Here is a 63,837-nt window from a genome sequence, read left to right as displayed (position 1 = left end):
TATATTATACTAGTTATAATATTATATTAGTTATTGTATATTTTATAACTTTCAATAAAAATCACAGTTAAAAAAAAAAAGAGGGAACTAGAACTAGTAAGAAGGCTCTATACAGCGCTGCACCTCCCATGAGGCGACCTGAAGTGACCGCTTCAGGCGGCGCTATGAAGGGACCCCGGGGGAGGGCGGCATTTTTGCTGACCTAAGCCAGTCCAGGACAAGCTGTCCTGGACTGGCTTAGCGTTACCGTCTCGGCAGCCCAGCACGGGAAGTGAGCGGTGGATTGGGGCGGCCCTGTGGACGCAGCGCTGCTCCAGCGGCCGCCCCTCACGCTTAGCAGAGAGCAAGTCCTCTCCCTGCCTGCTCTCTGCCTGCTAACGACGCTCACTCCGCCCCCCTCCGCACGGCCCTGCCCCCTCCCCGGGGGGGGGGGGGGTGTTGGGCGGCTTTCTGACGTCCGCCTCAGGCGGCACAAACCCTAGGTTCACCCCTGGCTCTATAATAAGGGGAACCATAACTAATAAGGGGGAACAAGAAGTAATAAGGGGGCACTATGAGGAGGAATGAGAACTAGTAAAGGAGCGCTATAATACGGGGGAACTGGAATTAACAGGGAGGACTGTAGTAAGAGGTAACTCGAACTAATAAATTGGCACTATAACAAAAAGGTACTATAGATGATAAGGGGCACTTTCCGTTTAAACGGAAACCTGAAGTACGGAGTGCCGGGCGTAGATGTGAACGAGCCCTAAGTAATAGGAAATAGGGTAACAACAGCTTGAACCACTGCATAGGGGAAGGGGGTGACTTGATTCTGGGGAGCTCCACTGTTGTATTAGCGTGGTGTTCATGTTAGTATTGTTTAATCCTATGACAAAGCAGTCCCATAGCTCATTAAGTGTTGTGAACACAGAGATCAGGAGAGCAGGGACAGTAATACACCATCCCTGCCTTCTCTAGAGGAGGCCTGGCTGCAGTTACAGCCGACTCCTCAGTTCTGCAGTTGCATGACTTTGTGTAGCTGCTTAAGGGGGAGTTCACACGGTGTAACGTGCCGCGTGATGTGGCACGTGTACGCCGCGGGACCCTTTGCGTGCCGTACACGCTCCCATTGATTTCAATGGGAGCGGGGATCGTATGCGCCGCGCTAGTTTGCGGCCGTGAATAAATGCACGGCCGCAAACTAGCGCGGCGCATACCATCCCATTGAAATCAATGGGAGCGTGTACAGCACACAAAGGGTCCAGCGGCGTACACGTGCCACATCACGCGGCACGTTACACCGTGTGAACTCCCCCTTAGGGAGCCTGCACATGGAGTTTACGCTTGCTCATTCTGAACGTAAAATTCGTTCAGAGTGAGTGGCGTAAAAAAACAGATCCCATTTACTTCAAATGCCGGCATTTTTTACCTATTGCTTTCAATGTGATAAGCCTCCCATTGATTTCAATGGAGAGCGCGCATATGCCGGCACCCATTCAAGTCAATGGGATCTGTTTTTTACGCCGCTCACTCTGAACGAGTTTTATGTTCAGAATGAGCGAATGTAAACTCTGTGTGCAGGCTCCTGTCAGGATACGGAGTCGCCGCGGTCTCCTTGCTGCGCGGCGTCTCCCTGGGAGACGTGTTAGGAGTTCTATTGGGTGTGCTTAGGTCATTAAGGGTTAATCTTTTCCTTGCCTTCCCTGGTTCCATGCTGTTTAGTCTTTTGTTTTGCATTGCAGTTACACTGTGCTTTCTGTTTAGGTGTGACCCCCGTGACTCCAGTCCCTAGGACTTTCAGGGCCTCCTCTTCCCTTATCCTAGCCGCCGGGATAGAAGCGTAAGGAGTCGTGGTAGGCGCACTTCAATTAGGAAGTGCATTGGTCTGCCTCATCTCAGATACTACAGCATAGTCATAGCCGCAGGGCCTACGACCCCTTTTGTCATTAGTTGCACAGTGTTGCTTTCCCAGCTGTGTCACTTTGCACTGCCTGACCCTGACTCCAATCCTTACATAATGGCTGGCCCTTACCCTAGACAGGCCGCCCGGCGGTTTAGTATGGATGCCGAACTCTCTGTAACTGACCACCTGGACGAACTGTCAAGGCAGGTGCAGGGCATGGCTGGGTTAATTAACCAAGTCTCGCAGCGTCTGGATGCTTTGCCTGATCCAGCATCAGCCGCTGCAGGTGCTTCTATTCAAACGCCAGTTCTTCCTATATTGAATACCCGTCAGGATCCTAAAATGCTCTTGCCTGACCGTTTTGACGGTAAACCAGACAGATTCCGAACATTTCGGGAATCTTGCCATTTATTTTTTCGTTTTAATTTCCTTTCTTCTGAAGCAGAGCAGGTGGCGCTGGTGGTGTCCCTTCTACGAGGGTCACCACAAGACTGGGCCTTGGCTCTACGTGCTGGAGCTCCTGAATGGAATTCATTAAATAAGTTTTTTCAAACATTAGGTCAGATTTATGATGACCCTAATAGAGTTGCCTTGGCCGAGTCCCATCTGTTGTCTATTCAGCAGGGAGTTAGAACGGCCGAGGACTATTGTACCGAGTTTCGTCAGTGGAGCTCTCAGTCAGGGTGGACAGACAGACCTTTGTTAACCCTTTTTAGACAAGGCTTATCTGATTCTGTAAAAGATGCTCTAGTAAGTCATCCAGTCCCTGAAAATCTAGGAGACTTTATGTCCTTGGCTATTTCTATTGATAGGAGGCTTAGGGAAAGGCGTAGAGAGAAATTATCACTTCCTAGGTCCCTCCATATTCACCCAGTTTTTCATAAGTCCCTACTCAAAAAGTATGTTCCGGCAATGGTCACTCGTTCCCCACCCGAACCAGTGATCGTTCAGGGGGAACTAGAGTATGAGGTGGAACGGGTCATTGATTCACGCAGAGTGCGGAATTCCCTTCAGTTCCTCATACATTGGAAGGGGTATGGACCAGAGGAGTGTGTTTGGGTGGCAGCCAGAGACCTTCACGCTCCTAGATTGGTGGAGAAGTTTTACCGTTCTTACCCTACTAAGCCAGGGGGTCCTCTTGAGGGTCCGGAGGCCCCTCCTCAAAGGGGGGGTACTGTCAGGATACGGAGTCGCCGCGGTCTCCTTGCTGCGCGGCGTCTCCCTGGGAGACGTGTTAGGAGTTCTATTGGGTGTGCTTAGGTCATTAAGGGTTAATCTTTTCCTTGCCTTCAGTCTCCATGTCATTAGCCATCAGGTGTGTTCTCTGCTGCTATTTAAACCCCACCCAGGCATGGATCCTTGCCAGCCATTCACTTTGGGTTTCCTGGTCCCCCTGCTCAGTCTGTTTCCCTGTCTGTCTGTATTTGGTCTGTTCCTTGGTTATATACCCGGCTTGTATTTTTGGCTATTCCTTGTCTTTTGATTCGGTACCTTTATTATATCTCCTGGCTTGACCTCTTGCTCGTCTGACCTCGCCTTCTCTTCTGTGTCTTGCTGGGACTTGTGGTCCTCCCTGGTTCCATGCTGTTTAGTCTTTTGTTTTGCATTGCAGTTACACTGTGCTTTCTGTTCAGGTGTGACCCCGTGACTCCAGTCCCTAGGACTTTCAGGGCCTCCTCTTCCCTTATCCTAGCCGCCGGGATAGAAGCGTAAGGAGTCGTGGTAGGCGCACTTCAATTAGGAAGTGCATTGGTCTGCCTCATCTCAGATACTACAGCATAGTCATAGCCGCAGGGCCTACGACCCCTTTTGTCATTAGTTGCACAGTGTTGCTTTCCCAGCTGTGTCACTTTGCACTGCCTGACCCTGACTCCAATCCTTACAGCTCCCTATCACTGCAAGGAACAATATACAAGAACAGTCTGTGAATTAATTACTGTATATAGAGAGAGAGAATCCTCTACTAAATGCAAGTATAGTGCAGAAGAAGCCCCCTTCCCTCTCTGCTCTGTGTTTATGAAGAATCTGCATGGAATAGAACTATATAGCAGTCTCTGTGTAAGTCTCCTGCAGGATATCGAGTAGATTGCATCAGTGGGCTTCTCCTCTTCTGTGGGCACTAATGCCAGCCATGGTCAGACTCCTAATAATCTGATATTGATGACCTATGGATAGGTCATCAATATCTTAGGCTTGGAAAACCCCTTTAAGCATTATTCAAATAAAGCTAGAAAACATCTTTAAGAACTAGCCAACACCGATTGCAAACAGCCAATACCTTATCTCTGACTTTCTGCTTCTAGTGATTCCAACTGTAAATATTGATTCTTTTTTTTATTTTAATTAATAAATGAATGAACATTACAATTTGGAACTGTTACACATTGTATGTCCACTAGGTGGTGTCTTAATGCTTGCAATACACAATCCATTAAATTACTTTTAATGCACCTCTTTTTATGCTGAACTTAGGCTCTGTTTACATTACAGTCAGGACCATTTTAACACATTGATGAGTCCAGTGCAAAGGTTTTATAAAGTGGAATCCCTACTGTTTAGGAATACATCCCTACTTTAAGAAGTCACAAAGAGGGACATCTGGTGGCATTCTGTCACATTAAATTTTTTGTGTTAAAGGGGTTGTCCCATCTCAAAGATCCTATCTATACTGGTAGCTTATGTAAATTGAAAACTTTTCCTAAACATATTTCTTTAGAAATTCTGCTTTGTTTGCCTGTGAACTTATTTCTCCCATTGTTTACACAGCGTTACTATAACTATGGACCTATAGGACAAGTGATGTCACTTCGTGCTCTGTAGGCAGGACAATCCATTCAGCCAGTGGCGTAACTAGGAATGGCGGGGCTCCGTGGAGAACTTTTGACATCCCCCCCCCCCCCCTGACCGACCCTCCCCCACACACATTCCTGCTCTATTATTCCCCATAGTGGCCCCTGTACACACTATTATGGCCCACTGTGGATGACCATGAACTATTATTATACTCTGGGGTCTTTTGAGACCCCAGAGTATAATAATCGGAGACCAAGAGGGGATACCAACATAAAAAAACACTGTTTGGCTTTATATACCAAGAGAAAGCCGACAGTACGCTGAATTCAGCATACTGGCAGCTTTCTAGTGGTATATAAAACTACACATGCCCTGGTTCCCTGAACAACTCCTTTATTGAAATACCCCTTTAAGAATTGTAATAAATTTACTGCTTGGGGAAAAAGAGGACAAGTTCCATATTCAGTGTCAGTGAAGAGTGTTCTCACTTAAAACACTCTTCACAGGCACTGAATGTGGAACTTGTTCTCTTTTTTTCCCGAAGCAGTACACTTATTATAATTGTAATGAAGACAGGAGCAGGGCAGGGAGCTGCCAGCACAGCTGTACAACCTGTCCTGCATGCATGAATAGGTGACCGTGATCCACTTTCACCTCTCCATTCTGGACGCATGCTCTGTCTTCACAAGCCGGTCAGCGCTGCCTTCACAAGCGCTCAACGATGCTGCCAGCTTCTAAAAATGGACTCCCCTGGGCACTTCGTCTTCCTGCAAACCAAGTCTCCGCCCCCTAGCGTCAGGACGCACGCTGAGGGAGGAGACACTGTGGAAGGTCCTGCACAGTCTTCTTCCTACGCGGGGTACGAACACCCCGCAAAGGCTAAAAATAGGTCACCAGACCATCGGTCAGACTGTCCCCCCCCCCCTCCACCCACCGGAGAGGAGGTGGGCTAAGAAGTTGAAGAAGTAAAAAAAAATATTTTTTTTTGCACATTGACACGTCAGGGGGCCCGGGCTCCCGGATGTGTGGGGCCCTGTGGCAGCTGCCTCTGCGGTAGTTACACCACTGCGTTCAGATAATTGCAGTTTGCTGATAAAGTCGAGTCTGTTATTTCTCTATGGAAACACACAGATAACAGTGAGTCCTTCTCTACAAGCATGTACACATTATTAGAGATGAGTGAGTACTATTTGAAACGGCCGTTTCAAATAGCACGCACCCATAGGAATGAATGGAAGCGGCCGGCACGCAGACTTTGCCGGCCGCTGGCTGCTTAACCCCCTGCGTGCCGGTTACGTCCATTCATTCCTATGGGTGCGTGCTATTCGAAACTAGAGTTTCGAATACCACTCACTCATCTCTAGATATTATCTGATCTGCAGTATTGTGTGTCCAGTTCAGCAAGAGGGAGGAGAGAGGAGAGAAATACAGGAAGTGAGCAGAACAGACTGCGGGCGAAGCTGCTGAAATACTGAGATGGTAAAACCCCTTTAAGACAATGTTGCCTTTCAGGACAGGGATTCTTGGTTCAAATACAACCAAGAGCAACATGGAATTTGTATGTTCTGCCTGTGGGTTTCATCCAGAGTACTCTGGCTTTGTTTCAAATGCCAAAAGTATACTACTAGGTTAATTTACTTCCTGTAAAACAACTGACCCACAGTATAATGCCACTTCAGTGTCTCCCACACAGTATATTGTCCCCTCAGGGACCTTCACAAATTATTCTGCCCCACAGAGACCACAATATTGTATAATGCCTCCACAGTAGTCCCCAGGGTTGGACTGACCCAACGGGGAACCGGAGAATACCCTGGTGGGCCCCATACCTTTAGTGGGTCCTACCGAATCCCCACTGTTATTTTTAATAGGCAGTGGAGGTCTGGAAACAGGCGACATAACGATGTATGACTGATGTGATATGGGGCCTGCTGGAGATAGAAGGGGCCCTACAGTAGTGTGATAGCGATCGCGGAAAGTCTGGTTTCCCGAACCATATGTTGTTAATAAAAAAGGGGCCCAGCATTGTAATGTATATGCCAGGTCCCTTTCCAATAGTAGCCGGCCCAGTGGAGATGATTAAATATAACAAATACTTTTATTCACCTCTCCTGCAACTCAAAAGGTTCCTAGTAGCTTCGGGGCTCTTCCAGCCAATGACTGAGGTGACACATCCCAGACGTCACTGCTGGGGCCTGTGATTCGGACCAAGCAGTCACATGGGTCGTGCCGGTGTAAATACATCAGCGTGCCCCATGTTACCGCTGAGGCCCAATCACGGGCCCAAGCTGTGACGACTGGGGCACATGACCTCAGTCACTGGCTGGAAGAACGAAGAGGATACTAACAATAGCTGAATGGAGTGAGGATGCCCAAGGGAGGTGAGATAAGGTGAGTATAAGCATTTGTTATTTTCCATCACCTCCCCTGGGCCTCCAATTGTTATATTCTTGGGTCTGAGGAAACTCCAATTTATAATAAAAGCATTAAAATCGGAATGCCGAACCTCACAAATATTTGTTGAATTTTGTGGCGTATGCCTGAAGCAACTTAAGGCCATAGTGAGGAGCATATTATACTGTGTGGGTGCCACTGTGCAGCATATTATACTGTGTGGGGGGCACTGTGGAGCATATTAAAATGTGTGGGGGCCACTGTGGAGCATATCATACTGTGTGGTGCCATTGTGGAGCATATTTTAATATGTGGGGCCACTATAGAGCATATTATAATGTGTGTGGGGCACTGTGGAGCATATTATACTGTGTGTGGGCCATGGTGGAGCATATTCATTGTGTGGGGCCCCTTCATGATTTACCTTACAACCAATCTATTTTGTAGCAGCTGTGCACTATCATTACCAGCTGTAAAAACACTGCACAGTCACTATAAAACAGATCTTGCAATGTAAATAGCGAAGGGGTCAGGGCACTTGCAAAAGTACCACGGTTCCTTCAAACAGTTGATCAGCAACTGGGTATTAAACCCGAATGATCTCTTAGACTGTTAGGACCCCACAGATCAGATGTTTACCAGAACACACAGCTCTCAGTATTGTTTACATGTCATATGCTGCGCTTCTCCCTCACCATATTCTTGATAACTGTAGTTCTGGGTATTATAGTTTTATGAGATATGTTAATGTTAACAAATCCAGAAGCCACACTACTCACTTGCCGTACATAGTGTAGAGGTTGGTTTAGGTAGTGCAGTGAGCAGCATGGTATTGCTATTACCTGTATCACGCATGATGTTGGTACAGCTGATCTGCAGGGGTCCTGGCAGTGGGCCCTAGAAACAATTCCACTGGTGGGCCCCAGATATCGCAGTCCAACATTGATAGTCCCATACATTATAATGGCTCTTTAGTGGTCTCCACACAGCATGATGTCCACTTAGTAGCACCAACACACCATAATGCCCCTTAGTGATCACCACACAATTTAATGGCTACACTAAAGTCATGGCAGAAAAACAATACAAAAAACTCTCCCATTCCCATAGAGGTATCTCTCCTCTGCCTGTCGTCAGTTCAGAGCAGCAGATGTAATGACTTCATGGTATTTCACCTGCCAATGCAAAGCCACAGACAGGAGGGATAATGGCTTGTGACCAAATATCTGTTATGATAATGTCTCTGGACCAAATATCAGAAATTGTAGAAACTGACTGACAATAGAGTGCAGTGGAACAAGCTTTTTAAATCTCACACAGTGTTGAGAGATAGATCCCAAGAACCCAAATGCCCTCACCAGTGCCAGCCACAAATCTAGATGGACAAGTCATCACCACAGAGACTGGTATAAAAAATATATGCTTCACAATCTGAAGTCAAATCATAATGCACGTAAACTAGTTACAACATAATACAAGGCACCTGGATGAGCAGGAACAGGGTTTAAACATCCATCCTCAGCTGCTAATTTCATAAGCATAAGAGATTCCTGAAGACTGCAGAAGTTTTACAGGTTGGCACAGAAACCTTAAAGGGGCTCTATAACTGGGGAAAGTCATTTTTAACTAATCACAGCCTTACATAACCTTTAGAAAGGCTATTTCACACCTACCTTTAGTATGTAGATTGCCTCAGTGGTTTCTGAATAAGTCAGTTTTTATTCATATGCTAATTAGACTGGTGCACGATACATCGTGCACGCCTCTCCTGTTGTTTCCTATGATGATGATGATGACTCAGCTTCCTGCTTGCACACACACATAGGAGATAATAGCAGGGACGAGTGCTGCTGGGAACTTCCTGTGCTGGCTGGAAGCTCATTAGCATATGAATAAAAATGGATTTATTCAGAAACCACTGAGGCAATCTATATACTAAAGGTAGGTGTGGAATAGACTTTCTAAAGACTATGCAAGGATGTGATTAGTTAAAAATGACTTTTCCCAGTGATAGAGTCCCTTTAAAGCAAGATCAAGAAACTGAGATTCCTGACAATATCCTTCTTTATTTTGATATTATAAATAGTCGACGTTTTGAGCTGGTTAGTCATTTCCTATCACAGGTAAGGTGATTTTGCCCCCTGCTTATCAGTACCTGAACTGAAGTATTATTTAGGTAGCTCACACTGATTTGGCTAAATCCTATAATCCTTAAAGTGGTTTGCCCATGAATATGACCACACATAAATTTGATTGTTTTGCCAATGGATACAACCATGACTACAGGAACTTTCCACAGTGCGGCATTTTTCAGAAACCCAGATATGATATAATTGTGAACCAGCAGGCAGGGGTGGTATATGCATGAGATATAAGATAAGATAACTGGGCCACAATAAGGAAATCATTGCTGGGTTTTTGACAAGTGCCAGCCCAAAAGAGAGTTCTTGCAATCATGGTCATGGTCTATGAAGACAACAGAATGATATCACTAAGATGAAGATGGTTGATGAAAATCTTTAAAACTCTGAAAATTGTTTAGCTATATTTGCAAAACTGTTTATCTTTTGTCTACAAATTTAAATATAATTATTAGAGATGAGCGAGTAGTGAAATATTCGATATTTGTTTCGAGTAGATGCTCAATATTCGACTGAATATCAAATCCCATTATGGTCTATGGGGAAAAAATGCTCGTTTCAGGGGAAACCACAATTCGACTAAGGAAAGTCACCAAGTCCACAATGACACCCCAGGAAAGATGCCAACACCTCTGAATGCAACTGGGACAGCAGGGGAAGCATGTCTGGGTGCATCTAACACGCCCAAGTCCCAGTATTACCCCACTATCACAGCCTATCAACTATACACTTTCCACACTCAATAGAACCTCTATGAAAGTGGAAAAATACTTGGAAACCTTCTTTCCTTTACATTAGTATGGACAGAAACACAAATTTTAAGCTAAAGAAACATTAGCATACACCCCTTTAAATCACGTTGCCCATGACAACCACAGATGGCATAGGCAATAGGAAATCCAACAGCCCCCACCCTTAACTGTCATTGTTTATATGTGTGTGATGTGGTGAGACCTCCAAAAATTAGTTTTCTGGCCCTTCACGTGAGCCCTTCCAAATTAAGTTAGAGACCCTTCATCTGAGCTATACGTAAATTTACTTTTCAGGCCCTAGGGGTGAGCCCTCCCAAACTTAGCTTCAGGCCCTTGGGGTGAATTGAGCCTTTAACCAGCTGAGTATTAGGCCCTTGAAGTCAGTTGAGCCTTGTACCAGCAGAGTATTAGGCCCGTAAGGTGAGTTGAGCCTTGTACCAGCAGAGTATTAAGCCCTTGAAGTGAGTTGAGCCTTGTAGTAACAGAGTTTTAGGCCCTTGAGGTGAGTTGATCCTTGCACCAGCAGAATTTTAGGTCCTTGAAGTGAGTTGAGCCTTGTACTAGCAGAGTTTTAGGCCCTTTGGGTGAATTGAGCCTTAATCCAGCAGAGTTTTAGTTTTTGGCCCTTTGGGTGAGTTGAGCCTTTAACCAGCAGTGTTTTTGGGCCTTGGGGTGAGTTGAGCATTTAAAGGGATCCTATCACTCAGACATGATTTTTTTCTAAGTACCACGTCGGAATAGCCTTGTTTTGCCAATGGATACAACCATGACTACAGGAACTTTCCACAGTGCGGCATTTTTCAGAAACCCAGATATGATTTAATTGTGAACCAGCAGGCAGGGGTAGTATATGCATGAGATATAAGATAAGATAACTGGGCCACAATAAAGAAATCATTGCTGGGCCTTAAGAAAGGCTCTTCGTCTCCTACCTTTCGTCATCTTCTCCGCGCCACCGTTCGCCTACAATCCCGGTTCTTGATGGTATGCAAATTAGCTCTCTTGCAGCATTGGGAGCGGGCCCCAGCACTCAAACAGCACTGGGGGCGTCCCCAATGCTGCGAGAGAGCTCTCTCCAGCGCCTCCATCTTCGTCAGCAGCGTCATCTTCCGGCGGTGGCTTGTAACTTCTAGACCTCGGGCCTAGTGCTGCGAGAGAGCTAATTTGCATACCGACAAGAACCGGGATTGTAGGCGAATGGCGGCGCGAAGAAGACGAAAGGTAGGAGACGAATAGCCTTTCTTACGGCTATTCCGACGTGGTACTTAGAAAAAATCATGTCTGAGTGATAGGATCCCTTTAATCAGCAGTGTTTTTTTTTTTTATAAATTCTTTATTTATAAACACAAATACAATAGAAAACGAGCCAACTGCAAAAACAGACAAATGCTTGCCATAACAACAAAGGGCCCGTGGAAACCAGGGTCCAAGGAACCAAACAAGACAAGAAATGCGGAGGCGGAGCCCCGCAATAATCAAAGGGCGTACAAAAGAAACAAAGGGAGGGGGAGGGAGGAGCAAACAGGAGGAGAGGGGGGGCGTAAGGGAAAGGAGGGAAGGAGGGGGACGAAAGGAAGAGGAGGGGAGCAGAAGGAAGAGGGGGGGGTCCAAACCCAGAACCAGATCTCAAACCTGTCCCAATGTGTCCCTATACAGTTGGGATCCCTGGAATAAAATCCACGGGATCCAAGCCCTCAGGAAGGACTCATGTTTGTCTCGAAGAGACGCCGTAAGGTCCTCCATAGATTGAATGTCCTCCACCTTACGGACCCAGTGGCGCAGGGTCGGGGGGTTAGGAGACTTCCAGAGGGCCGGGATACAGGCTCTGGCCGCATTGATCAGGTGGCGAATCGCCGAACGGCGGTAGGCCCGCCGAGGAATATTGGAGAGATGTAGCAAAAAGCAAGCGGGGGTATTGGGAAGGGAAGACTGGAAGATTTGAGAAGTCAGGCGGTGGACACCGTCCCAAAAGCCCCTCAAAGCCGAACAACTCCAGAAGACATGAAGGAGAGTCCCCTCCTCCGAGCCACAGCGCCAACAAAGCGGAGAAGTGGTGGGAAAAAACTTGTGCAGCAAGGCCGGGACATGGTACCACCTGGTGAGGATTTTGTAGCCCGCCTCCTGGAACTTACACGCCACAGAGCTTTTGTGGGCGAGCTCCAAAATCCTGACACAGTCCGCATCCGAAAAGGAGAGACAGAGATCAGTTTCCCATTTGGCCAGGAAGGGGGGTCTATGGCCCGGAGGAGGGGAGACCAAGAGCGAGTAGAGCTCCGAAAGAGAATGGCGTAGGAGACCAGATCCAGAACAGGCCTTCTCAAAAACCGTGAGAGGTCTGTCAAAGGAGTCTGGATCTGACAGCGAGGAGAGGAAGTGGGAGAGCTGCAGCCCCCTCCAAGGACCCAGGGGTGGGAGGTCCCGGACAGCGTGAAGGCTCTCGAGAGGCTGCCAAGACCCCTCCGAACGAAAGTGGAAAACTCTCTGCAAGCCTGCGTCCATCCATGACCGAAACGGGCCCCGCGAGAGGCCAGCCGGGAAGGCAGGGTTGCCCAGAACAGGGAGGAGAGGGGACGGAGAGGGGGAGAGGCAGTCCTTCCGAAAAAGCAATCAGCAGTGTTTTAGGCCCTTTGGCTGAATCGAGCCTTTAACCAGCAGAGTTTTAGTTTTTGGCCCTTGGGGTGAGCCCTAAAAAATTATTTGTAAGACCCTTGGGGTGAGCCTTAATGGGAATATTTTAATTGTTTTTTAACGGTGATGGTGGTGGTGTTGGAGGAGGAGGAGAAGGATGAGGAACTTGTGAGCTGGCACAGAAACATGGAACTGTGTCTCATCATTAGCACTGAGGACAGGACATGCTGGTTACGGGTCCACAGCCACTAGATTGCCAGGAGAGGCAGACTATTGTGTTACTACACGCCTGGAGGTAGTGGCTGACTGGCTGGTGCAAATTCCGCTGGAAGCAATATCCGTTATCCACTGTTCCAGTTCCTGGTGCTCTGGCCTCATCAGCGGGGCACCCTGCACCGTGCTTAACGTTGTGGATGAGGGCACTGCTGGCTGCCCCTCTCCAGTAGCCATTGGATCCTCAGTACCTCGACTGCAGCTTGGTTCCCCAGCTGGATTTCCACATCCCCATACCTTTGTGCTACCCTGACGCGTTTTCAGATGTGTACAGGTGATGACAGTATACAGGTTTCTTCTCACCCCTATGGGACAGTTAGAATGTATGTCAGTGGTAGAGAATTTGAGCCCTAAAAAGGGCTTTTGTGAAATTTTGGCAGGTTGAGTCTATATACTGGAGGTGTATATATACTCTTCCTGCAGTGTAGCTCTGAAAATAGCTGTTGGTTTTCAGTTTTCCTGCCTAGCAGAAGCTAATCGCTATCTGACCCTCAGCACGATGTCTCTCCCTATCTCACCAAACCGCATCTGACACGAATATGGCTGACACTATTCTTATAAATCTGAGGTCACCTGATTTAGCCAGCCAATGACTTTTTGCTATTTTTTTTCGATGCCTACGTTTTCCTGCTTCCTGTCCCACCTTCTCTGCACAGTTATTGGTGCAAAAAAAGAGCCAGGGAAGGTAGGAGGGGATACAAAATTTTACTGCGTTTACCACGTGGTATTCGATCGCAATCAAATATGTCAAATACCTTAATATTCAATCGAATACAGTTAGGGCCAGAAATATTTGGACAGTGACACAATTTTTGCGAGTTGGGCTCTGCATGCCACCACATTGGTTTTGAAATGAAACCTCTACAACAGAATTCAAGTGCAGATTGTAATGTTTAATTTGAAGGATTGAACAAAAATATCTGATAGAAAATGTAGGAATTGTACACATTTCTTTACAAACACTCCACATTTTTGGAGCTCAAAAGTAATTGGACAAATAAACATAACCCAAACAAAATATTTTTATTTTCAATATTTTGTTGCGAATCCTTTGGAGGCAATCACTGCCTTAAGTCTGGAACCCATGGACATCACCAAACGCTGGGTTTCCTCCTTCTTAATACTTTGCCAGGCCTTTACAGCCGCAGCCTTCAGGTCTTGCTTGTTTGTGGGTCTTTCCGCCTTAAGTCTGGATTTGAGCAAGTGAAATGCATGCTCAATTGGGTTAAGATCTGGTGATTGACTTGGCCATTGCAGAATGTTCCACTTTTTTGCACTCATGAACTCCTGGGTAGCTTTGGCTGTATGCTTGGGGTCATTGTCCATCTGTACTATGAAGCGCCGTCCGATCAACTTGGCAGCATTTGGCTGAATCTGGGCTGAAAGTATATCCCGGTACACTTCAGAATTCATCCGGCTACTCTTGTCTGCTGTTATGGCATCAATAAACACAAGTGACCCAGTGCCATTGAAAGCCATACATGCCCATGCCATCACGTTGCCTCCATCATGTTTTACAGAGGATGTGGTGTGCCTTGGATCATGTGCCGTTCCCTTTCTTCTCCAAACTTTTTTCTTCCCATCATTCTGGTACAGGTTGATCTTTGTCTCATCTGTCCATAGAATACTTTTCCAGAACTGAGCTGGCTTCTTGAGGTGTTTTTCAGCAAATTTAACTCTGGCCTGTCTATTTTTGCAATTGATGAATGGTTTGCATCTAGATGTGAACCCTTTGTATTTACTTTCATGGAGTCTTTTCTTTACTGTTGACTTAGAGACAGATACACCTACTTCACTGAGAGTGTTCTGGACTTCAGTTGATGTTGTGAACGGGTTCTTCTTGACCAAAGAAAGTATGCGGCGATCATCCACCACTGTTGTCATCCGTGGACGCCCAGGCCTTTTTGAGTTCCCAAGCTCACCAGTCAATTCCTTTTTTCTTAGAATGTACCCAACTGTTGATTTTGCTACTCCAAGCATGTCTGCTATCTCTCTGATGGATTTTTTCTTTTTTTTCAGCCTCAGGATGTTCTGCTTCACCTCAATTGAGAGTTCCTTTGACCGCATGTTGTCTGGTCACAGCAACAGCTTCCAAATGCAAAACCACACACCTGGAATCAACCCCAGACCTTTTAACTACTTCATTGATTACAGGTTTACGAGGGAGACACCTTCAGAGTTAATTGCAGCCCTTAGAGTCCATTGTCCAATTACTTTTGGTCCCTTGAAAAAGAGGAGGCTATGCATTACAGAGCTATGATTCCTAAACCCTTTCTCCGATTTGGATGTGGAAACTCTCATATTGCAGCTGGGAGTGTGCACTTTCAGCCCATATTATATATATAATTGTATTTCTGAACATGTTTTAGTAAACAGCTAAAATAACAAAACTTGTGTCACTGTCCAAATATTTCTGGCCCTAACTGTACCTACTCGATCTAACGGTATTCGCTCATCTCTAATAATTATGTTTGTAGGAAAATTCCTTTAAAGACCTGGTCCCTACATGTGATGGGAAATAGCCAACACCAGAGAACACAGCTCCATTTTGTGTGTAGTAGCCATTTTGAGCTATTTAAGCTCTGCTCTTATTCTCTTGAAACCAGACACAGTCTTAACATAACAAGAAAAAAAACACTAAAAACTGGAAAATGCAGTGTATGTATATTTACACAGATTTATTGTTGGTAATATTGCAAATTCTTACAGATATAAAGCTTACTGTCATTGTACTCAAAGGAAAAGTAGAAGAAGCAGAACCTTTTGTTGATATGCCACATTGATTTCAATAAGCTTGTGTTCACTGTGATGTGTGTGTTTTTCTCCGTAGGAATGCTTTGTTGAATTCATGCGGTAGTATTATGCTTGTGAGAACGACTGAAGAACAGTAACAGACTAAATATACTGAACTCTTATCACAGATGTATATAGAAAGGAGTGGAGGGGAATAAATTACCAGGTTTTTTTTTTTTTTAATTCATTGAGATTGACAGGAAACCAGTGTTTATTTTGCTAGTTAAAATGAAGATTTTATCATTCATTCAAGTGCAGACAAAAATTATGTATATATACCCACAAATAGTTGTTATGCCATTCAAACTGGTACTGTTTGTGATTTAGGGTTGGGCTGTAATATTGGTTGGTATGCATTCAAAAAATGGTCATGTACTGCCAAAAATTGATAGAGCTGTAATGTAGGCCAGTGGCCAATACTTATGTCACACATAATCCCCAGGGAAACTGTAGAAGCAGGCAGTGTCAGATTGAAGTGCCTAGAAAAATTCAGTCTGGACCCAATATATAGCTACAAACACACATCATGGTCAAGTGTTATAAGAAAAGAAATGCAGTGAGTATGTTTTTTATTGGTCTCTTATCTTAGCTGTACTTTATTTTGTGACCTTTATGTTAACCTGTGCCTTCCTTTATTAGAGGTAGAGAGATGAGGACATGCTGTATGATGTAGAATAAATCGGGTATAAATTCAGGACTCCTATTATAAGCCACTCAGCAGAAGCGATGACATATATATTTCATACATCACTAGCGCAGGACCACTGATAGGGATGGCACAGGGGTATAAAACTTTCGACACCTTTGCCTAGGTCAGCACTTCAAACATATATATTCGGCACAGGCTCTCTCTAATATTTAAAACACTCCTGCTCCAGGTAATCCCTCTCTCGTGGACCATGTAAGCACAGTCAAAGGAGAGGAAGTACTAAGGGGTAAGGCATGAGGCATTGCGTCCTAGTGTCCTAACTGAGCTAACCTAGTCAGGGGCCAGCAATTGCCTGTGCAATTTGGTTTTGCACCAAGTGCAAAAGTAAATTATGATATTGCAGTTGAACACACTAAGGGTGCATTCACACTGAGTAAACGCTAGCTTATTCTGAACGTAAAACACGTTCAGAATAAGCGGCGTCTAAAGCAGCTCCATTCATCTCTATGGGAGCCGGCATACGAGCGCTCCTCATAGAAATGAATGGGCTGCTTCTTTCACTCCGAGCAGTCCCATTGAAGTGAATGGGAAGTGCCGGCGTGTACGGCAAGCTCTGCTCATGCCGGAGCGTACACGCCGGCACTTCCCATTCACTTCAATGGGACTGCTCGGAGTGAAAGAAGCAGCCCATTCATTTCTATGGGGAGCGCTCGTATGCCGGCTCCCATAGAGATGAATGGAGCTGCTTTAGACGCCGCTTATTCTGAACGTGTTTTACGTTCAGAATAAGCTAGCGTTTACTCAGTGTGAATGCACCCTAAAGTAGACATTTGTTGATTTCAACAAAGCTGGACAGATTTGGGTTTATGCAACAAAAAAGACCAAGCTATAAGAGGGGCATCCTCACAAAGCTGGACTACTGAGTTCAGCCAAATGTCACACCATCAGAGAAGAATCATTTTTGCCTTAAAAAATGTAATGGACAAGGATCACATTGAAATGGAAATGTTTGACATCTGCAGGCTTGATGTTTGACATTGTTCATAACTATGTAAGCCTAGATTCACATCTTCATTCGGGTTTCAGGGGTTAACTTGGGGACCCTCTGAATGGAAACTTAATCCGCATAAAAAAGCGGTAACCTTAGGAAACCCATGGATCCATAGACTATAATGGGGTCTGTGTGGTTTCCACACAAAAAATACAGAAAAAAAGTCCTGCTTGCCAGATACCCAGGGGGAAGGGTCTTGGAAGAGGAGCAGCAGACTGTAGAGGTACGGTCAAGACATAACAGCTTATGCGAATAGTTGTAATTGCATCATCACGTCTTGAAATTAAAACTGTCTTAAAGGCCAAAGAGGCAAAGTGTTTGTAACAGTAAGCACCAAGCAGACGCGTGGGCCCCCTCAGGAGCATGGGGTTCCAGCACTTACCTGGATATGCCGGGTGCTGATGTCAGCCCTGGTCAGTCAGGTGGTTTATGTGTGCAAGGTTAGACATTAAGGTGAATTGTCACAGGGCCTCCTAGCCATTGGCTAGTTCTTCCTGAGCTTCTCCATTGGCCTAGTGTTTCATTTGTTGGATATAGGTTTTGGCATGAAAAAAGCAAACTTTTTGAAGAACAGAAAAAGAACTAATATGACAAGGTACAGATCCTGCTGACCTTGAAGAGAAACATCTTTGACCTACTACTCCAGTCAAGATAGCTTTAAAAGAAAGTACCTCCATCAATGAATGCCTCCAGTAAAGAAAATGTTAGTTATTACAAGTTACTTCTGTCCTCTGACTACGTATTCCTGTCCTATAAAATCAAAGGCTCAGCCTTCATCGGCCAGGAGACAACACACCAGGTTGTGCCCTGGGGTAAACTATCACCACCATGAGCAGAGCAGTGCAGGCCCCCTTATTACTGCACAACATTGAGGAGTGTGGGAGATTTGGTAGCAATGACCACAGCCACTGTGGCCACTCCATGAGACAGGACCACTATTCCCATCCTCTCCTTACTCCCCACTGGATGACGACACATTGCAGCTCAGTCCAATGGTTGGGTAAATGGTTGTAAGTATAGCATTTCTGCAGCGAATTTAAAAAGAGACCGATGGGACCACAGTACAACAGCACTTAAAGGGATTCTACCATTAAACTACCTTTTTTTCTAATGAACACGTCGGAATAGCCTTAAGAAAGGCTATTCGTCTCCTACCTTTAGACGTGGACTCCGCCGCGCCGTTCCGTAGAAATACCGGTTTTAACCGGTATGCAAATGAGCTCTCCGCAGCAATGAGGGCGGGCCCCAGCGCTGAAACACCGATGAGCGCGTCCCCATTGCTGCCCAGAGCTCTTTCCTGCGCCGGCTCCTTGTTCCGCAGCAACTCCGCCTCTTCTGGCTTCTCTTGCTCTTGTAGTTCGATACAGGAGCATAGAGAGGCCACCCCAAAATGGCCGCTGGCCAGCTCCTGTATTAAACTGCAAGAGCGGCTACCCCAAAATGGCTGCCGGACGGCTCCTGTATTGAACTGCATGAGCAGCTTCCCAAAAATGGCCGGCGGCCATTTTTGGGTAGCTGCTCTTGCAGTTCAATACAGGAGCCGGCCGGCGGCCATTTTGGGGTGGCCTCTCTATGCTCTTGTATCAAACTACAAGAGCAAGAGAAGCCAGAAGAGGCAGAGTTGCTGCAGAAGAAGGAAGCGGCGCAGGAAAGAACTCTCAGGCAGCTTCTCTGCTGCGGAGAACTCATTTGCATACCGGTTAAAACCGGTATTTCTACGGAACGGCGCGGCGGAGACCACGTCTATAGGTAGGAGACGAATAGCCTTTCTTAAGGCTATTCCGACGTGGTAATTAGAAAAAAAAGTAATTTAATGGTAGAATCCCTTTAAGCAATGGGGATTTTCAAGGTTAGTATAAGATTATTTTTTTTTTATGAATTAAAAAAAATACAAAACAAACTGGACAATATTCTACGGTTGTTGTTTTGTTTTTCTTTTTTTCTACAGAGTCCTATAACTAAGTTTACTATAGTTACTTCCTATATAGCACCACAATAATGTTTTCTACATAACGAATCTATGTTCAATGTAATAGCAAGTTTCTAGAGTCAGGGACACACAGCATCAAATGTGCTTAATGGCACTGTTGGTAAATAAGGAGTTAATCTAATAAAAAGATGGCAGTGTCACCTCAGCCAAGAACTGAAAGGAGGAAAGAGTAGGGGAGAAAAGGCGGAAAGTCTGAATCTTGTGGCTTTCTTAATTTCCTGTTTAAACAAATGCACACTACAATGTGACAAGAGAGCGAGGTGAGAAATGTGTCTTTTATGAAGACATCCCTAGAAGCAGAGAGAGAAACGCATCTTTATTTGGAGGCTGGACATTCAATACATTACTTCACTGAGCTGTACAGGTAACAGCATCCATTAACAGTCATTTCTAGTGGGGTTTGTACAGTAGAACCGGCAAGGCATGCTGGCTGTCTATTTTCTTCAATGGGTTGGACTCTTCGTAGCTTTTCTACTTCTGTATTTTCATTTTCTATTATGACAGAAGGGCAGGCTGATGAATTAACCACGGCTGCAAGAAAAACATTAAGCTTAGAGAATATACAAGAATATATAATAACAGGATCATTTATGTCACACTCATTTTTGTTGCTATTTCGAGTAAAGTGTCATCTGAAACTTTCAAATGTTGCTCAACAGCATAAACCTGGCTTACAGCTTACAAGAGGTAATGCAACTGACCGGAACAGCCTGCTGTAAATGCACACCATCTTTCACCAGCACATAACAGATATGATTGAACTGAGAGTGAAAAGTTTCAGCCATCCACCCTCTTTCCTTCTAACATTCTGCACATCTTAGGGCATTATTTCGATGCCTCTTTATTTTATTTACAGATATAAAAACTGATATTGGCACAAAATGGTTAAATAAGAATTTATGCAATATTATTTACATAGAGGGGTATACATAGAGAGGAAATGCTCATGGGTAGTCCCCTCCTCATACAGACACCCATCTTTAGCAGAACTGACTCCTCATTTGACCACTAACCATGATGTCATTGTGGAAGGGGAGAATCGTGTCATGTTCACATAACCCATAGAAAGGGATGAGTGTAAGCAGTGCTGGTTTCAGTTTTATGTGGACCCTTGGACGAAAGAGCCTCATTGGGCCCCTTTTGGAGCAACTCATGTAAAGCAAAAAAACAAAAAAAAACAAAAAACAACCGAAATTAAACCTACTGGAGTGGACTGTAATACAGCTCAGTCTATATAGGCAGATAGAACCTATACAGATGTTGATAAGTAAAGATGAATTTGAGGCGGATATTTGCCTCTTTATTTTCTGCCCCCTGACTCACAATGCTAGAATGATATTACATAGCAGGCCCGGAATAGGCCTAATCTGTGGGGAGTCTCAAGGTGCGGCCTCTGTGGCTGAATAAGCTGCATAGTCTGCGGCAAGCAGAATGCTTATTTTCTCAGTGTCCTGCTCCAGCCTCTACCTACTATAATAAACAATGGGTTGCAGAATGAGGGAAGACTCTGTCGCTGGTTTGGAGGCAAAATACACAAGATTCCACTATATGAATGGAGCCTGAAAATGTTAACAGTGCAATGGATTTTACCTGTACTAATGGAAGTGCTCAATGCAGAATAATAATATGGTCTATAGACTAAATATATCAATTTGAGGTTCTTCATTACACAAATCTAATAATACAGTAGGAAGCCCATCTTCCCCGACAAAGCTACCTCATTCAGGTGGGACCCTACACTAAATAGACGTACCTCTCTTGGACCCATATATATCTACAAATGTGAACACACGTCAATAAACATACGTCTCATGGGCCCAGAACAGGTCAGTGTGAACACAGGGCAACTAGGATCCAGAGCCACACTGTACAGTACTTAAAATAGATTTGGGCAGATGGGGAACTGAAGGGCATCCTTTAATTCCTCTAAAAAAGAATGTGATCTACTTACCCATCGTGCACGGTGGGCGGGCATTCAGGGTCCGCCATCTTCTTCATCCACGCCTCCTTTTCCTGCAGTGTTCTCGGGTCCCGTCTTCCTCCGGCGCTTGCGAACTGACATTGCTAAAAAAAAAATGGCATGGGCGCATGCGCAGTAGTAGAAGCAGCATGCTACTGCGCATGTGCCCAGGCCATTTTTTTTTAGCAATGTCAGTTTGCGAGCGCCGGAGGAAGACGGGACCCGAGGACATCGCAGGAAGAAGAGGCGTGGATGAAGAAGACGGCGGACCCTGAATGCCCGCCCACCGTGCACGATGGGTAAGTAGATCACATTCTTTTTTAGGGCATTATTTTAAAATGGGGGGGGGGTAGTTTAATATAACTTTAGCGGTGCCTGAATAGCCTTTTTAAAGGCTATTCACGCATATGTGGGGCTCTATCAGCATGATTTTGCTGATAGAGCCCCTTTAAAGGGGTTGTTCCAGAATCACAACTTAGCACCTATGCACATATATCACTACTTATGGCATGTCCATAGTGTGCATTCGCCGTTGCTCTATTTAGTCTCCATAGGGCTGATGCTGTACTACACTGTCTATGTCAGTCACATAGGCTTTACATGGCAAAGCAGTGTACAGTTGTGACCATTGCTCCATTCAAACAGGGCATAAGACCCATTTAAGTCCACAGAGATGAGACTATCATTTAGCCAGTGGATAGGTTAGAAGTTGTGATTTTGGGACAACCACTGTAATGTCTGCATATCTTGGGGTCACAGGTTCAGTACACATGCCAGAACATTTCCTGGTGTATGTACCGAAAGTAGGAAATGCGAGGTGCCAAAAAAACTGTTCAGTATTGGTGTCATCCATAGTGCCTGAGAATTGTTATAGCCAGTCTCCCCATAACTTATATAACATTTGCAGTACAAGAAAGAAGCCTAGACATTCTCTATTAGCAGAGAGTGTCTCAGATTACCAAAGCACAGTGTACACAGAGGAGTCTGAGAATCTTGTACTCATTTAACAGAAACAAAGATGGGACTGGGAATAGAAAGAACTGCACCAGAAAGATCAAAAACCAGTGCACAGCGAGTATATTAACTATTAAGCCCCGTTCACATGGGGGGTGGAAGGGCGGATTTGGCACCGAAAGTGACGCGGGGAGCCGCGTCACTCTCAGGCCAAAATCCGCCTGCCACGACTGTCGCGGCTTCTGACAGTCGCAGCTTTTCCCTCCGGAGTAAGCTCAAATGAATGGGCTGACTCCGGAGGTTGCTGTCACAAGGCGGACGCTGCGGCTCAACGAGCCTCAGAATCCGCCTCAAGAAAGGACAGCTTGCTCCTTTTTTCGGTTAGCGGCAACATGCGCGCCATAATCCGCCCCCTCTGTACCCGTGTGAACGGGCCCATAGAGATCAGGAAATCAATTTGGCACCAATCAGGAATTTCTCAAACGTTTTAGATATTGGTAAATTTGAAGCTTTTGGGATTTTGTTCAAAATGGCGGTTGACATGTTACAGATCAGAAGACAGACAAGAAGGAACATATTAATTTGGCGAGTGGCCCAGTGGGTTACCGCATTATAATGTCACTGTCACTTTGGCAGCTAAAGAGATTGAAAGGCATTTGATACAGACTTAAGAGACCTCAGAGTATCAAACGTGACAGTTCATGGTAGTCAAAGCACTTTTGATTTGCACTGCATCAAATCGGATGACCAATTTGATAAAATCTGACCTGAAGCAAATTTCACTTATCTATCTCAACTAAGCATTATGCTTTATTGAGGGTTTTTTTTTTTAAATCCGATTTTATTGAACTTTTTCAGGTTATACAAAACAGAGATGAAACGCTAAAAACTCTTATAAATCACAATCAGGTACACACTTGAATAATACAGCCAGAGAGCACTGAGGCTTTTTTTTTGTCAACCAGAAGGTCACTTTAAGGTCTGGACAAGAGGCTAGGAAAAGTTTTCTGTATATTCCAAGTTGGGTATTGTCTTGCTGCTATGTTATTATGATGTGTGAGGTATCCTGTATGTAAGCAGCGATCTATACTTTATTATTGTGCTATGTACTGTGTTCTAGGCTAGTTGTTGTTATACTTAGAAAGCACACTGAGACATTGTCAGGTGGATGTATCATTCATTTTTGATCCCTTTGGCTGTTTTAATCCATATTTACATTTTCTTGGTAAAAAAAAAAAACACTAAAACTTCCCACAACTACTATACTAAAAATTATCAGCAATAGCAGTGTTAAGAAAGAACCAGATAATATTAGCTAAACACATTCCCATTGCTGTCTGTTGTGCAGAGATAACAGTCTCAAAGAAATTTGCTGGCTGTCACGCCGTCTCTCACAGGCTCTGCACAAGTCTCTCACCATTGGGTATGTATCTTTAAATTATATGTTTAATAGACTGTTGTTTTAGGTTTATTTTTCCTATACCTTTAAAGGCATATTCAGAATATGGGGTTTGCTTAACTTTGCCTTTATTTCTGTAATATTTATAGCAATAGTAATATGTGGAATGAACTTGTGCATCTGTAAAAATGAGGACAGGAAAGTGACTTAGGATGTGCAACATAAAATGGGTCACAATATTTTTTTTGTTTTCAGCTAAACCTACTATATTGTGAATGTTAAAACACAAACAGGAAGAGAAGGTGCGCAAATATATAAGGGCACATTATATAGCCAGTTCTTTACGTTGTGCAGCAAATTTATAAAATGATAACTATCTATCTGTAGTATATATAAACATGTTGCAAACAGTATTAATATAGAGTGCATCAGTCAAACTCGTTCCCTTAGAAGCACAAAGGTACAAAAACCATAAGGGCCCCTTCACACGGAGGATACCCTGGCTGATTTTGAACGTGTAAGGGCCTCTTCACACGACGTAAGCGCTCGGCTCATTCCGAGCCGTACACGCGAGCGCTTCTAAACACTTCCCATTCACTTCAATGGGCGTGCTCGTAAAGCCTGCACGATAATGTAATGGGGCTAGTGTAATAACATTTTTGTTGCTGACAGACTCCCTTTAACAAACTGTATGACAGTAATACACTGTAATTCTGACAATAAAATGGTTAATAATTGGAAAACTAAAGTCAATTGTTAATCTGAATATTACATGTAAACTCATTGACAAAAAAATAACGTGCCAGATGAAATGTTGGATTGCTGCTAAACTTGACATGCAGTTATGTATCAGGCAGATATGTAAATGATTACAGTTGTTGTCTCATTAGACACTTGCCACAAAAGGGTGCACAATTGCCTATAAAAAGGCTCAGAGGACTACTTTTGGGTAGTGTACCTCTTGGTTAGAAATTATTGATTGCCATACATACCTCTGTGACTCACTCAAGGACATTTTGCCCAGTTGACAGACCTTAAGAGGGAGTGCATAATTGGACTGAAGGAAACAAAATTGTCAAATTGCCCACCATTTATGCTGCTAGGAGTTGTTGGGAGCAGTGGTTACATGAGGGCACATACATGACAAATAGGCTCTGGATGGCACAGCCAAATCACAAATAGGGAGGATTGTTTCATCCGCAAACAAGCATGAATAGCTCCAACAGCTTCTTTTCCCACCATACAGACACTGGTGACAATTTCTTTATTTGTAGGGGTGTAGTGGAATTGTATGTGTCTTTAGTAACAAATCCATTTTCCGATTGGGATCCAACAATAGTTGAGTTTGAGCATGGAAGATTAAAGGTGTGTGCTTTTAGTCCTGCTGGTGTGATGATCTAGCAAACCACTGAATTCAACAGCTATTTACCCAAAGTAGCAATAATGGGGATACTAACAGCTCAGCGATATATGCAGTACATCCTGTGGATACATGTTGCCTCTTATGATAGGGCTTCTAACTGGAATTTTTAGAAGGATAATGCTCACCCACACAAAGCAAAGATTTCCCAGGAATGTCTCCACCAAATTGCAACGCATCTGTTTTTGCAGGCGGATTTTGAAGCAGATTCCGCGTCATAATCCGCCTACAAAAAACTCAGTGTGAACATACCCTAAGGCTCCTGGACCCTCTGCATCCCCTCAAGTTACGTCCCTGCTGGTACCCCTTCAGATCACTTTGAACTGGGGAGCTTTACACCCTAGTGTGAATGGAGAAGCACATCAGAAATGCCCCGTCTCTCGCTTAATTTCAGGGAGAACCTGAGCACTGTTTTTTGGCTATCTCTGGCGCTCTTACCGAAATGGATAGACCATTACATCTTCATCTCAACCACAGCATTCAGAAAAAGGGACAAAACTCATTTTCTCCGGATTGTTGAGGGTCTCAGTATTTAGACCCCCACTAATCTGCAAGTTATACCCTATCCTAAGGGGGAGGGATCAGTTCCTAAAATGCGAATACCCCATTAAGTCTGAGGTATTTTCATATCAGGTCTATTCTGGTTACATGGACAATGTTTTAGGTGTAATATATGGAAGTGAATGTAAGGACTTAGGGTTAATCGCTTGTACAATGGAGATTTGCCTTGTCAATGCTACACGTAAGTAATACAAGGAATCATTTTCTAGCTGCTTGTACAGATTTCTGGCTCACACTTGCTACACAGCACTTTCTGTTGACCAGACATGAATTTCATTTGTCCCTGAGGGATTATATGACAGAGCGCTGCTTAGTACACATGGGCACAAGCATGTAAGAAGACAGGCTCAGGCCCCTGAACCTATGACAAGAGGAGACATGTATCTGTTACACCTACATGGCAGCGCCCAATCACAGTCCACACACACGACACATGACCTGCCCCAAAACACTTTATGGTCTCAGGGATGCAGACACAACAATACAAAGTAGTGAAGCATTTCCCTGACAGAACCTCAGGTGACTTACTGCTTACATGGAAGCTCGGCCATGTCTTTATGTTTTCATTCAAAACTTCCTCAGAGTGACAGAAGGAATAAGGTAAGGACTGGTTTCTTACTGTTACTCCTCACGTACTGAGGGGCCGCACATATTACTGTCCTACAATTTGTTTCTAGGTTACCTCAAGGCAGTATTGAAGCAGGTGCTACAAGTCAGTGGATATAAGGCTAGGTGTATGGCTTACGTTCAACGTTATAAGTGGAAATATCTGCCATAGACTTTTCTTATTAGAATCTATGCTAAATGCATTATGTCCATTATGTCCCAAGGCTCCAACTTTTGGGAGACGGACCTGACTTCTCATAACCTTTACCTCTACTCTTTAAATGGGCTGTCCAGAAGAGAAACATGGACGTTTTCTTCCTAAAATAGTGCCACATCTGTCCTGTGGTTGTGTGTGGCATTGCAACCCATTTATTTCTGTGGAGCCAAGCTGCAATACCAGGCACAACCCATGAACACGAGCGGCTCTGTTTCTACAATGATAAGCCATGCCTTTCTCATATTAAGGCCAGTTTCAGATATTCAGGCATATTGAGTCCATGAAGTACAGACTGTGTCTGTTGTATTACCTGGACTAAACGCTGTCCAGGTATCTATTCATGTATGATGCCGTGAGTCACCTCCTCACTGCCCGACCACCATCTTGTACTGAAGCATCATACATGACTATGCTGTGAGTCTGGCGACTCTGGGACATACAGCAGAATGATTTAGAGAATGATGATGTCTGTCTGAAACTACGCATAGGCTCGGGCCCCACATAGCCAAAAGCAGCTAAAAAATGCTGTGGGGGAAAAATGTGTTTTTTTTCTGCAGCGTTTTACATTAATTGAGTTTTTCTTTGCATTTTTTGATTCTCCTATTAAATATATAGGGAAAATACTTGTGGTTTTATAAGCAAAAAGTTTCATGAAAAGTTGAGATATGTACAGGGTCTTGTTGGACAGTCTGTTCTGTACATGGAGGACATTTTCCTCTGGCAGTTTAAGTTATAAAACTCCAGACACCCAAAGGACCCCATTATAAACAATGGGGTCCGCAGAGCTTCATATGTAACCACCTTTTTAGCAGTCCATCTCTCCATTGTTCTTGTCCTCTGAGGTGTGAACCTAGCGTAAACATATATGTTATCTTACTGTATAGTAAAGCACAACTTCACCATTTATTGCAATTTGGGCCTAAAAACATAATATATAAACAATATAAACAAAATATATTCTGATTTTAATTTTATGCTTACATTTAAATAAATTTCAAACATAGAATTAAAAAAATTATATATATATATATATATATATATATATATATATATATATATATATATATATATATATAATCTTTTACACACTGAAGCATAAGTTCCTCTTTGTCTGTCCAAAAGATTGGGGGTCCTTTTGCAAATATGTGAGTGGCCTTTTCACATACTTTTGTGTGGTATCCCTTTACTTACCTACCCTTTTTAATATATATATTTTCTAAGTATTTTTTTTAATACTAGTCAGCAGCATTTATGTGCTACTACTTAGGGCTCGTTCACATCTGCGCCCAATCTCCGTTCATACAGGTTTCCGTTTCCTGCACAAAGCAGAGGCAGGAGATGGAAAGCTGCAGGAGTCTTTCAAACCCATTCATTTGAATGGGTTTGAAAGCTGTCCGGCCATGAGCGCCGGTGAGCGTTTTATGCTCTCCGCCGCAAAACCTTTTTTTTTTTTAAACCGGACACAGAGTCGGACATGCAGTACTCTGTGTCCGGTTTAAAAAAAAAAACGTTTTGCGGCGGAGAGCATAAAACGCTCACTGGCGCTCATGGCCGGACCCGATCTGACAGGTTTCCGTCTTCTGCTTGCAGAAGACGGAAATCTGAAAACAGAGTCCAGGCACTAGTGTGAACCGAGCGTTAGACATGAAATTTCATACAAATGTATCTGCCAAACATGGGTGTTATTTATCATTCGCTACCCTTAGACATTGTGATGAGACTCCTTTCCTTCTGACTCTGCATATCCAGAGGTATAATGGTATATGTGGGCTACATTAGTTGATGAACCATATCACTGGGAAATTGGTATCATCAAATAAAACAGATAAGCACAAGATAGACGAAAACGTTGCTGGAGTGCTTCTTTAGGTTAAGGCCACACATAGAAAAATGCAGGTAAAAAAGCTGCAGAAAGAAAAGGCAGTCTCAAGAACACTTACTTTTTTCACTGCTTTTCCAAGACATTTAGCATTTTTCACTCCCTCTATGAAGAAAAAAGATTTACATTGTGTGAAGCAAAATGCAAAACGCAGCGGAAGAAGTAAAAAAATGCATTGTGGCCTTAACCTCTCAGAGAGAATTTTGTTTTTGCTGGAGATATTTTTTTTGACTGGAAGTGCAGTACGGTCCAAACATCTAAATGCATTTCTGCACACACACAGGAACAAATCTGCTCCATGTGAATTCAACCTGAAGCTCTCTCCACATTTTTGTTAAGCAGTTTCGTGCTATATTTTTCAATGGTAAAAAAAAAAATGCAGTTTTCAGTACTGTTGTTATGTGACAGACACTATAATAGATTATTAGAATCCATTAGGATCATCGGAATCTGCTTAAAAACTTGATGCCTCATAGCTGTCATGGTTTCATTGTCCACATTGAAGCTTAGATTGTCTAACTATTGAAAGTTTCAGTTTATGTTGATCATTGTTATTTTCTTGTTGAAGGTTGAAGTCTTCACTGAATGAATGAAATAAAACTACACTGATGGTCAGCACCATAGATAACCATGGTTATTAAAAACGGAAAGTCCCCAGTTCGCCAAAATCTAAATACTGAAAACTTTGAAGAGAAGTATGACAGAAGACTTGAATTCCATGAAACCCTAAGGAGCCGCCACAATGCAACCTCTTGTCGCCAGGACAATCCCTGCTGGGGCAAAGAGCAAGAGAGACATTCCCCTAGAGAGCAGGAGTTTCTCAGGAGAAGACATCTCTGGACTGAGGAGACAGGAGATAAAGAAGTGAGATATCCCAAGTCAAGGAAATCTCTGACACACTCTTCTAGAAAACAGAATGTGAAAAGTCACGATGCAGAAGTCTCCACAAGTATTCAGGTAAGGTCATTGCCTGAGAGTGCAAATCATGTGGCAAAAACCATACATGGATAGGTACTGTCATAGGCCACTGGCACAATAGCAGTATTCTGGTCATTATTTGGCATCAGTAGTTGAAAGACAAAACCAGGAGGGAGTCCAAAAAACAGAAGAGATACAAATCTGTCCATGATAGTTTTTCTCTATTCCTGTTCCTCTACTGATTTTGGCTTCCAAATATTAAAGGGATATTCCCATCTCAGTAATTCCTTTCTGGACTGGCTTATATAGCTTATGTAAATTGAAGCCTTTTCCTCAATATATTGCTTTTGAAATGTTGCTTTGTTTTCCTGTTATGTGACCTTATTCCTCCTATTGTTTACACAGTGTTTCCATAACACCGTACCTGTGTGATAGGACAAGTGGCGTCACTCACTGCTCTCACTGTTATCTACAGCTCTGCAGGACAATCAGTTCAGCTAATTTCAGTTTGCAGATAAAGCTGAGTCTGTTATCTCTCTATGTAAACACACAGATAACACTGAGTCCATTCTGTACAAGCATGTGCATTTTATCTGATTTGCATAAGTATTGTGATACTTCATAGTGTCCCGTTCAGCAAGGTGGGAGGCAGAGGAGAAATACAGGAAGTGAGAAGAGACAGTAGGCAAAATTCTGAAACAGTGAGATTGGAAAACCCCTTTAATGCAAGTTACTGAGCACAACACTGTTGTGTGAAAAGGGGTTACATTTATGCAAATATATAGTATACTACAGTATAGTGTATACATTTTACATTTATTTTAACAGTTTTTTTCTGAGGGTACTGAAAATCCTAACGCATAAGCAAGTGCATAGTGTGAACATAGCCTTAGTATTTTTGGTGTGTTGTAGAATAAAAGCAGGCTTCTCCTCTTTTTCAGAAGGTATATTCAGCTGTTGCAGTACAGAACTACCTCACCACTTTATCTACTGCCAAACTGCATGTTAATATATGCGTTTTTGTACCATTTTGCTGCCACTGTTATGTTTTTAGAGAATTAGGTCTAAGAAATGTTCCCAAATATTCTACCGAAACTTAGTTTATAACTGAGTCATGATTCCAACTGTAAGTGAGAAAAAAAACACAACTTAACAACTAAAGCTTGACCTATAGAACATAGAACAATTATGAAAAATAGCAGGTTACCTAAAAGCGTGTCTTGAACTGTGGACAAAACTTATACATACATATTTTCAATGTCTTTTTGTTTGTTTGAAAACTATTTTTTTCAATGTCTTTTTGAACCTGTACAAAGAACTGTAAAAAAAACTTTGAACAAATAATCACCTGGTAAATTTCTGGTTATTATTTACGTAGCTATTAGAGGTGAGCGAACGCTCCCATAGAAATGAATGGACGTAGCCGGCACGCGGGGGGTTAAGCGGCCGGCTGCAGGCAAAGTCTGCCGCTTCCATTCATTTCTATGTGAGCGTGTTATTTGAAACGTCTGTTTCGAATAGTATTCGCTCATCTCTAGTAGCTATATATCTTTTAATCCATAATGGCTTTTTCAGTCATAAATGTTTAGCAACACCGGAAGAAGGCCAAAATATCTTTCTGGGAACTTACTGGCAACATTATTATAGGCTGGGGCCCCACGTGACGTCAACAGTCTCTGCAAAGTTGATAGGATTTTAGTGAATCCCATCCACACATTGCGAAAAAATACAGTCTGCTGCGATTTCCAAAAACGTTGCGGTCTTGGAAACTGAAGCACGTCAATTATACCTACAGAAAAGCCAGTGGTTTCCCTATAGGTTTCCCGCAGAAAGTACTGCAGGAAAAAAACGTGATGCGTTGCCACCACGAATCACGCTTCATGTTGTTTGCCTGAAGATCAACATCTCAAATTTGACATCTTTAGGTTAAGGCTCCATGTTGAGGAAAAAAAGTGTTTTTGGCTGCTGCTGAAACACAGCAGGAACAAATTTCCTGTTTTACATTACCTGCAAAGAGATTGAGATTTCATAAATCTCAACCATACACTGTGGAAAGAAAGAGTTGTAGAAAAGTGTTTCCCCTATATATTTAGTGGGGAGGAGAACGCAAAGAAAAATGCAGCAAAAACTCAATGAAAAACACTGCTGGAAAAATCGAGCTTTTTTTTTCTTTTTTCTTTTTTTTAGCAGCATTTTTAAGCTGTGTTTTGCTACGTAGGGACTTAGAGGAAAAACTGCTTTTTTTGTTGCATTTTTTGTTGAGCGAAAGCCAGAAGTGGATTTTGCAGAAGGGAAAAGTATATAGTTCTTCCTTTATTCTTGACTTTGGCTCAAAAAACCGCAGCAAAATAATTTTCTTATATGCAACAGTGATTTTTCTTTTCCTTTTGCATGAACGCAGATGTCCGTGCATCATATTCGCTCTAAGACGTATCCTTTTGACTGTAGAATTTCAGTATTAAAGCCCTGTTTGGAGCCTGAGCACAGGAACACCACAAAGAATGATGTAATTACGAGAGAAAGAGGTGAGTAAATATCCACTCTGCATTATACACATTTCAACAAAATTTTGGGAGCTTATAAAAAGTTTGTAGGGCAGAATGAAGAATTAGGCCAGATACCTTATAGCATCTATCTTCAGGGAACAAAGAATAACACATGTTTAAGGCAGCCTTGTGCTGCCCCCATACCTTGCACAAGTTAAAGTGTTATTCCCATCTCATACAGTGATGGCATTGTGAGATATTCCGTCACTTTATTAGAAAGCAGATGTATAGGAGAGAATCCTGTTCTACCATATAGTTAGACCCTACAGCTACAAATGCAGCAATATATACTACCAATATTCATCTGTTCCTTCACAGGAGTTCAAACAATCCAGGAAACACCAGCAATCTGCCTAAAGAAGGACTCCAGCCAGCAAACCGAGTAAGCAGGTTTACCATAGAAAATGATTAGGCATTGACAGCGTTTTGTGTTGTGTTCAAAGACATTACACATCTTAACAACATCCTGAGAATATGGAGACATCTTTCAGTTTAATTTTATAAAACTACTATAAGAACATGTAGCCTGCAACCTTTCTATTAGTTACTCAGATGCCATTTGCTCAGGATGTTCTGTCAGTAACAAAGTTACCATGAGTTGCTGACAATGGCAAAATCGAATCTTTTTGGGTTCTTAAAATAGCCAAAACAAAACAAATACAGTATACTTGCACTTTTGAAAAATGTCCAATCTATAGAAAATGATCAGATGAATAGAAAAATGTCAATGTCCTAACTGGGGGCTTCCATCTATTACATTTATATCACCCTAATATGGCTTACTGGAAGGGGTTTTGTCATGAGACCACACCTTTAATGAGGACCTTTCACCACCTCCACCTACTCCCATTCGTTGGTACCACTCTAACCGCCACCTTTCCTGAGCAATCTGTGCTGTTTTGGCACTTTCGGTGCCTGGTATGCTACTTAGGCTCGGTACTGACAGGTGAGCAATGTCAGACAGGAGCAGACAAGGGGGTGTGATTCAGAGCTCCAGTCAGAGATGGACCATATCATAGCTCAGAATTACACCCTTTGCCTGCTCCTGCCTCACTCCACCCACCTGACAATACAGAGCCTAAGTAGCACATCAGGCACCAAAACTAACTGCACCGGAAATGGCAGAGGGGGTGAATGGTTATCTTTAAACATGTTTCCTGGGCAAAATATATTGATAACCTATCCTTAGGATAAGTCATCAATATCAGACTGACACTGATCAGCTGTTCTTAAAAGCCGCTGTACTGAGAACAGATTTGGAGACAGATGGCTATGTTCTTTGTGTAGTTGCTGTGCTTGGCTCTGTTCACCATACAGCGGAGGATTAGAACAGCTGATTGGTGGGGCTCCCATGTGTTGGACTTCCAACGATCGGATGCTGATAACCTATCCTAAAGGTAGGTTATCAATATAATTTTTCTGGAAACCCCTTCAAGGTAATTGCTCGCATACTACCACTCTGTCTACAAGATGATAGGCAAGAGTGCAACCTAAAATTAGCCCATTGCAAGTGCCAGTAACGGATTCACTGTACTCAGGGAAAAACTGTACTTATACGATGATCCCTGATCTCATGCTGTTGTTCCTTTAATGTATACAAACCAGAAAATGGTATATATATAAAAAGCGAGAGAGAGAGAAGAACTTAGCCAGCAATGGTAAGATTAACTGGTACTTAAACTAGTAAAATGGATTTACTAAGGTCATGTAACATGCTCATTAACTCTTTCATGTTGTTACCTCACATGTAAGTTTCCAATGTGCTCTGTACAATGAAGACCCTTAAAGGTGTCCAATATTGCAAGACATTAAAGTAGCTGCATACAATGCTATAAAATAACAAAGATAACATTACTCCCTTATTAAATCCTCTGTTGCTCTTGCGCTGATGGACCAACAGAGGATTTAACAAGAGGGTCCCTTTGTTTACAGCATCAAATGTTGGAGTGTAGATTTAGTACCTTCTACTGTAGAATGCAGTAATATGCAGGCATTCATTTTCTGTGGTGCCAAAGACTTATAGAGACCTATATAGAGTACCTCCACAATTTGAGTAAACCAAGTGAAATAATGGCCCTGTTATAATAAATGACAGTAGCAGATACGTTTCACTGAAAACTGGCTTAGATTATATTATATTAGGGTCTTTTTGGCATAATGTGCATAAAGGTAGTTATGTATTTTTAATTCATGTTCGTTTATACATATTTATCTTGTGTTTCCCAATTTAGAAGGTGATTTAAGTTTTCTGTTCTCTATTTTTTACAGTTGTGCCATAGCTGTATTGAATGGGGTAAGGAGACCTACCTATGATTTTACTGGTGGCGTTATGTTTTTTTTTTTTTTTTTTAAAGGGCTCTATCATTAGGAAATGGTGTTTTTAGATAGTGATATGCTACTAGATTTTGAAAAGACTAGAGATGAGCGAGTAGTATTCGATCGAGTAGGTATTCGATCGAATACTACGGTATTCGAAATATTCGTACTCGATCGAATACTACTAGCTATTCGCAGTAAATATTTGATTCAGAGCTAGCGTTGATTGGCCGAATGCTATACAGTGTATAGCATTCAGCAAATCAATGCTGGTTCTGCAGCAGGCTCGTCCTTGCTAGTCAGGAGAGCTTGCTGTTACGAGGGAGCTTACTTTTTATCAGCGCAACTGCAAGCACTATGCAGTTAAAGCGCTATGCAGTTAAAGCGCATGGACCCCATAGACTATAATGGGGTCCATGCGCTTTAACTGCACAGCGCTCCTCCTAAACACACTCCTCCTGCTATTCGTGGATTTGGTGGACTTTAGTTGCGGAACTCCATTCCGGATTAGGCCCAAATGAATAGGTCTAGTCAGGAGGGAGGTGTCTTCAGGTGGATGCTGCGAGGCGAATCCACCTGAAAGAATGAGCATGTCGCTTCTTTTTTCTGGGAGCTGGAACAAACTGCTCCTGGAAAAAAGAACTGACCGGCTCCCATTTTTTTGGTCAGGATTTTGAGGTGGATTCCGCCTCAAAATCCTGACCAAAATACCCTGTCGGAACTCAACCTTAGATATTTGGAACAATCTTCCTGCTGAGTTCCTTTAAAAACTGTGAGCAAATGTTAATGCTGTTTTGAAGGCAAAGGTTGGTCATACCAATTATTGATTTGATTTGAGATTTCTCTTTTGTATTACCACAAGGTCACAACTTAATGGTTAAAATGTTAGGTTCTTTCCTGAAACTAGAAAAAATATTAGCAGTCATGAGCTGAAATCTTATGCATGGGGATGCTTGACTGTCCCCTGATTTTGTGGGAAATAAAGTCTGGAACTCAGGTATCTTAAGCTAGTTTCACACTACTGTTATGTTATGTAATGTTTCTTGCTATCATTAGTCATAGGATGACAGCAATGGACATTAAGTGACAGACACTGGTGAAGTCCCCTCTGCTGGGTGGCCATCTACATTCACACCAATGTAAAAAATCAAGATGGACGGAATGTAGGACTTTTTCTTCCATTACAAAAGTAAATGAACATAACTAAAGGTAGCGTCCCTCATGTTGTTTACATTAGAGAAGGGGTCTCAGTCTGTTTCTGTTACTATGCTACAGTTAATGTCCATTCCTGTCATCCTATGACATATGGCAGTAACAGACATTAATAACGGTACTGTGAATGTGGTCTCACAATGTCACACTCTTACATTTTGCTCCTTGGTACCTTGTGGATGTTGTGCGGTCTGTGGTCAATCTGTTTTTCACATCTGTAAAAAATTGATTAATTTTTTTAAAAAATATTTCACTGTACTATTCAATGTTTCTGGGTCTGTGAAAGATGGATGGCACAGAAAAAAAACACAAACCTGCTTCCTCTTTTCTTATGCAGACCTATGGTCCACTAAAAAAACCAAAAAAAAAAAACAGGTCCTATTGCTGTCCGGTTTTTTGTCTCCATTCCTTCAGTGACATCAGTGTGCTACCCGTGCACTGCTGGTCCGCACGGAGTCTAAGCATTATTACCCTGCCACTAAAATGTATTCTTGATGTTGGCAGATAATACTTTTTATAACACCACTGATAAGAGTGTTTTGAGTACAAAATGTGCTCCATTCCCCTTTAAGACAGTAATGAACTCTAATACAAGAAAAAGAACCATATAAATTCTATAACTTACAAAACTATTTATTTTTGTAGGAGTTACTTCAGCTTTCTGAATACTTGATGGTAAGTGAAGCTGATACCACATGAGCATGCATGAGATCTCTAAACTAATTTAATACTGCTTTAAGAACACTGCTTGAAAACTTGATGGTCATTTTTATTTAAGGGTGCATTCACACTGAGTAAACGCTAGCTTATTCTGAACGTAAAACACGTTCAGAATAAGCGGCGTCTAAAGCAGCTCCATTCATTTCTATGGGAGCCGGCATACGAGCGCTCCCCATAGAAATGAATGGGCTGCTTCTTTCACTCCGTGCAGTCCCATTGAAGTGAATGGGGAGTGCCGGCGTGTACGCTCCGGCATGAGCAGAGCTTGCCGTATACGCCGGCACTCCCCATTCACTTCAATGGGACTGCACGGAGTGAAAGAAGCAGCCCATTCATTTCTATGGGGAGCGCTCGTATCCCCGCTCCCATAGAAATGAATGGAGCTGCTTTAGACGCCGCTTATTCTGAACGTGTTTTACGTTCAGAATAAGCTAGCGTTTACTCAGTGTGAATGCACCCTAAGACATATTTTCAGGAAAGTTCACCAATAAAAGTGGAGGTTTGACACCGGAGACCAGTTTTGGACTGGGTTGCCCACCCAGTAAGGCCCACCAGTAAAATTAATTCTGGGGACCCCCTATACAGCTACATGCAAAGTCCTAAAGTGTCACCAACGTAGTTTACTTTTTACTAGTAGCTTGCAGTTTTGCCTCTTATTGTTTCTGTCTTGGAGTCCTGACAGTAGCCTGGTGCCTGGCTTCTGCCTTGAAATAAGGCACTTTTAGCTCTTTTGAGCAATTGATATGTACCCACACAGCAGCTGGCCTCAGGCACCAGAAAAACACTTTAAAGAGGACCTTTCATCACTTGGGGCACATGCGGTTTTATATACCACTAGAAAGCCGTCAGCGTGCTGAATTCAGAGCACTGTCGGCTTTCACGATCTGTGCCCTAGGTGAAGAACTATCGGTGCTGGTACCGTAGCTCTTCACTGTCAGAAGGGTGTTCCCGACAGTGATGCACGATTTTTGATAAATCCTCTCCATGAGTTGAATGTTAGGGTATAGTATTGTACCATGTTATGAAATGGTTTGGCTGAGCTCCATACAACAGCACTGTAACATTGCTACATGATCAGTGTACAAGTAGAGCGCCAGATCTGACTGTTCAGAGGAAGAGCTGCAGATTAATAAGGACTACATGTTCAATAACCATCAATTATGAAGTGGGCCCAGTAAGATGGTCACTTGTCAGTCTTCTGAGTATCAGTATTATTATTACGACTATTATTATTACTATTACTACGTTCTAGTTATAGTATGGCAGACTAGACCAATCCAACTAATTTAGAGTTAGTGGAGTTATTAGTGTGCCAAGGGGTTTTTGGTTCTCATATACGGCTTTGCACTAAGTTTATAGTTACTAGAGATGAGCGAACACTGTTCGGATCAGCCGATCCAAACAGCACGCTCCCATAGAAATGAATGGAAGCACCTGTGACGCTGACTTTGCCGGTGGCCGGCCGGGGTCACAGGTGCTTCCATTCATTTCTATGGGTGCATGCTCTTTGTTACCAGAAATGTGTACAATGAGTGATTTTTATTTAATGAGATGTGGTATCTATTTGCAGGAAGCGCTACATAGGGAGCGGAAACTGAAGAAAAAACTTTGTGCCTTACAGGAGCTTCTCAGTGTGCTTGTACAGACCTCAGAGAAGACATGGCTGGTAATTACTGACTGCTGCTCTAGTATGTAATAGTAACCCAACCATAACATGATACCATTAGTTTTTGGTCTTTAAGACGCACTTGACTACAGGACTCGCCAAGATTTTAGACAACAGACAATAGTAAAAATGTTTCAAGCTGTTTGTCGTGGATGGCATTTAACCACTGTAGGACAAGGCAATAAGACTTCATGGGATCACCATAGCAAGAACACTGTAGGTTTATTTTTGCTGACTTGTCATCAATAGCAGTGGGTTGCATGGAGTTGGACTCTTGGTTGTAGTCCCACTGTACTGGAACTAGCACAGCTACGTACACTGAGTAGTGGCTGGAAAGTTACTGCAAGCATAGTCCAATTGACATGAATGCTTGGCGGGGGTCTGACTTCTAAGCATAGCTCATCAGGAGTATTCCCTGCTTTTATTACCAAATCCCAGATTGCCACTTTAAGTGCTATCTACTCTGACATAGTGGAAGAGTCTTTCCAGTGCCCTGCACTCCCTCCTCTTTTTATGTTCTGTGTAGGTGAACACTCACTTACAGAGAAATGTCTGATATGTTACGTAGATTTTCTGGTACACTATTAAGTGAGGAATAAATAGTAATAAATGTTATTTATTTAGCGCCAACTTTTCCCGCAGCGCTGTACAATTTGTAGGGTTCAAGTACAGACAAAAGGATACATTACAAAGAAGTAGCCCTGTTCGAGGAAGAATAAATGTGTCTAGAATTAGTATGCGAATGTTTGCATTGTAATAACTAGAAGTAAAACAAGTAATCTGAAGATGGATCTATATGTTTGGGGTGAGGAGCAGTGGTGGTTCAGCATTTCCTTTGTGATAGGTTTTTAAGGTTCATGACAGGAAAAGGGTATAAAACTATTGACAGGATGTACAGCTGAGTAGATTTTAGATGAGCTGAAGCTAGGTAAGCAGTCTTCAAAGCAGATGGGTATTGCTTGAGTGTTTTTGTGTTCTTTTTTGGCACATCAGTGGCTAAACCATTGTCTCTGCCCATTTTGCTCATGTTTATTTGCTATGCATGGTTGTATTTCCTGACAATATTGCTCATGTTTGAGTCTTTTAATAACACCTGCATTAACAGTCCTGTCTCTGCATGCCTTATAGGCCCAGCTGAATGAAGACCGCTTAAAGTGCAAAGTGGCAAAGCTTGAAAACCAGCTCTTCTTTTACAATCAGGTACATTACATAGTTTTCTACTTTTTGCATGTTTGTAAATATTTTTTTTTTTTTGTTTTGTGGGATGTTAGGATCTAGAGTGTAGATAGATTAGTGACTGCATAATCATATGGTATATTTTGGTATGGTATCTATTTTACAATATAATGAGGTTAGCCGGTCTGTGTGTTCTGAGGATATCAAAGAAAAACATCAGATTGTATTTCCTAGTAAACACAGAAAACTGGGTGAATCAATGTGTGGTAGAGTTGCTGAGGATTTTACCTGCAGAATTATGCGTACTCCAAAAATATATATTGATGTGACTTTAAATAATTGATGACGTTTAACTAGTTATCAAGTAAAGATTGTCAGGGGTCCAATATTTGGGCCCCGGCCACTGAGCTGTTTGAAACGGCTGCAGTGTTTGTGTGTGTTCTGCAGCCTCTTCAGTACTTACTGTACCAAGCATATAGCCATACATTTGTATAGCAGCTGCGATTGGTATGACAGCTCAGCCCAGTCACTTGAATGCGACTGATGAACCAAATGTCACAGGTACATCCTTGCAGGATTAAGAGTGGGCCACTCGGACGTACAAAAGGTGGGCTAGAATCGATAAACCAAAATTTCATTCACTTTGCTGGAACTGTGAAAAGCATTTTTTTTCCACTTTTCCTGCGGGGTGTTGGTATTAGACTAAGGCCTCATGCACATGACCGTGTCTATTGGCAGTGTGCAAGCTGTGTTTCACAACTAGCACATTAGCTAATTCATTTCTATGACCCCATACACACAACCATGTATTTAAACCCTCCCATGTTTGGGGCTAAATTTAGGTCAGGTCTTATTCCTGCCCATTTTACTGCCTGGGCTCACGGATGGCACACTGATATCATCAATGTACCATTGGTGCTGTTCAACCACTGTGTGCATGAGGCCTTTGTGGGTATAAACAGTGAATGTACATTTTCAGCAAGAAAAGATTTTCTGGTTGGTGTTCATGAATTACCTTCTGAGGCCTTTTTCACATGGCTGTGTTCTGTCCATAGAGCACGGTCCATGTGTGGGCCGTATATCGTGGACTAACCATTGCCATGTAAATGAAACCCACTGCATCATGCTCAGCTTTATGTCAGTTCAGGACAGTCATAATCTGGCCATTCTGCAGCTCACTGCACCTGTGGCCAGTCTTAGAAAAACGGCTGGAGCATCAACCATGTTTGGATGGAACATGACCCTGTGAATAAGGCCTAAGCCATTTATTAGAAACTGAATTAAATAAAACGGAACATTGTTTCTGCCACTGCAAGGGGAAGCATATAGCATCGGGCTTACCATAAGCTATACACTTAAGATAACTGGCCTGACGTCCCGTACACATATATTTTTGGTTCAGATCACTTCTGTCAGAGGCTATAGTTATATAGATCAACAAATTGTGAACAGGTTTCTGGGGAGGTACAGGCATTTTGCAGGAAGTATGCAAACTCTAGGTCACTGCAAGGAGAGGCTGCTAATAATATCTACAGAAAGCTGTCTGGGGAGATTCAGTCATCTCAGCACAATACTCAGAATTCAGCCTGATTGACAATAATTGTATTTTATTGGAAATTATGACAAACTTGAAAATGTTGTAGTCATGCAAGGAAAATTGAAGTTTGCATGTAAACAAGAGTCTGTGAGTCATCACCACAGGAATGACAGACCTACGGTACTAATGGCAGTCAGTGTTGGGAAGAAATCTTAGTGAAAATCTCTGTATTTTAATGTTTACAGTGTCTTCATCTTCCCAGAATCTTACTTTATAAGCCCAGCTGTAGTTGCTACTTGATACAAAAGTAACTACAGTAAACTTTTGGACAACTTTTTGATTTTCTGGCAGTATTTGTAGAGGTTGAAAAACAGAGGGGCAGTGCTCGCTTGTTATAAAAAAAGTGGCAGTAATGGAGAGAGGATTAGTATAGCATTTGGTTGACAGCTGTTTCGCACTATCCGTATTTCCTCTAGCCCTCCTCGTGCTCTCATACAAGCTCCATCTCACCCCTCTTACATCCACCTGTACTTACCTAGGTCTAATAGGCGTCAGTTGCACGCCATATGCCGGAATGGTGCTGCATTCAGTGCTCCTTCTCCAGCGCCAATGCCCCCTACACAACTCATCTCCACGGTAGCACCCCCCAAAGGTGGCGAGAAGGCACTCTACATATCCATGGTTAGCGGCGTCCCATGAATTTGAGAATGCTTTGGCCCACCGCTTAAAGCAAGTCTATTATTGGAGATGTTGTTTAACTAAGCACACGTTGGAATAGCCTTTAGAAAAGCTATTCTAGTCCTACCTCTCTTTCCCTCCTCCTCGCAGCCATTTTCAAAATATATTGTTTTTGGCAAATATGTAAATGAAGCTTAGTTACACATATTTCTGGTGTATACTGAAGTGTATAGCTGATTTTTATGTGATTAAGGCTCATGGATACTGAAGTGCATGGAGTCTGTTTGGAAGAGCACAGAGCCATACAGCCTCTTTGCTTTGTCTTACTGGCACTGCCTATACAGATTGAACAGACAGAGAACTCCATTTGTCATGGTATGAAATAGAAGACATACAGGGGTAGAGTATAGTGCCCATTCACTAGGCCATGTGCTGGAGCATTTATATGTAGTTCTTTGTAATATAAAGATAAAAAATATCTCATTTATATTTCCTTTCATAGAATTTCCCAAAAACAAGTGTGAAAAAACTTCTCATGGAAATGGAAGACCACAACATGAAATATCAGGAGAAAGCCAAAGAATCACTTCAGAAGTTATCAGATGAGAAAATAGCCACAGAGAGACAACTCCAGAACGTGCAGGTCTGTAATGGAAAGAGTAGCTGCCCTAACTGTATACTAGCTGTGTATTTCTTGTCATGAAATCAGATCACGTCATGAGATCACGAATCATTCGTGCGGGCAGTGCGCAGCAAGCACACGGAGCCCATTATAGTCTATGGGGTCCGTGTGCTTTGACAGCACATCACTTGCAATTGCGATTGTATTCCATCCGGAGGGTGTCTATGCAGTCTCCTTCTGGACAGAATACAAACGCTAGTGTGAACTAACCCTAAGGGCTTTAAAGGGAACTTGTCACCATGAAACTGCAGTCTAATCTGCCAGCAGCATGTCATAGAGCAGACTGATAATGGCATTGTGGGAAAAGCCTCTGTATAACATGTCATTTATGAATATATTTCTCTGTTTTTCTCTATGCTTAGAGGGAGTAATTGAGTCTAGTGGGCTGTCCTAACAGTGACTGACAGCTATGTCTCTATACACATTGACAGAGGGGAGCCTGTCACTCACTTTTGGGACTGACCACTGAAGGCCTTCTAAGTATACAAAAAACAGACATAAATAAATAAATGACAAGTTTATACTGAATCTTTTCCCACAAAACTACATCAATCTGTTCTGCTCTCCCTGCTCTACTCAGCTGAATGCACCCCTGGTTTAGCTCAAAGAAAAAAAAAAAAAAAAAAACAACTTAGCAAAATCTGTAACAAACTAGCAACAAGAACTCCATGGGATTGATTTATCATGGCTTGTGCACCAGAAAACAGTCTACAAAATTCACAATGTCTGGCACAAGTCAGTATTTTTGTGCAAAATTGCAACTTTTTAAGTATTTCCTGCATGCATACTTTCCTTAAAGGGGGCTTGGTAGAAGTGTGGCCATCGGTGCAGATTTCTGTTTAGGCACACAGACCTCTGAGGATGCACCTACTTTATGACGACGTCCGTCCATTTGAATTCAGTTTGAGACTAAAAACGGACTGATGCACAAACTGATTGCATACTGACACCCTTTTTATGCTGATAGCAAATGCTGTCTCCCCTAGAGGACAGATAAGGGGATTAAAAGTAGCAATTGTAAACAGAGTAGAGATAAGGACATATAATAAATGTCCTTATCTCTACTCTGTTTACAATTTTCTACTTTTAATCCCCCTATCTGTCCTCTAGGATGCAATATTATATCCCATTAGAAATCAAAAGTTGGGGCAAAACGGTGGCTCAGTGGTTAGCACTGCAGCCTTGTAGTGCCGAAGTCCTGGGTTGGAATCCCACCAGGAACAACATCTGCAAGGATTTCCTCTCATTCTACAAAGACATATTGATAGAAAAAAAAGTATATTGTGATCTCTATATGGGGCTCACAATCTACATTAACATCATCTCTTATACGTTGGGGTCTTCAACTAGTATTTGTTACATATCCCAAATTGCAGATGTCATTATCAGTATCTTCAGATGAGTGTGAGTTATGGAAAGAGGAATATGAAAAACTGAAAGCAGACTGGATTGACATGAGCAACAAGCACTGTGAGCTAAAGAATGAGATGAATATTCTTCAGAGCAAACTCCAGGTATGTAGCTGGTTACCAAGAAGAAATCCTATAGCAGTATTATCATACTAATTCAATACAAACAAATACTTGAATGAAACAAATACTTAAATGAAATATGACTCTGTCATATCTGTCTTAAAGACTCCGTTGCAGATTCTCTAAAAAATAGTGCAGCTTGCGGCACTGTTTTCTGGCAAAATGCTTTACACTTTGCGGATCAACCCAGTGCAGTCTGTTATTGTCATTAGGATCATGGTGTCATGTAATGGATCTGGCACTACAATTAGTTTCATTCTTCTGCCCCTATGATCACACAAGATAGCAAATTTGACCAATGCAGACGAAAGGAGGCTTAGTTGTCTTTCTACATACATTTGTCTAACAGGTACTGTACATACAATAGTGAAATTGCAGTTTTTTACTGTCAACCCCACCACTACTACTAAAAAAAAAAAAAAGTCATAAAAGTAAAGCCAACTTGAATATATATTTCCATGCGTGCAATAAACTAAGTATATTGGTCCCCATACCACCCAGAGTAATAAAAGTATATTCTTCATTTTTGAACCTGCACTTGGAAAGTGAAGTTTGGACTTTTCACACAGTTTATACACAGTATATGTACAGATTTTAATTGTATGTCGTTTTGTCCACGGTTTTTCATTTTTCCTTTGCTTTTAGTGGGTGAGATCTCAAGAGTCACAATGTCAACAGCTGCACAATCGGATTCAAGAGCTAGAAAGAGAGCAGATGGAGCTGCAAGCCTTAAATGAGCATCTTGAGGAAGATAAGGAACTTCAGAAGGAGCATCTGAGCTCTTTGCAAGGTTTATTTAATTTACCATTTATGTGTCCTTTCTAGAATTCAGTGTGCAAGAAGAACCAAAGTGAAGCAGAGTCCTCAAAATTTGGGTTCTCATGACTTGTTGACAAGGTGCTATTGCTTAATTCTTCCTGCCCTTCAATCAAAAATGGTGCAAAGGTGACCATGCACTTTAGAAGTATGTTGGCCAAACCTGCCTATTTCAGCAGGACTTGCAACCTTATAATGTATATGGGGAACGTCAAAGGGTGCGTTCACACGATGTAAAATGGAGCGCAAGCTGGCACGTATACGCGTGTCAGCATTTTGTGCGCTCAAAAAGATCCCATTGATTTCAATGGGAGTTATGAGCAAAATTACGGGCGCAAAATAACGCGGCGTATACGCTGAAATCAATGGGATCTTTTTGAGCGCGCAAAATGCTGACACGCGTATACGTGCCACCTTGCGCTCCATTTTACATCGTGTGAACGCACCCTAACACTCCGTGTTGGAGGGAAGAAGCATCAGGAAATTCAATTTCAACATAAGAGATTCTTTTGTTCTCGGGGTGACATGCTGCAGCTAGAGGTGTCTGGCAACAGCCAAGTCAAGGATATAAATGTATTGAGGAGCAGGAGAGACAGCTGTCACCTAAACCCTCATGTGTATGAGCAGCCTAAGTATTAACCCTTTTCTTGCCAAGCCCGTAATTATACATGCTCCCAAGGTGGCAATTCAGTAGCCGAGGACGTAGCTACTACGTCCTTGCTACTGACGCCCATAACTCTGTCAAAAAATTGGGTTATCTCGATAGTTTTGGTGTCATTTTAAAGCCAAGGATCTTGACTTTAAAATGGCAAAGCGATCTGATGACCTAGAGGTCACTGATCGCTCCCAAAACTGTTAATACATGCAGATTCTGTTCCCTGTTTTTTCTATAGAAATGTAGGGGAAGGCGCTATAAAAAGTAGTATAGTGAGCTTAAAATGGCAGCGAGCACTGCCATTTTCAACTTATATGAAAGCCAAGAGTCTGCCCTTTAAAATAAGCTAGCGATCAGCTGACCAGGGGGTCGCTGATCGCAGCTGTCAACTAAAAAATTTGGCAGTACCGCTCCGCGACAGTAGAAGGGGAGGGGGGAGCACTCACATAAAGCTTTACAGTGAGATGAAAATTGCAAGCAGCAATGCAATTTTCATCTCATTGGAAAGCTAGGAACATGGGCTATAAAATAAGCCAGCGATCAGCTGTCCACAAGGTCGCTGATCGCAGCTATCACATAAAAAAAGACCGCGGTACTGCTTCCTCTCTTATCTGTGGTGCTGAAGAACGGGCAGCGATCGTATAAAGTGCTACTGTGAGATGAAAATTGTGACACTCACAATTTTCATCTCATTTGGAAGCTAAACATCTGAGCTTCAGTGTAAGGTAATACCTGGTGACTAATAGGTCACCAGATCGTTCCTATCTGCATAGAAACTGTCCTTACCGGTCTAAAGTGAGGTGCCCAGGAAGTAGTGTCACTAAGCACTTCCACCACATTCACTTACACTAACAGAATAACATTTATACACGTACATACCCCTTTTTAAAATTCTTAGCACCTTACTCCTGTCCCTGATCTACCGACCCCACTCCCCTTCTATTATCCAAACCCCCTATTTCCTATAACTTCTTTAAGTTAAGGGATTCTTTAAATTTAAGCAATTATATACTGTTAAAAGTTAGTATTGCTTAGTGCACAAAGAACTCAGTTTTGACAGTTTTCTGTATATATAGTTCAAACTGTCTCAGAGAGTTAGTCTCAAAGCTGAACTTTTGTGTAATTTTTGCAAAAAATCAATGTTTGATAAAAAGTTGCATGAAGGTGGCTGTGAGTATAATAAGCTAGATGGTATTTCTATGATCGTCAGGGTGTCTGCTGTTTGGAAATATATAGGTTTATGGGGTTTAGTCATTGATTCTAATGTCTATGGCATGTTTTATTCATGCTACTATTTTTTCACATTTAAGGCCAAAATCAAGATTTTGAGGTGCACTTTTTTAAGGTCTAAAAGGGAATTTAGTCACATATATGTAGTATTGATGAATTAAAAGGCACCGTAGACTTTAGTATACTAAAGAAATTATGTCAGTATATCCCTGCATGTGGTAGAGTTTAGGTCAGAAATTTGGAATTTTGGATTTAAAAAAAAAAAAAAAAAAAAACTAACTCAAATGTATACAAGTATAATGTAGCATTCCAATATAGAACTGTTCAAGCTATATTCCCCTGGCTCCCTGCTTTCAGAAAATATATTGGTATGAGGGTCTTAGACAACCATTTAATTTAGAAATAGGCGTTTTATTCAGAGATGTCAAAACTGTGATAATTGCTCTGGCTACTGGAGGTGCAAAATTTCCAGAGACCCTTGGCAGTGAAAGGGTTAATGACCCCAGATTGTGCAATTGCCCTCTAGTACATCCTAACTGTGTTTTGGGGTGAATTTCTAAATGTAGAGACTATATCTAATAGATTAACCTGTGTCTTATTCTTCACTGTTCATAATAACAGAAATTGGAATATGTACTACTAAACATTGTCCATACAATATGTACAGCGATAATGTGTATTGAAATTCTGTTTATGATCTTATGCATATGAGGACGCTTAATATGCCTTAAAGAGAATCTTTCATCACCTTAACCCATTCATAATCTTCACATTTGTTAATAGGCGCTGCTCCACTGATTCCAGCACAGTTGGAATTTTTTCTGCAGTTAGTTTTGGTGCGTGATGTGCTATTTAAGCTCTGTAATGTCAGAAGGGCAGTGTCAGGCAGAGGGGCGTGATTCAGAGCTCCAATCAGAGGCAGCCAGTGTCAGAGCTCAGAATCACATCCATCCCTTGCCTTCTCCTGTCTGACACCTCCTGACAGTACAGAGACTAAATAGTATATCAAGCAACAAAACTAACAGCATTGATTGCTTGGGAACAGTGAGGGCTAGAGAAAATGTTGCAGAATCAGTGGAGCAACAGCTATTAAATACCTTGACTTTTTGGTAGTAGTGAAAGGTCCTCTGTAAGCTTTGTTTCCTTGGGAGATAAACCCCGGCCAGAAAAGCTCATGTTCATGGCGGGGTCAGCTATTGATTTTCATGGTTGGCTTTATACTGTAACTCTAGTAGTTGGCATAGAAAAAAAACTATACCTTATGACCACTACACCCCTGCAGCTGTAGTATTTTTATAAACCTCTTGTGTGGATCATTATAGGGCCAATTGGTTGTTATGACCAGCAAGGAATTCAACTACTATTCAATACTATGCCAATCTGATTTACTGTAATTACGGTATTTGCAGATGACTGACCATAGTTTTTGTTTTTTTGTTTTTTTTTTACTTCTCTTTAGTTAGACTGAGGAATTCAGAGGAGCAGAAACTTGAAATGCGGAAACAAATTGAGACTTTACAAGGTAATTTGCCCAAAATATCTGCTAAAGTAGAAAACAACACTGTTCTTTCCTTACTGGTTCTCATGTAGACTTTACCTGAAACTGCAGAAAGTTTCTTCTTTATCACAATGGTTTAACGTGTATTTACTGTGAGAATATCTCTCTATGTGAAATATATACACATCTGTCAAGGATTGCATACTGCTAGTATAAGTGCTATTTTTTGCAGTCTGAACCTCCTCTGTTCTTTTTACAAACTTTTTCATATGATGTGCAAAGGTTTTTTTTTTTTACTCTCAGATGTACATTGCACACTCATTGAAAATGAAAAAAATTATGTGAATGTAAAAAAAAAATGTGTGAATGTAGTGATTTATGCAAATCTATTCTCCAGGATATAATTAGGAGAACAGTGCACTCTGTACGCCGCCCTCTAGAAGGCAGCATCCTTAACATCATGCATGACTCAGTTAAAAAGTCTAATATGATGATGCGGATTTAATTGCCAAATTAGTATTTCTATTCCAAAAGGAACAGATTCCCAGCTATGGACAGCGCTGTTTCGGCCTATTGGGCCTCCTCAGCATAGCGCAGGGATACTGATTTGGCAGAGTGAGAGACTATAGACCAGGTACAGGGGATAATCGTACACATCAGGGAGAGAGGGTGCCTACATAGGCAGTACGGAGACTTACAAGTCATTCCTGCTCCGCTAGGGATTCTGGGTAAAGAAAATATGCAAATCTATTCTTCAGGATGTAATTAGGAGAACAGTGCACTCTGTACACTGCCCTCTAGAGGACAGCATCCTTAACATCATGTGTGGGTTAAAGCCGTTGCGGCTTTGCAAATCGTAGCATGTCAATTATATCTATGGAAACGCCGGCAGCTTTCCTGTAGATATAATGTTAAGAGAAAGTCCGCAGAGGAAAACTTTGTGAACTTTCTCTTAAAAGCACTGTGGAAAGAACCGCAATGCGATCACACAGCGGTTCACACGGGCGATTACGGCCCGTGGGGCCTTAGCCTTAGAGAGGTTTTTCAGAGACACACAATAACTTTTTTTTTTTTTTTTTTTAATAAAGTACATTAAATTTAGTTGTATTAAATGAGACTAAGTTGTCTGAAAAGTTAGTGACCATCTAAAAGCAGCATTACATTTCCGACTGGTGACACAATATATATAAACTGTAGAGAAAAGTGTTTTCTATACAATATCCTATGATGGTATTTTGCCACGGAAGTAGTGTGGGTCATGTATAGACTAGCAGAACAATATTATGTGTATGTTCTACAGATGGTCTTGTAGGTTTTATCTTAAAGGTTTTTTATGAATATTGATCTTAGTCTGTATTGCTTAGAGTTTTTTTTCATGCAACTGAAGATTTCTCAGCATTTTGTAATGGTTATCTTTACTAGATTATGTAAAGACATCTTGCAAGGCAGAGAAATGCTGATAAGTCAGCAGGTCTTACATTGTGTTTTTACCTGCAGAACATTCAGGGCTCCTTGCCAAAGTGTAGATGACAAAAATTCATGACCTCAGCCGTGGTATTATGCCTATTAGCTTCCTGCATACTTCTAGAGGGTGAGGCACAGTCTATTTACTATAGCAGAGATTAGAATGTTGTATAACATCTCGCTTTGGACGCTATAGAAGAAACCAAAGCCTGGATGTCCACCATATAGATGTTTCCATTCCGTGTCTGAGCACAGAAAGTTATACAAGGATTGGCAGACCACTTTAGATTGCCCACTATATGTATAGGTTCTAGCAGCATTTTGAGAATAATGAAATGGTTGTCAAAAGGGAATACTTTATACCACATACTGTATGTGTGGTGGTCATCTTTCCATGTATGGAGGGTTAAATATAGCACTTGACTTCGTAAGATGTCTCCATATTGAGTTCAGTTAATCAAGTGAAAAATCAAGAAAAGACAATACCATTTACTAGGATGATGTTCTGGTCAACTTTAGATGGTTGATCATTTAGTTACCATATTATGGGGTGGGGAAAATACAGTTTTCATGCTTTTGGAAAGAAAAGCACAGGCAAGTTGACAGGGGGTGGACTATCATCTAGAATCGTCCAGTATGTGGTTATCTTGAGCTAAAACAGACTGTAGTGGAAACTTGAGGGATCTGGCTGAAGAATAACTGTCAAATATTTTTAATGGTCAGTTAAAGGATTAATCCCTTCTTGAGTACAGGGGTCGCCCAACCACAATGAGTGGAATGGTGGCCATACATGCCAGCTCTCTCTATTCCAAGTTCCAATTTCCTGCCTGCTTGGCTGTTCTTGAAACTTCCATAGAAGAGAGAGGCGAAAAGCATAAGCAGCTTTTTTTCATTTACAGCAAGATATGTTTGGGTCTCATACATGGTATTTGCATTTATTGAACATTTATGGCAAATCCATAAATGTCCAAGATGGGAATACTTCATTAACGCTCTGATTTATTTTAACCATTTCTGTACTGGGCCAATTTGAAGTTCAGGACCAGACACATTTTGGGGTTTTTTTGTGCGTGCGGTTTTGAGGGCTGTAACATTTTTATCATTTGGATTATTCATCTAATTTCTGCATTTTTTTCTGGTTACACATAGGGCTTTATTTTTATGTTGTTTTTATTTTTGCATGGATTTTAATTTCTTTTATATTCAGGAAAATATGAAAAAAAGAAGATAGAAATCGTGTCTTGTTTCACTTTTAATTTTTTTTTATTAAATAACAGTGCGATTTAAAAAATTTTTAAATACTTTTTACTCTCTTTTACGGTAATTTTTATTTTGTATGGTGTTGTCAAGGTTGGGCTTTACTAAGGGCATTTTAGTAATATATGATTTATTTTTTTCACAATTTTATTAAACTTTTTTTTTTTTTACTTTTCTATTAATTTCTTTTTATTCTTTTTTTTTTACATTGTGTCCCCATAAGGTCATAATAGACCTTTGGGGTCATCTGATCACTATTTTTGTGATGGGGGGGGGAGGCTGATTTCCCCTGTAACTGGGGGTGGTACATTTAGCCCGAGTTGCGGGAGGAATACAGCCTCCTGCACGTTCTAGAGCTGAACTGGATCCTGTAGGATCTAGCACAGGGGTAGGGAACGTACGGCTCTCCAGCTGTTGCAAAACTACAACTCCCAGCATGCATACTTGCTCTGCTGTTCTTGGAACTCCCATGGAAGAGAATGGAGCATGATGGGAGTTGTAGTTTCACAGCAGCTGGAGAGCCGAAGGTTCCCTACCCCTGATCTAGCAGCTCCAGCATTTGCTGATCCTGGTGGATCACGTGACCGCCAGGTCAGAGGGCAGCTGCATCATGGCCGCACCCATAGCGGTGTATTCAGCGCTCATTGCTGCATGATCTCGTGCAGATGCTGAAATCTGCTTGGATGTACAGGTACGTCCTTCCAGATCTAGACAGCTAACTTCGGGACGTAAAACACACAAGGGGTGGTCCAGAAGTGGTTAAACTTTTTGAATTTTGTTTTTTCACTTTTTCCATGTCCCACAAGGCGACTTGAATCTGGGTTCTCTATGTGTAATGTGTAAAAGCAGTCAGGAGGCAATTGCTCAGCGTCTTGGCTGCCATGCCAAACATTGAGTGCAGGAAGTAATGTCACAGGCAGATCTCCTGTGTCTGCGGCATTACAGTCCTGTACTATTAGTGCGAAGTAAGAGTTCGCCGCAGAATGGGAAGGGGTTAAGTTTGATTCTTCAATAATGCAATATAATACACTTATGAGTCAAAGTTGGGAACTTCCGTCTAAAAAAGTGACACTTGGGATACGTGACTTATAAATTTTGTGGCATATCATTTGTGAATTGGCTAGGGTGTATATTCTTCTACTCAGTGGAATATTACATTGACCCATACCTCCCAACCGTCCCGATTTCCGCGGGACAGTCACGATTTGGGTGACATGTCCCGCGGTCCCGGTTGGAGGGAGGTATGTCCCGATTTCAACTCAGATCTGCATCCAGAGGACACAGATCTGAGTTGAACACACATGCGGCTGAAGGAAGGAGCTGACACAGGTCAGCTCCTCGCTTCGCCGCTGCCCGCCTCTCTCCCTGACACATGCGGCTGAAGCTGCTCGCTTGCTCGCTTCGCCGCTGCGTCTCTCTCTCGCTGACACATGCGGCTGAAGCGAGGAGCTGACCTGTGTCAGCTCCTCGCTTCACTGCTGCCGCCGGCTCCTGGCTTGTAGACGCGATGTACAAGCCAGGAGCCGGCGGCAGCAGCGAAGCGAGGAGCTGACACAGGTCAGCTCCTCGCTTCAGCCGCATGTGTCAGCGAGAGAGAGACGCAGCGGCGAAGCGAGCACGCGAGCAGCTTCAGCCGCATGTGTCAGGGAGAGAGGCGGGCAGCGGCGAAGTGAGGAGCTGACCTGTGTCAGCTCCTTCCTTCAGCCGCATGTGTCGGCGGGCAGAGAGCGGCGAGGGAGCGGAGGAGAAGGTAAGTTTAATGTGGAGGTGGAACGTGAATCTGGGGGCAGATGAAGGAGAGGACAGCATGACATTGGGGCAGAGATGGGGGACATGAATCTGGGGGCAGAGATGGAGAGGACATGAATCTGAGGGCAGAGATGGGGGACATGAATCTGGGGGCAGAGATGGGGGACATGAATCTGGGGGCAGAGATGGAGAGGACATGAATCTGGGGGCAGAGATGGAGGGACATGAATCTGGGGGCAGAGATGGAGGGACAGGAATCTGGGGGCAGAGATGTGGGACATGAATCTGGGGGCAGAGATGGAGAGGACATGAATCTGGGGGCAGAGATGGAGGGACATGAATCTGGGGGCAGAGATGTGGGGACATGAATCTGGAAGCAGAGATGGAGAGGACATGAATCTGAGGGCAGAGATGGGGGACATGAATCTGGGGGCAGAGATGGGGACATGAATCTGGGGGCAGAGATGGAGAGGACATGAATCTGGGGGCAGAGATGGAGGGACATGAATCTGGGGGCAGAGATGGAGAGGACATGAATCTGAGGGCAGAGATGGGGGACATGAATCTGGGGGCAGAGATGGGGGACATGAATCTGGGGGCAGAGATGGAGAGGACATGAATCTGGGGGCAGAGATGGAGGGACATGAATCTGGGGGCAGAGATGGAGGGACAGGAATCTGGGGGCAGAGATGTGGGACATGAATCTGGGGGCAGAGATGGAGAGGACATGAATCTGGGGGCAGAGATGGAGGGACATGAATCTGGGGGCAGAGATGTGGGGACATGAATCTGGAAGCAGAGATGGAGAGGACATGAATCTGGGGGCAGAGATGGAGGGACATGAATCTGGGGGCAGAGATGTGGGGACATGAATCTGGAAGCAGAGATGGAGAGGACATGAATCTGGGGGCAGAGATGGAGGGACATGAATCTGGGGGCAGAGATGGAAGAGGGACATGAAACTGGGGGCAGATGAAGGGTGTATATGAAACTGGGGGAGAGATAGAGGGGGGACATATAATTTACGGGTGACTGTAGGAGGATTATACTGTGTGCGGGCACATGAAAAATTAACGAGTGGGCGGAGTCAACACAAAAGTGGGTGGGGCTAAATTTGCCGCACATTTTGTCCCTCTTTCGGTTCTTCAAAAGTTGGGAGGTATGTTGACCTTTCATATAAATGTGCGTAATAGTTGTATTCCTTGAGCTTCTGTCTCTTATAGAAATACTTGCACAATGTTCATACCTTATTTCAGTTTGTTGAGAGAAATTAATATTGCACAAAACCTTATGGGTTCTCAGATACAGGCCCATTCCTTATTTCATAATAGGTGTATATCCCCCTCTAGTGGTTATTGAGCAATGTTACTCTTGGCATGGCGGTATGTAAATGGCTGTCTGCTGTTTGCTTCTGTGATAATGGACATTTCTATTACTGTTAATAATTGAAAGTAACAAGTATGTTATTCTTTATAATAACTTAGCTGCTGTAAGAACCACTTAAGAAGAGGAACTTGTGTCTATAGACAATTTGGGTCTGAGCCCTACTGTACTTGCAGACTGATTGGAATATGTATAAAATGATTATCTCTGCAATACAATATCAGCTTGTTACCATAAAGGTATACTTATATTCCTATTAAAGGCCCCACACAGCACTATTATTAGAAGCATTTTAGACCTGATAGACTCCCGTTCACTGTTAGTAAATGTATGAAAGATGGGAAGCTGCTTTCTTTTCCAGTCTGGAGACTTTGTTTCAGTCAGCCGAAAATCGATGGAGGAAAACGTCCTGCACAGAGGACTTATCATAAGCTGCCACCGCTGGGCTTCATGTGTAGCCGCTATTTTTGCAGTCCACCTCTCTGTTGTTTGGGTCCCTCAAAGGTCCCAAACAACTTAGAGCCAATGCTAGTCTGAAGCTTAACCCATAAATACACCCCCCTCCCCTTCCGTTTTGAAAACAAAAAAAATCTAAATTTCAAGTTATTGGCTATTGCTGCTCAGCTTCTGGTCAAGTTAATGGGACCTGAGAAATAGCATTGTACGATCACTACCCTGTATGGAATGGTCTGCTTCTGGCTCAGTACTTTGTGCTCAGCTGATCGATGAATGTCTGGGGTTGGATTGGGTTGATGACCTATCCAAAATACAGGCAATCTATATCCAGTCCTGGAGAATCCCTTTAAGGGTAATGTGTGACTCTGGAATGTTTCATATTATTTTTCTGTCCAACTTGAGAAAAACAGCACAAAACTTGACAGTGACTTTGCTATATACACTTTCTTGAGTGCCACTTGTACTGTACTGTAGATGCTGATTTTTTGGTTCTGTCGCCCCTGGTTTGGCCAGCTTACTGGCACTTATATGATGCCTCAGAACAATGCATAACCACTGCTGCCAAGCTACAATCTTCCAAATACAACAGATGTTGGAGCTCTTTCCTTCTCCCAAGTGACCCGTTTGAGGCTTTCTAGTTTCAGGGTCTGATTCGGTCTGTCATCACACAATGGTGTCACAAGCTCTACACCTCTTCAAGCTTTTAGTCACTCTATTGACTTCACTGGGCTGCCTGGGCCGGGACCTCTACCCAATCTCATATGTTCTTACTGTGCATACACTCACCAGGGGGGGCCAAACACACAGTTATATGGAGGCACTTCATCCTGGAACAACGCTCCTATCACAGCAACATCCATGGCACCAAATAATTGTTTCTTCTGATTGACAGCTTTTCCTAATATGGCATATGGTCAGGGGTTAATGTCATGAAATAACCCCTTTAAATAACTTCTTCGCTAAGTGACTTGTGAGGTGTTTGCAGATATCAGTGTTAGTCCTTCCCTATTCTTTAGAAACCTGTACTCAAGCTCAGAAGTATTCATATGAAAAATTCTGAATGTTTCTGGTGTCTATTGTAAGACATAGCTTTAGGTTTATAACCAGATATAATATTATGTTGCTTCTGTACTTTACCAGATGACCTTGTAATACTGGAGCAGAGAAACCTATCAGACATTACAAGAGACACAACAACATTACAACTCAGTGAGTCACCAGAGGAGGAAGTGCAAATTGACCAACTCCAGGCTGCGAAGGAAAAATTACTGTCACTGGAGACAGAGGTAAGATGGTTACAAGACGCCATTTACATATAGACAAAACCCCACACTCCAGTACACAGTGACTGGCACAATTGTCTATGCTAAAATACCAAATGGAAAGTCTTGGATCACAAGGTGAATCCCCTACTGCTTCCCCAGACCCAACCCTGGGCTCCCAACCCACCCTCATTATACAGTCTTTGTATCAGTATAATATACTGGGTAGATTATTTTTTATATACTGTAGACATTCTAGGTGTTGGCAATGACATCTAGGTACCTAGGCCTTCCTCTCTGAGCCCCATTTTCTCAATCACAGGGGCCCAAATCATATTGCAGTATCTGGCTATTGCCTGAGGCCAGCTGCTATGTGGACACATATGCCTGGCTCCCAAAATGAACGGTGGGCACTCTAGGTCAACACTGGGTACCACTCATATTGGGCTCTGTTCATTCAAGGATCATGCCTTCAAGATTTACAGGATTTAGGACAGATACTATAAATCTTTAGGATCTTTTTTTTTTCTATTGCCCATCATTGATTGTAAAGTATTCAAGCTATGCTATCCTGACTGCTAAAAACTGCTGGAAACCTGATGGAAAACAGATAATGCAAGTGGGAACAGAGGCTTAATGAAGAATAATTTATAAAATTGGTGCTATATAGAAGATAGACATGGATGATACAATGGCAAATAGTCATAACAAAAAAATTAAATGACTGTTTTACTCAGTGGTGTGTGCACATACTTATATATAGGTCCTCAGATAGCACTAAAGATTTACAATATAATCTGTATACATTCCATATACTGCCATGTGGTATATCTGTAAGTTGGCATAGGCAATTTTTTTTTTATTTCTAGGCACACATTTGGGAATTGTAACACATTAGGCCATGTGTATGGGGCCCAAAGGACAGAGAAAGGCTCTTCCTAAACTCTAAATAGTGGAGAATTATATGAAATTATAATCCAGAAAGCATATAATACGGCATGTCATTATTTATATGGATTAATGCTACCACTCACTGCCTTGATATGCCATATACTGTGTGTAAATATATAATTTATATTATTAATGCAGAAATGCCACAACTCCTTGTGTACTGGAAGGCTTTTTTTTTTAATAGCGGTGGTCTTGTGTTTCCAGTGTACAGGTCTAAAGGCTGAACTTGAACTGATCACTGATGAATACCAGTCTTGTCAGAGAAAACTGAAACAGTGTCGAGAAGAGCTGAAGGGAATGTCCAGACAAAAACCAAAGGTAAAATTTTCACATATGAGTAAACCGAATCCCCTGTAATAGTTTTAGCTTCCATCTTGTTAGGTCAGGAAAGCCTTGTCAAGGAATCAGAGCCAGTCAATAGATCTTAAACAGAGTCTTAGGTAGACCATACACATTAGATGACCATCTAGTGTATATGGGTCTCCTGGTAGAACAATACAGTATATGGTCATAAAAACCAGTTTAATGATAGTAACCCCCATGCAATTTAACCTTTTAGGAGTCACAATTTTTCTGCCATTAGAAAAGTAAACAAACATGATGGATTACATTACAGTTAATACAGAGGGTGCTCCATCTGTATCAGTTATTCAATCGCTGTCTGTGTAATGACGGCCATGTGAACTATGCACAGCTCCTGAACCCGCTACCAATTGCCCCAGTACACATCTATTATACATGTACAGTAAATGTCACCTGCAGGATAATTCCTAAATTCATATTTAAGTGAATGGGAGAATTAGCAATCACCAGGCACAAGCACTACACAGTGTAAGGTCTTGTGATCAGTACACTGTGTAGCTGATTCTGGGGTATCATCGCTACTCCTGAATCTGTGCCCATTCAGCAGTTATTGACAACCTGTGGCCCTGCATTTTCCACATATCTGAGTGAAAATCTTGCATGTACCAAACTGCCTGTGGTCTTGGCCGCATCAGCAATGAACTGCTGTGCGTGCCCCAGCCGTGGCATAATAGAGTTAAAAGTGAAATTTCCATGAGGAGAGTCATAAGGATTGCTGGTGTACATTCTTAGCCTGCGATATTAAAGACCTTTCCATAGCCTTGTGAGTGGTTTGGAAGCTGATGGACTCCCCCTAAAAGGCCAATTTTGCATGGTTCTACCCCCCCCTTCTATACCTAGAATCCACACAGTTCTACGGATAGTAAGGACCAGAAATAGGAAGGATGGGAGGGGGTTGTGTAATGCAGCCTTATTATGTGGGTTTTTGTAACCAAAGATTTTATATAGTTGCTAGATAACATGTAAAAGAGTTAAATTTTATGACCAAATTCTTATCTTCCGACAGAGACGCTGCTTCTCCTGGATGCCAGCATTCATGGTGATATTGGCTGTAGCGATGGCATTCATTTTCTCCGATCACATAGAGCATTATATACAAGAAAATATTCTCCTACCTCAGGTTTAAGTAACTGTATTAGTTGATTAATGTTCACAAACAGTTTTTTGGTTTTGTTACTATTTTTTAAAAATTATATGTAAACTTAAAAGCATATAAATATTTTTTTGAAAGAAAGGTTTGGTGTTGCAGTATTTACATGTGCCTTTGTAATGTGAACAGAGGGTTAGTTGCAACTTACGTAATAAAGTGCCTAATGGAAGACAATGATCTTGACAGTCTTATTGCTGAAGTAAGCTCTTTCATAAAAAGGAGATCTGCCAAATACAGTTATAAAAGGTCCTTTATTGTACATAAAAAACGTAAACCTAGTTTTTTATATTTTCTATACTGAAAAATTATCTTTGCTGTCAGCAAGTAGAATCAATCTATCAATCTAGGTAGTTATTTGTAAGATGAGGATTTGGTGCCTTTTTTGGACAGTTGACGGATATACAGGTATTCCCACCTTTCACATTTATGATATACTAGCTGGTACCCGCGACTTCGTCTGCGGTGATTGTAGAAGTGGGTATATACAGGTGTGGGTAAGGTTTTCGTACTGTGTATAAGGTATGGGATATGAAATGTAACTTTGTATCTTGTTTTTGCTGTAATTCAGAGAATACGTGAGACTTTTGTGTTGAAGTTACTTTGTATTTGAGCTACTATACGGTGTTGTGAGAAACTTTACATAGTGACTTTGGGACAGAGGTATTTGAAGTTAACCCCTTCCCGTCGATGGCTTTTTTTGATTTTGGTTTTTCATTTTTGACTCCCCTCCTTCTAAGCCCCATAACTTTTTTATTTCTCCGCTCCCAGAGTCATATGAGGTCTTAATTTTTCTTGGGACAAATTTTTCTTCATGATGCCACCATTAATTATTCTATATAATGTACTGGGAAGCAGGGAAAAAATTCAGAATGGGGTGGATTTCACCAAAAAATGCATTTCTGCGACTTTCTTAGGGGCTTTGGTTTTACGGCGTTCACTGTGTAACCAAAATGACATGTCCCCTGTATTCTGTGTTTCGTTACGATTCCGGGGATACCAAATTTATATGGTTTTATTTACATTTTGACCCCTTAAAAAAATCCAAAACTGTTAAAACATTTTTTTTTTTTGAAAAGTCGTCATATTCTGACAGCCGTAACTTTTTTTATACGTGCGTGTACAGGGATGTATAGGGCGTCTTTTTTTGCGGGGTCGGGTGTACTTTTTAATTCTAACATTTTCGGGAAATGTTATTGCTTTGATCACTTTTTATTCAAATTTTTATCAGAATCAAAAGAGTGAAAAAACGGCGGTTTGGCACTTTTGACCATTTTTCCCGCTATGGCGTTTACCGAACAGGAAAAATATTTGTATAGATTTGTAGAGCGGGTGATTTCGGACGCGGGGATACCTAACATGTATGTGTTTCACAGTTTTTAACTACTTTTATATGTGTTCTAGGGAAAGGGGGGTGATTTGAATTTTTAATCCTTTTTATTTGTTTTTATATTTTTTTTACTTTTTTTTTGCATTTATGAGACTTCCTAGGGGTATTGACATGGGTGGGCGGTGTCGCGGATTGTCAGAGCGGTGGGGGTCGGCAAACATGGCTGCTCCGGAGCGTTAAAGAGAACCTCCTGGAGTATCGTTAAGGGGAGGGGCAAAGTGGTAAAGTATATGTATATGAGATTGTGTGGGGTTAGGGGCTAGGCTCCAGAGGGCAATATGAATTTTGTGGCTTGCTATGGTCCAAAGTGTGTGAGATTGCAGAGATGGTGGTGTGAGTTTGGATTTTGTGGGGGTCCTGGCACAAACGTATGTGCGCTGTTGTGACGAAAAGTAGCCTATTGCGCAATCGAGTGTATTAACTATGTTTGTGGAAACTTTCAGCCAAATTGGTCGAGCGGGTTTTGCGTGATTGAGGAACAAACATCCAAACACACAAACCCACAAACATCCAAACTCACAAACTTTCACATTTATAATATTAATAGGATCTACAGGATATGCCATATATGTTGGCTATATGTGGGTCCTTCTTATTGTACTGGAAGAAGACCGATGGATAGGAAGAACACTGCGCTACTCCACGGAAGTTAGCATCACACGCACTTTATTTTGTTTCCTTAAAACACAGGAAACGAAATAAAGTGCGTGTGATGCTAACTTCAGTTGAGTAGCGCAGTGTTCTTCCTATCCATCGGTCTTCTTCCAATACTATTGTTCCCCAAGGGGTTCGGATACAATCGCTGCTGCTGTGAATCTCCTATATTTCTCTGATCGCTTTTAAATGAAGCAATTTCACATTTAGATTGCTCGGTATATTATGGTTTTATTGTGATCTTCTTATTGTACTTTCACCCATCTAAAGACTACATGGGTATTACTCTAGCATGTCTCCACCTTGATAAAAATGTATCCACGTTAATGTATCAATAAAGTTCGGCCATTTATGATGTACAATATTGTTTTTGTGGCTTATACAGATTTGTGAATCAGCCGAAATGCGTTGCAAGATCTTATGTTCGAGCTTTGTGCTCTAATATCCACTGAGGAACTAGCTTCTGAGTACGCGCGTCAAAATGGCTTACTTCTTTCCGAGCAACAGCTCCAGCAGCAACAACCATTAGAACAGTGTTTTCTTGGCACCGCTCGTTGCATCGGAACAGTTAGTAGGCAATCCTGGCGCATGTGTCAGAAAGATTACGAAGGTTTTCGTTGTAGCAAGTGCAAGAAGTGGAGGGCAGCCAAAAATTCTATAATTGAAGGAGAGATTCACGCCGCCTAGCAGAATGATCAGTTGCGTTAGTTTTTTGCCACAGTCGCAGCAGATGGCAAATCTCACACGAAAGTTTCAATCAAAGCTGCACTTGCCATCATTTATCTTTGGGCTAAAAATCTCTCGTAATGTGAAGTATGTCAACATCATAAATGGCCAGCTGAACTTCAACATTATTGATAGGTGCCTACTGTTTATTATAGAAAACAATAATGCATGTTGGCAAGGTGGAGACATGCTAGAGCAGGGGTGCCCAATACGTCGATCGCGATCTACTGGTAGATCGCAAAGGACGTATGGGTCGATCGCGGGATGCAGGGATCCCCGGTGTCTGCTTGTTCACAGTGCAGGCTGAGAGTGATCTCCGGACACCGGCAGGCGGGGCTGCCGCAGACCCAGCCTGCCAGTGTCCAGAGATAACTCTCAGCCTGTGCTGTGAACAGACAGACAGCGGGGATCCCTGGGCGGCCACAGAACGCCGATGTCTCCTGCATTCTCGATCCATCCGGCCCCGCCCACATGCTCAGCCCTGCCCACAGACACGCCCGTGCCGCCCACAATCCCGGCCCCACCCACAGACCCGGCCCCGCCCTAGTAGATCTTTTGCCTTGGTCAGCTAATAAAGTAGCTCACACGCTGAAAAAGTGTGAGCACCCCTGTGCTAGAGTAACGGGGCTTCACTTTTGCAAAGATGGATACATGCTAGAGTATTACCGACTACATGTCCTTTGCTCTATGCAGTTACTTCGACGAAGGTCAAGGCAGTAGCTAGCCATGTTTGCTTGCCTGTTTTTGTAACTCCCAAAGTAAATGGTGGTGAGACACGGATCACAGTTCTGAAGATGGATACAGTCCTGCACCTCTCAAACATTTATGGGCATACACTGCGGTTATGCTGTAAATCTCTAGAGCCGGAATATCTTTGGTGTTTCTTTGAACATGTTGGTAGAAGCAGTAAGAACTAGAGCTTCTGCGTCATGAGAAACTAAGCTTTCGTATGAAGACACTTCTATCTTCAGTGATATCAGAGAGCAACAGCTGGAAGAATTACTGTTTCCATAATAATGTCAAGATCTGTAAAGTAATGTTGTGTAGCAAACGTATGTTGTAAACTTTCAGTCCAGGCTTGTAGGAGCAACTGTAGCGTATGATATACAGACTCTGGAATAGTGAATGAATACATTGGTATTTTCTGGAGTCCTAGTTTACAGCATGAAGTCTTAACAGTGACGAGCTTCAGAGGCGTAAGCGACAAACAGTTCTCAAAGTTTCTGGTGGTGTCAAACCAGTAAACAGCTGGGTAATGGAGAAGGAAACCAAACATGGTGCACAGATTCCATTCAGTACAAGGGATATCCGCTACAGAAATGGTTCCTGGCACCTCACTCTGATAAGGTGTTAGATGTGCCAGGAGGTTTGATAGCTGAGACTGTATGCCCAAAATACTATCTTTGTCACACATTTCAGGGTGCTTTAGTGTGGCCGAAACATCTATCACATGTAACTCGCCACTATTTAGAAGCATTGTCAGGTAAGAGGCTGCCCTTGGCACATTAATGATAAGTATAGTTCCTTCCATGTTAAGAATGTGTAAAGGCCCTTGTATGAAACCAATCTGAAGAAGCTCCATGAGATATCTCTGGATCTGTAGGACATCTGCTGTACCGAAGTCATAAAGGAAGCATGGCTTTAGGCCACAATCTACAGCCAAGATTTCAGCAGCAAGTCTCTGAGTCAAAGACCTTTTGCATCCTTTAAGATGTTGCTTAGCAGCAGAGCGTAGGGCCACGATTAGAGACATTGTGACTGTACAGAACGGTGTGTATACTCCGGCAGAGTCATTCAGTCTGAAACAATAACATAATAAATATGGATGATGCAAAGAGTCAAACACGACATAGTCACATGTATATTATCCCTGTAACATCTTAATAATGAATGTGTGGAAACAGCTATTTATTAAGGGAGGGGGGGAGAAATTATGAAGTGCCATTTACTATTGCATGCCCATTCGAATAGGGTCCTTTAAAAAAAAAAAAAACTACGGCTTGTACGGCTTGGCATGAGCAGAGTTAGCCGTACACGCAGCGCTTCCCATTCACTTCAATGGGACTGCTCGTACTGAAAAAAGCAGCCCATTCATTTCTATGGGGAGCGCTCGTATGCCAGCTCCCATGGAAATGAATGAGAACTGCTTTATACGCCGCTTATTCTGAACGTGTTTTACGTTGAGAATAAGCTGCCGTATACGTGGTGTGAATGAGCCCTTATAAGTCCATTACTTTGCACAGACCCAAAAGTCCTGCACCCTGCGTTATTATGTCTTCAAATATAATAGACCTCTGACGGGTTTGGTAAAACCGGACATTAATGGACAACAGATCAATCTCATTGAAATTAATAGGATTTTAACTAATTTTTGATGGATCTTTGTTGTGTCAGTTGTTACCATTTTCTGATAGATGCTAGTAATGGACATTAACAACGCCCCTTACAAATATGAAGTAAAATAAGATCCCACTGGAAAAGTTTTTCTTATGAAAGATAGATTTATTCCAATAGTGTAAGACAATCACATTAAAGGATGTTTGTGTGAACATTTTCGGCTTATATTAAGCCTTCTTCAGACACTACAGACAAGAATACAATATACCAATATCGCAAGTGAGAACACATACAACACCAATTATGTATGCAAACATGTATATACAACAACTTTACATATGTACAAAAGTGTCACAGTTGTAGTGAACAGGTTATTAAAATATCAAATTCCTGCCGGGTGCACAATACTACAAGGGTTATCCTGTAGCCTTAGAACAGGAAGCGCACGTACAGCCATAATGCAATATAAGTAGGACTAGACACTAGAATGCCACAGAGATTCTTGCTCCTGATCCTTGACAAGTAATATGATATGAAATACATAAAGTAGTACATAAAGAGATTGTACACTCACCAGTAGATGATAATGGTGTCAGTATAAGTGACAAGCCCAGCCGGGGCTATATAGAAGATGGGACAGACACACTGCTGGAGAAAAAGTAGAGAAGAACAGAAAAACTGAACACATAGAGAAATGAATAATTACATATTATCTAAAGGAGCTCTGGGTATGGTCCATAGGAGAATGTGGCAAAATGCCCGCTAGCATAGCCATAAGGAAAGAAATGAGGGCGTAAGTGGTCAAAAAAAGTAGAATACAATGTGATACCTGGCTGTGTAGAGCTGGTTAATAAAACTGGACAGGTGTCCTACAGCTCGGTAAGGTGGGGCTTAGAATCCACCTTGTAAGAATGTGTGGACCTAGAGAAGACCAAACAATAAGTGACAGCTGGGTATATAGGGGGATTCTACATGTGAAGAAGAAGAAAAGGACAACAAAGCCCCTCTATATAAGAGCTATGAATGCGGTGTCCAGGACTGGTAATAGGGTAGGATGCCGATGGAAGTAACACCTCATAGGTGCCTATGGAGAACCAAATTACATTTGGTGGTAGGCAGTGGAAAGAGAATAGAGGGAGGACGGGGGTCGCCACAGAGCAGCATAGTTACC

General features: G+C 42.4%; 2 protein-coding genes across 5 annotated transcripts in view; one reads left to right on the top strand and one right to left on the bottom strand.

Moving 5' to 3' along the window:
* Window positions 1-19,656: 19,656 nt before the first annotated feature.
* Window positions 19,657-57,731, top strand: TRAF3IP3 (TRAF3 interacting protein 3). Of its 3 annotated transcripts, none has more exons than XM_075264168.1 (15): window positions 19,657-19,713; window positions 28,914-29,302; window positions 31,665-31,788; window positions 32,128-32,191; window positions 34,078-34,102; window positions 35,983-36,012; window positions 37,628-37,723; window positions 38,852-38,923; window positions 41,617-41,757; window positions 43,173-43,310; window positions 43,974-44,118; window positions 47,489-47,551; window positions 54,977-55,122; window positions 56,254-56,367; window positions 57,419-57,731. In XM_075264168.1, exons 2-15 carry the CDS (start codon window positions 28,976-28,978, stop codon window positions 57,536-57,538), a joined length of 1,605 nt encoding a protein of 534 aa, XP_075120269.1. In that variant the 5' UTR covers window positions 19,657-19,713; window positions 28,914-28,975; the 3' UTR covers window positions 57,539-57,731. The 3 variants fall into 3 exon arrangements, with proteins under 3 accessions (XP_075120269.1, XP_075120268.1, XP_075120267.1); XM_075264167.1 differs by lacking the exon at window positions 19,657-19,713 and adding an exon at window positions 23,628-23,686; XM_075264166.1 differs by lacking the exon at window positions 19,657-19,713 and adding an exon at window positions 26,057-26,243.
* Window positions 57,732-60,889: 3,158 nt separating this feature from the next.
* C2H1orf74 (chromosome 2 C1orf74 homolog) overlaps window positions 60,890-63,837 on the bottom strand; it is a 3,041-nt gene continuing 93 nt past the window's right edge. Inside the window, exons 1-3 of one of the 2 annotated variants that reach the window (XM_075262673.1) lie at window position 63,837; window positions 63,241-63,314; window positions 60,890-62,128 (exon numbers count right to left, since the gene is read on the bottom strand). The exon at window position 63,837 is cut by the window's right edge and continues 93 nt beyond it. In XM_075262673.1, coding sequence (XP_075118774.1) covers window positions 61,306-62,082 — 777 coding nt within the window. In that variant the 5' untranslated portion in view covers window positions 62,083-62,128; window positions 63,241-63,314; window position 63,837 and the 3' untranslated portion in view covers window positions 60,890-61,305. The remainder of the gene's footprint in view (window positions 62,129-63,240; window positions 63,315-63,836) is intronic. The other variant, XM_075262674.1, reaches the window with a different exon arrangement.

This window comes from Leptodactylus fuscus, chromosome 2, assembly GCF_031893055.1.
Source record: "Leptodactylus fuscus isolate aLepFus1 chromosome 2, aLepFus1.hap2, whole genome shotgun sequence".
Lineage (NCBI taxonomy): Eukaryota > Metazoa > Chordata > Amphibia > Anura > Leptodactylidae > Leptodactylus > Leptodactylus fuscus.
Note: the sequence above shows the minus strand (reverse complement) of the source record. Positions and strands in the feature narration are given on the sequence as shown.

What these genes read in the sequence shown, in the direction of transcription:
- TRAF3IP3 (XM_075264168.1), top strand. Translation starts at nt 28,976, where the DNA reads ATGGTTATTAAAAACGGAAAGTCCCCAGTTCGCCAAAATCTAAATACT. An exon ending in GACTCCAGCCAGCAAACCGA is followed by an intron (nt 32,192 to 34,077) that starts GTAAGCAGGTTT and finishes TATTTTTTACAG; the next exon opens with TTGTGCCATAGCTGTATTGA. An exon ending in ACAAATTGAGACTTTACAAG is followed by an intron (nt 47,552 to 54,976) that starts GTAATTTGCCCA and finishes GTACTTTACCAG; the next exon opens with ATGACCTTGTAATACTGGAG.